Genomic DNA, 68,605 nt, shown 5'->3' with positions numbered 1-68,605 from the left:
ACACATGCACCACACGCGTGTATGTACCCACCACATACATATGTGTGCACGCACTCCTAGCACATAGGAAATGCCTTGCAGGCGAGCTTGGTGCCTGCTGAGCTTGGTCTCTTCTCAAGACTGTGAGCCTTTGCCCATGACATGGCACACACCCGACGTGTCCAGGCGCTCGTCCAGGCAGGGCCCTGCCTCATGCTGCTGAAGGCGCTCCCAGGAGGAGGGTGCAGTGGTGCCAAGGGGGGAAGTGATGGGACTGAGTCCCAGGATGGTGATTTGGTGTCAGCAAAACCATAACATCTGCCACATTGAATTTATATTTTTAATTTGAATTTTGTTGCTGTTATAGTTTTGTGTTTAATTTATTAATGTGCTTTGTTGTTAAAGCCATATAAAAGCAAAAAGTAAGAGGAGTTTATGTCTAGTTGAATATTTGTACATATTGAAACAAGATTATAACAAAACAATTCTCAGTCCATGCTGGGGTTGAGAAGCTGTGTTTTCACGTTCTTCTATTATCTGTATTTTAAGGTGCCCTTCAAGGGACAAGGCCTTAAGCCACGGTTGGCAAATGCCCCAGGCCCGACCTCGCCCCTGGCTGTTCTGTAAATCGGGGTTTTCCTGGGATTCAGCCACGTCATCCCTTCAGTGTTTCCTGCACCTGCTTTCATGCTACAGTGGTGGGCGAGCTCCTGCAACCCAGGCTGTGGGGCCCACAAAACCTGAAATTGTATCTGGCTCTTAGAAAGGCATCTGTGGACCCCAACCTTAAACAACAGGTTTTCTAAAGCTGGCTGGACCTCAGAATCAACCAGGGAAATTCAACACAAAACAAACATACAAGACCAGGCCCCGGGCCCAGCTCTGGATGCCACTTTGGAATCAGCAGGTGACTGTAAGTGCCGAGTCCTCTGCATGCTCCCAGGTGATCCCAGGACTGTCACGACGGCCCCCATCCCTCAGAGGACCTGGAGGTGACACCCCAGCCTGTGGCAGGCCCAGGAGAGAGCGTCAGCCACTGCCCAGACCAAGGACGGGGCCACCCATACCCCCATAACTGCACCATGAGCACAGGCTGGAGGCCCACCTCTGACCCCACATCTGATGGTCTTTCTGCCTCTGGGATCATAAGCCCGTTTTAAGAGGCCAAGCTTCCCTCTGTGTGGTTTGTCTGAATTCCAGATTCATTGCTTTATTCCCCTAACACATTTATATAATCAGCCACTCCCCAAATCACAAGGAAATTTATTTAAAACATTTTCTCCAATTTAAATGGCAATTAAATTAGATCTTGTGGAGACAGCTGGGAATGAAGATAAATATTTTATTTGCTTTTTGTTACGTAAAAAAATGATGCATCCCAAGAATGCAAACAATGTTTATTTCACAGAGTGAGTAGGATTGTCTGTGGATAACAGGTGCATTTACTTACCTTGTGGCTGGAGACAAGGCAGTGGCCGGGCGCCTGGCATGGCCTGCTCTACAGAGTGGCCTCTCTGGACACTCTCATGCCTGCATTCAGATGGCCCAGGATGCAGGCAAGGCAGCTCTCTGGGGCCATCGTAGGCTGTTCCACTGACATCAATCAGCCTGAGAGCTGGAGGATGGTGACAGCGGCAGAAGGAGGCAGAGAAGAGGCCAGGGCAGTGGGATGGGAGCAAGGAGAGCTCAGAAGAGGCCCCCAGGAAGGATCGCTGAGGCTCAGGAAAGCCATGGCCTGGGATCTTCCTGTGGAAATTGGAGTCACCATCCAGATGAATGTGTTTGCTCCCAGAGCAGAATCCTATGTACTCCCTCAAATAAACATTTTTTGCATTCTTGGAATGCTTCGTTTTTCTATGTAAGAGCAGAATTACTTATTGTGGCCATCGAAGGAGAGGGCATTTCTGTGAGAAGTACCAATAACCGGATACTGGTGTGGTTATTCCGCACTTGATAAAAAGAGGTTCCCACAGAGGGCAGCTGCCGAAAGCCAGGCCGGGCTCGAGGTGAGTGAGAAGCGGGTGCACACAGATCAGGGGAGAGAGAATGCACCAGCCTCCAGCCAGGGGCTTCCTCGGAGCCGGGAGCTGTGATGAACCCACCAGGGGCCAAGCTTTTGCCCCAGGATGACCCACTGTGGGCTGCTAACAGGATGTACACTTGGCTCACGGGACATGTGACCTGTTGTGGGCAAGCAGCACATCAGGTTTCTTTGGATTAAGGCAAATGCTTTCACTTTGGAGCCGGGAACCTTCCCAACCTCCCACTCTGACAAAGGCCCCTCTGGGAAGAATCCCTGGAAGGGGTCCGGCAGCCCCAGCTGTGGGGTCTGATGAGCATCTTGTCCAAGTAGGAGAGATGGAAAGAGATATATCTATTTTAAATTTCAACTTCTATTTCAGATTCTGGGGGGACGTGTGCAGGTTTGTTACATTACTATATTGTGTGATGCTGAGGTTTGGGGTGCAGTGGATCCTATCACCCAGGTAGTGAGCACAGTACCCAAAAGGCAACTTTGCAGCCAGCCCTCTCTGCCCCTTTCAGATTCTCTAGTGTCTGCTGTTTCCTTCTTTATGTCCATGAGTACCCAGTGTTTAGCTCCTACTTGTAAGTGAGAACATCTGGTATTTGGATTTCTGTTCCTGAGTTAAATTGCTTAGGATGGAGGCCTCCAGCTGCAAAGGACATGCTTTTATTCTTGTTTTATGGCTGTGCAGTATTCCATGGTGTATTTGTACCACGTTTCCTTTATCCAGTCCACCGTGGATGGGCACTGAGGTGGCTTTCACGTCTTTGCAATTGGAAATAGAGCTTCCATGAACATACATGTGCAGGTGTCTTTTTGGTCGAAAGATTTATTTTCCTTTGGGCACATACCCAGTAATAGAATTGCTGGGATGAATGGCCATTTTACGTTCTTTGAGGAATCTCCAAACTGCCTTCCAAGGTGGCTGAACTAATTTTCATTCCCAAAAACAGTATATAAGCATTCCCTCGAAAAGAGGTATTTGTTTGCAAAGGAGTTTGCTTTTAAAGAAACAAGCAAGTGAGCTGTGCTCGTGGATGTGTCTCGTGAACTGTGTGGGGGTCTTCTTGGCATTTTCCTTGGAGCAAGAGAGCTGAGCCAAAGGACCTCCGCACAGGTGTCAGGCTCGGCTGGGAAGGCTGTGCTGTGTCCACCATCAGCATCTTTGAAAACGACGGATCCACATCACTGGCTGCAGAATGGACCTTCTGCCCGGTGAGCGCTGGGTGCGGCACCCCTCAGTGGCCTCTGACTGCCTCTTGGAGGACTTTGTAGAACACCTGGCCTGGGGCATGTGACGGAAGGACAGGTTTGTCCATAGCCCACTGTGTCCTTCAGGTGGCTCTGGGGAGCCTGGACTGGGGCGTGTGACAGAAGGACAGCTTTGTCCACAGCCCGCTCTGTGGAGGCTGGACCTGAGAATGAAGCCGGCATTGGCACCTGAGGTGACGGCTGTGTTCTTGTGAGGGGGTGACCGGGCACTTGGAGATGCTCTGCTGTCTTCCAGAATGAGCCTATATGCTTCCTGGAAGATGGACAGTCAAAATTAAGCTTATTAATCAGTTCTATATCAATTCTGAACATTAAGGGGGAAAATGAAACAGTCCAGCTTCAGCTCTATGAGAGAACTGCTTTAAAAATGTAGGACCAGAAGCTTCTGAGGACAGAATTCTAGAGGAGTGGGCTGCAGGCATGAGAACCTTCTCAGGAGCCACCGGTGCTGAATCGTGGCTGTGGAACCCACAGGGGGACCCGCAACAAAGGAGGAAAATGTTCTTGGTGACAAGAAGCCACAGAAGATGGCGGGTGGAGAAAGCCCATCAGGCCCTTCCCCAGCAGGGGCGGAAACGGTCCCCAGCGGAGAGGGCCTGGAAGGAGAGGGCGCCCCCGAGGACTCAGCAGGGAGGTGCAGCTTGATGGGATGGCAGGTGTGAGACAGGAGAAGTGGGAGCCCCACAGGAGCCCGAGATCACAGTGTCAGGCTGAGCAGCCACAGGCCCAAGCCACCCAGGCTGTCTGTGGGACTCAGGGAAGATGGGTCCTGAAGAAGGATGGCTGGAGCCCAGCCACAGACGGGACGTTGGAGGGCAGTGCGGGCCGCAACAGGGTGGGTGGAGCAGATGCTGCTTCTCCCAGTAGGAACACAGGAAATGCAATGGGAAACTTCAGGAAAAATGGACAAAGGACTTAGAAATTCATGGCTAAGGGACACCCTACAAGGTGACGTGGCTTTGAGTTCCAGGCTGGATGGAAGAAAAGAGAAGCCAGTGGGCTGGATGCCAGGACCACGTGCCTTCAGTGCTGCAGGGAGGGCCTGAGCCCAGACGTGTCTGTGGAGAGGAAAGCATTGTCCCCGGGCCCCTGGCTGTGCACAGATTAAGTGTTTACAGCGACAGGCACTATGGTCTCAAGGTCCAGTGTCAGAGGTCACACGACGGGGGCGTGTCAGGCACAGGCACGGGCACGCGGTGGCAGCTCCATACGCATTTGCTGAATGAAGACGATGCTGCTGTTTCGAGCGAAGGCGGGGCTGGCAGCGGCGGAGGGGAGAGGAGTGGGTAAGCGGAGGGCAGGCTGCCAGCACTTCCGCCCAGTGCAGCCAGAAGCCAAGAGATTCCACTTTCGACGCAATTAGAGAGAGGGAGGGAGGGAGGGAGGGAGAGAGACAAACTTCAGGATATTATTTAAAGATCCTGAGGCCGTCAGTGAAAGAATTAAGCTAAGGACTATCAACAATTGGGAAGAAAGGGGGAGGGCGGGCCCTAATGTGAGTGATCTACATTCTCCCTTTTCTTATGTAGAGAGAGACAACATCTCAGGTGGATGAAGAAATAGGAGGACTAAGTGCGTTGTTACAACTCAGGAAATAATCCTGAGAACCTGGCTCCGGGCAAGACCTGGGGGAAGCGGCTGCCTCTGTGCATGGGCGGCTGGAGCCAGGACCCACGGCCCCCTTCTCACCAGCTCTCTGCTGTTTTAGTTTACCTTTTCCATCAGACGGAAGTGCCGCTTCGATGACAAATCGGAAGAGGAACAGAAGCCCAAACCCCAGACACACATTCCCTTCCCGGACCCATCTCCCACTCGGTGGCCGCCCTGGCTGGTGCCCTCCTGTGGTCCTCGGGTCCCCATCCCCGTGTCCACCGCTGAGCACCTGCCCTCCAGGGATCTGCAGCCACCTCCACCTCTGTGGGCCCTGCACTGGGCTTCTCCTCTGGGCTCCCTTCATGTGTGGCTCCCGGCCTTGCGCTGGGCTCTTGCCTCCTGTCTGTTCTCACTCCTAGGCTGCCTCCGTCTCTGCCTGGATGGCTGCAGCCTCCACTTCCAGCTCCTGCCTCTCTCCCACATGCCTGACGCAACTTCCTATTTTTCAGAGTGTGGGCTGGACTGGGATAACCATGGCATCCCCGGCAGGGTTTGCCGCCTGCCCCGTCAGGCCTCAGTATGGCCCAGTCACATGCCCGTGGTTCTACACCTCATCAGTTTCTCTTCGTAAATGGCACTGGGACCTGACACCCCTCCTAGCCCAGGCCTCTGCATCCCACTGCGATGGGGGTCGACGACCTTCTCTGGGCCCCAGTCCCCACGCAGGTGCCCATGTGCTCCCCATTTCCCACTTCGTGACACTCCGGCATCATGCCCCGTGCAGTGCTACAGGCTGGCTCCCCAGTCATGGACCGAGTCCAGCTCTGGGGCCTTCCTGGCCTTTTGCAAACCAGCCCCTGCTTCTTCCCTGAGAAGCACAGAGCCTGGCCTGAGTTAGTGTCCAGTGGGTCTCACCAGGTGCTTTGCATGCGCCACACTCCTTAGCGGTCACTCCCTACCCCTCCAAGCTGGAGCCTGGGAGCATCAGCACCCCACTGTGCACGCAGGACCGGAGCCTCAAAAGTGGGCCTGTTGTCCAGGGCCCCAGCAAGCGCTAGGCAGAACTGTGTCTGGCTGTTAGGCTGTGGCTTTCACTCAGACCAGGCAGGGGCCCTGCCTTCTCAGGTCAGTGGGCTCCCGAGTGTTCCCTGGAGCTTGTGACTGACCGCGGGGGGTTGACACTGGGGAGGGGGTCCAACACTGGGGAGGGGGTCCCTCTGTGGGTTTCCAGCAAGCACCAGCTCTTGCACTATGCGCTTACTAGGACTGCTTCCCTTAGCCCTGGCCACACTCTCAGGGCTGTCCTAGCAGAGCCAGAGGACACAGGTGCAGGCGGCCGTAGGTGCAGAGGGGCCTGGGCCCTCTCTGGCTGCTCAGAGCTGCTCAGAGCCACAGTTCATGCAGGCGCTCCAGGAAGGTGCCCACAGACTCCGCCTGGCATGGTTAGATGGAACTATTTTTCTTCTGGGAATCAGTAAATTTTCACTAATTTCCCCAAACATTACCAGAGTCTGTTTCCTTAAAGTACAAACATATACAGTATGTTCATCATTTAAAATATCATTTCCTTAATGGTTGAAAATGTTCTCTAGCTGTTTCTTTCGAACTGTGAACAATTAGAGAGCAGCACATTTCATTTTAGAAATGAGTACTGTCAGTGATCATCATAAGCATCAGATGGCGGGTAATTAAATTAGGGTAATATACCCGTTTCCTTCTAATCGCCAGCAGCCCACAGTGGCTGTCAGAGCTGTGATGTGTCATGTCAGACCCACCAGCAGGGCCCATGGTAATGAGGCGGGCTCCAGCTAACGCCTGGCAGATCACAGTCCTAGGACGTGCTTAGAACTCACATCTGTCTGGAGGGGCGGGATGCTGAGTGGCTCTGGCTGAGCTGTGAAGAGACTTGCTGAGGTTTGGAGCGTTCATGTCCTGTCCATAAAGAGGAATCACGGGTTCACCTGTGTGTGCGGAGCTGTGCCTGTGTCTGTTTGTGGGTATGTGTGTGCCTTGTGAGTCTGTGTGTCTGTGTATGCCAATGTATGTGTGAGGCTGCACGTGAGGCTGTGTGTGTGTTGTGAGCCTGCATGTGTTTGTGTCTTTGTGTGTGAACGTATGTGTGTCTGTATATCTGTTGTGTGTGTGTGAGCCTGTGTGTACGTGTGTGTGTGTGCGTGTGTGTGGGTGCCTCGCCCCAGCTCTCAGGCTCAGGCTCTGGGCTGGGCCCCCACGGCAAGTGTCACACAGGTGTGCCATGTGCCCCTGCCTCTGGTGGAGAATCCCAGAGTAGGAACCCACGGGGACAGGGTTGCCACGAGACTCTGGCTTGCTTGTCTCTGGAAGCACTTGAGAAAAGGGGCAAAGCGGCCTCTGTCCTGCCCTGGAGTTGGGAAGTTTTATCTGTAAAGTTGATTCTCTCGCTGGCTGTGAGCCGCAGCTCTGTTCTGGGGTCCACTGGTTCAGGGTCCGCCACCTTCAGGGGAGGAAAGTGAGGCTGTGTGCCAGGTGCCAGGTGTCAGGGACAGCAGATGGGCTGGGATGGCCCAGGAGCTTGCACCAGCTTTTCTGCTCAGCCCTTTGTGCCGGAGGGCTCAACCTTCCTCATATCATTCCAGAGCCAGCCCTGCCACTGGGGCCAAGCCCTCAGATCCCAGGTGGGGGCCACCACCAGGTGGGCAAACCCCAGGGATCCATCTCCCTGGGCCCCCTTCTAGGATCCCCCATCCCCACAACCTTGAAACCGTCAAGATGCCGGCTGTTCACAAACTGTGTGCACCATCCTAGCCTGCAGCCATGAGGCACCTGCGATCGGGTGGGTGAAAACGAAGGCACCTCGTTTGTTGGCTGCAGCTGCTCTTGTGACCAAGAGGGCAGAGAAGAATATACAACACCGCATGGGCTGGAGCTGCAAACCACTGGCCAATAATTAAAAAAGTGATTTGTGGACATGAGAAGAATTTCTGGGCTCTGAGCAATTAAAGAATCCAGAGTCTCCTCACTCCCAGGCCCACTTCCTGCCTTCTGTCCTGCTCCGCACCAGGGAGAGGGGCTGAAGGCCCAGTGGGCTGCCTAGTCTTTTGAGCTTCCTTGGGCTCTGCGGATGGGGGCCTCTGGCAGAGGTGGGAGGGCAGGAGGAGAGGGGAGCTTTTCTGCTTCTCTCTGGGTGGCCTTAACGTGATTTGTCCGTGTTTCACTGTGGAGGGATGGAGCTCCTGCCTGGTGGCCCCATGGAGAGCCCTCCACTTCCTTTGAGGGCTCTCCTGGCTGGGAGGAGGCTGCTGCACTGTCCCTGCCTCCGTGATCACTCAAGGTCTCTTTTCGACACTCATCTGGTTTCCCTTCTGGGTGAGCCATTTGTGTCCAGCTGCGGAGAGTACAAGCTTTGTCTTCTCATGGTACATTCGCCAGAGCTTCCCGGGTTTCCGATGTGCCAGGCCTGGTCTGGATGTGGAAAGTGCAGAGAGGGAGCCACCCTCGCCTGTGGCCCATCAGCACCCGAGGCTCTGCGGCGGTCACTGCGCCGTGCATGAGTGCGTGGTCTCCAGAGGGTTCATTTCTTATGTTCCTCACATGGGTCTCGGGAGGTGTTATCGCTCCCGGTTTACTCTCAGAGGAGGGGCTCTGGACGGTTCAGTGACCCCTCCCCACAGTCTGGCACATTTTCCTGCACACGGTAGGTGCTTCAGGGGCCAACGATGATCTAGGCATGATGGGGCTCCCTTAGATGCAGAAGCCATGGGCAGTGGGGAAGGCCCTGGACTCCTCTCAGTGGACAGATCTGGCCGACCTTCACGCCTCTGGCACCCTGGCCTGCAGAGCTCTGAAAAGGAAGGGTCTGAGCAGGAGTGGGGAGGTAGGGGGTGGGGAAGAGGGCCCTGGGAGTCAGCAGGTGCAGGGGGTGGAGGTCAGGGTCCCACCTGCCTCTCCTGAGCCCCTGGCTGAGGCCTGGCCTCTGGCCTCCTCTCTGCATCTGTGGCCGCTGTGGAAGAACCCCAGGTGCTCAGTGGTACCGGCAGAGGCTTTGCCCCTCACCTAGATCTCTTCCATGAGCCTCAGGAGGTGGGGCTTCTGGCCATAATGATATCAAACTAAAAGTCATTAACAGAACGATAATAGAAAAATCTTGAAACATGTGGAAATTAACACACCAGTGAATAATCCAAAGGTCAAAGAGGAAGCCTGAAAGAAAACTAATAAGAAAAGCAGCAGAATGAAAACAAAAACAAAATATGTGAGATGCAACTAAGTGCTGAGAGTGAAATGTATAACACTTAATATTTATGGCAGAAACACTGAAAGATCTCTAATTAATAACCTCAGTTTCTGCCTCAGGAAACTTGTAAAAGGAGAGCAAAAAACCCAAAGAAGCAGGAGGAATAAATGATAAAGAGCAGAAATCAATGATATTAAAAATGAGAAGACCCGGCATGGTGGCTCATGCCTGTAATCCCAGCACTTTGGGAGGCCGAGGCAGGTGGATCACCTGAGGTCAGGAGTTCAAGACCAGCCTGGCCAACATGGTGAGACCCTGTCTCTACTAAAAATACAAAAATTAGCTGGGCGTGGTGGCGGTCACCTGTAATCCCAGCTACTCGGGAGGCTGAGGCAGGAGAATGGCATGAACCTGGGAGGCAGAGCTTGCAGTGAGCCAAGATTATGCCACTGCACTCCAGCCTGGGGGACAGAGCAAGACTCCATCTCAAAAAAAAGAAAAATAAATAAAAAATAAAAAATAAAAATGAGAAAATAATAGAATCAATGAAACAAAAATCTAGTTCTTAAAAAATCAAGAAAATTGATAAATTTCTAGCAAGACTGATAAAAATAACAAGAAAGAAGACACAACCCACCAATGCCAGGAATGAAACAGGGGTGATCACTATAGATTCCAAGTAATTAAAATATAGTAAAATATAGTAAGAGAGCATTACACAAATCTTTTGCTCATAGATTTGACAACTTAAAAGAAATGGACAAGTTCCTTGAAAACCACAGGCTACCAAAACTCAACAAAGATGACATAGATGATCCCAGTAGCCTTTTGATAACCATTCAAAAAATTGAGTTTGTAACTAAAATACTCCCTCCAAATAAATCTCCAGGCCCTGATGCTTTCACTGGAGAATTCCACCAGACCTTTTAAAAATAATCAATACCAATTTTACAATTCTTTCCGGAAAATGGAAGAGAAGGAAAAATTTCTCCACTCATTTTGTGAGGCCAATACTACCTTGATACCCAACCAGACAAAGACAGTACCAAAAGAAAAGGCTATAGATCAATATCTCTTATCACGTTAGATACAAAAATCATTATTAAAATGTCAGCAGGCCAAATTCCACAAAGTATACATCATGACTGAGTGGGATTTATTCCAGGTGTGCAAGGCTGGTTCAACATTTTAGGTCAATCGAGGTAATCCACCATATTAATGAGCCACTGGAAAAAGATAAATGATCATATCAATTAACTCAGAAAAGCAATTCAATAAAATTTATACTTATTCATGATAAAATCTCTCAGCAAGTTAGGGACAGGGAGAAATTATCTCAATTTGATTAAAAGCAGCTAAAAATATCCCTATAGCTGGCTGTGGAGAAATAGGAATGCTTTTATACTATTAGTGGGAATGTAAATTAGTTCAGCCATTGTGGAAGACAGTGTGGTGATTCCTCAAAGATCTAGAACCAGAAATACCATTTGACCCAGCAATCCCATTACTGGGCATATACCCAAGCAATATAAATCATTCTATTATAAAGATACATGTACGAGTATGTTCACTGCAGCACTATTCACAATAGTAAAGACATGGAATCAACCCAAATGCCCATGAGTGATAGACTGGACAAAGAAAATGTGGTACATACACACCATGGAATACTATGCAGCCATAAAAAGGAATGAGATCATGTCCTTTGCAGGGACGTGGATGGAGCTGGAAGCCATTAGCCTCAGCAAACTAACACAGGAACAGAAAACCAAACACCATATGTTCTCACTCATAAGTGGGAGCTGAACAATGAGAACACATGGACACAGGGAGAGGAACAACACACACTGGGGCCTGTCAGGGGTTGAGGAAGGAAGAAGATCAGGATAAACAGCTAATGCATGCTGGGCTTAATACCTGGGTGGTGGGTTGATAGGTGCAGCAAACCACCATGGCACATGTTTACCTATGTAACAAACCACTACATCCTGCATATGGATCCCAGAACTTAAAATAAAATTAAAAAACAAAAACAAAAACAACAAAACAAACAACAACAGAAATTCCCTACAGCTAATATCATAGACATTGGTGAAACACTAAGATCAGTAACAAGGCAAGGATGTTCACTCTCACCAGTTTTATTCAACATACTACTGGAAGTTCTAGACACTTCAATAAGGCAAAAAGTTACATTAAATAAAAGGGATATGTATTGAAATGAAGAAATAAAACTTTTTTTATAATCTATAACATGATTGTAGAAAATTTCAAGGAATCCACAGTCTCTTAGAATTAAAAATTAGTTTATAAAGATATTTGGATGCAAGACGAGCACAAAAATATCATATTTCTACATACTAGCACTGAACATACAGAAAACAAAATTAAAAGCACAATACCTTTATAATAACTCCAAACAAAATCAGTTACGTAGGCATACACTTAAAACAGGAACTGGAGTGGTATGTTGATAATTACAAAATATTGATGAAAAAAATTAAAGAAGGAGATTGACTCAGTAGTAAAAGTATCCCATCAAAGAAATCCTCTGGACCTGATGGCTTCACTGCTGAATTCTACTAAACCTTTAAAGAAGAACTAATATAAATTCTTTTGAAACCCTTCCAAGAAATTGAAAAAGAGAAAATACTTCCAAATTCATTTCACAAGACCAGCATTATGCTGATAACCACAGCCAGACAAGAACACTACAAGAAAAAAAATTACAAGCCAATATTCCTGATCAACATAGATACAAAATCCCTAACAAAATACTAGCAAACAAAATTCAATAGCACATTAAAAGGATCAATCTCCATTATCAAGTGGGATTTATCCCAAGATGCAAGGATGGTTCAATATACACAAATGTATAAATATGATATACTACATTACAGAATGAAGGATAAAAGCCATAAAATCATCTCAATAAAGGTGTAAAAAGCATTTGACAAAATTCAACATTCTTTAATCATAAAAACTCTCTACAAATTAGGTATAGAAGGAATGTACTTTAGTGCAATAAAGACTGTATATGACACACTCATAGCTGACATCGTACTCAATGGTTAAAAAGTTGAAAGCTTTTCGTCTAAGATCAGGAACAAGACAAGGATGCCGATGCTCATCACTTCTATTCAACATAGGATTGGAGGTTGGCCCAGTGTGGTGACTCATGCCTGTAATTCCAGCACTTTGGGAGGCCGAGGTGGGCAGATTACTTGAGCCTAGAAGTTCAAGACCAGCCTCGGCAACACAATGAAACCCAATCTCTACAAAAAAATAAAAAACTAGCTAGGCATGGTGGCATGTGCTAGTCCCAGCTACTCCAGAGGCTGAGATGGGAGGATCGCTTGAGCCCAGGAGGTGGAGGTTGCAGTGACCTGAGGTCACACCACTGCATTCTGGCCTGGGCAACAGAGCTAGACCCTGTCTCAAAAACAAAACAAAACAAATACTCCCACCACCCCCGCCCCCACAAAAAACAGAGTACTGGAGGTCTAGCCAGAGCCATCAGGCAAGAGAAAGAAATAAATGGCATCTCAATTGGAAAGGAAAACTCAAATTGTCCCTGTTTGCAGATGACATGATCTTATGTACACAAAACTCTAAAGACTCCACCAAAAAACTAGTAAGTTTTTTCAGACTTTTATTTTATGTTCAGGAATATATGTGCATGTTTGTTATATTGGTAAATTGTGTGTCATGGGGGTTTTGTATACAGATTATTTCCTCACCCGGGTGATACGCATAGTATCAGACAGGTAATTTTTTTATCCTCACGCTCTTCCCACTCTCCACCCTCAAGTAGGCCCCAGTGTCTGATGTTCCTTCTTTATGTCCACGTGTACTCAGTGTTTAGCTCCCACTTACAAGTGAGAACGTGATATTTGGTTTTCTGTTGCTGTGTTTGTCTGCTTAGGATAGTGGCCTCTAGCACCATTGATGTTGCTGCAAAGGACATGATCTCATTCTCTTTTACAACTGCATTGTATTTCATAGTGTATATGTACCATATTTTTTTAATCCAGTCTATCATTGATGGGCAATTAGGTTGATTCCATGTTCTTCCTATTTTCACTAGTGCTGCAGTAAACATATGCATGCATGTGTCTTTATGGTAGAATGACTTACATTTCTTTGGGTATATACCCAGTAATGGCAATTCTGGGCTGAATGGTATTTCTGTTTTAAATTCTTTGAGGAACTGCCACACTGCAGTACACAGTGGCTGAACTAATTTACATTCCTACCAGGAGTGTCCAAGCATTCCCTTTTTTTCTGCAGCCTCGCCAGTATCTGCTATTTTTTGACTTTTTAATAATAGCCATTCTGACTGGTGTGAGATGATATCTCATTGTGGTTTTGATTTGCATTTCTCTAATGATTCGTGATATTGAGCTTTTTTTTTTTTCATATGCTTGCTGGCTGTGTATATGTCTTCTTTTGAAAAGTGTTCATGTCCTTTGCCCACTTTTTTTTTTTTTTTTTTTTAAGATGGAGCCTTGCTGTGTCACCCAGGCTGGAGTGCAGTGGCACATTCTTGGCTCACTGCAAGCTCCACCTCTTGGGTTCACGCTGTTTTCCTGCCTCAGCCTCCCAAGTAGCTGGGTCCACAGGCACCCGCCACCATGCCCGGCTAATTTTTTGTATTTTTTTTTTTTTTTTTTTAAGCAGAGACAGGGTTTCACCGTGTTAGCCAGGATGGTCTCCATCTCCTGACCTCATGATCCACCCGCCTCGGCCTCCCAAAGTGCTGGGATTACAGGCGTGAGCCACCACGCCTGGCCTTTTGCCCACTTTTTAATGGGGTTGTTTGTTTTTTGCTTTTTAATTTAAGTTGCTTATAGATTCTGGATATTAGACCTTTGTTGGATGCACAGTTTGCAAATATTTTCTCCAATCTTGTGGGTTGACTGTTTATTATGTTGATAGTTTATTTTGCTGTGCAGAAGTTCTCTAGTTTAATTAGGTCTCATTGCCAATTTTTGGTTTTGTTGCAATTGCTTTTGACATCTTCATCATGAAATTGTTGCCAGGGCCTATGTCCAGAACGGTGTTTCCTAGGTTTTCTTCTAGGGATTTTATAGCTTTAGGTTTTAAATATAAGTTTTTTAATCCATCTTGAGTTGATTTTTGTATATGGTAAAAGGAAGGAGTCCAATTTTAATCTGTATGTGGCTAGCCAGTTATCCCAGCACCATTTATTGAATAGGGAGTCCTTTCCCCATTGGTTGATTTTGTCAAGTTTGTTGAAGATCACATGGTTGTAGGTGTGCAGCTTTATTTCTGGGCTGTCTATTTTGTTTCATTGGTCTACATGTCTTTTTTATTTTTTATTTTTTATCAGTACCATGCTGTTTTGGTGACTGTAGCCTTGTAGTACAGTTTGAAGTTGGGTCATCTGATGCCTTTAGCTTTGTTCTTTTTGCTTAGGATCGCTCTGCGTATTCAGGCTCTTTTTTTGTTCCATGTGAATTTTAGAATAGTATTTTTCTAATTCTGTGAAAAATGTCATTGGTAGTTTGATAGGAATAGCATTGAATCTGTAAATTTTTTTTGGCAGTATGGTCATTTTAACAATACTGATTCTTCCTATCCATGAGCATGGGATGTTTTTTCATTTGCTTGTGTCACCTGTGATTTATTTCAGCAGTAGGCTAATAAAGAAGAAAAGAGAGAAGATCCAGATAAATACAATCAGAAATGACAAAGGGAACATTACTACCAACCATGCATAAATACAAAAAAAAAAAAAACCCTGAGACTATTACAAACACCTCTATGCACACAAACTAGAAAACCTACCAGAAATGGGTAAATTCTTAGAAATAGAGAACTGCCCAAGATTGAACCAGGAAGAAACTGAGATCCTGAACAGACCAATAATGAGTCCTGAAATTGAATTAGTAATAAAAAGCCTACCAACCTGGAAAAGCTCTGGACCAAATTGATTCACAGCCAAATTCTACCAGACTTATAAAGAAGAGCTGGCACCATTTCTACTGAAACTACTCCAAAAAATTGAGAAGGGACTCCTCAATTCATTCTCTGAGGGCAGCATCATTCTCATACCAAAACCCGGCAGAAGCAAACAAACAAACAAAAAGAAAAGAAAACTTCAGGCCAATATCCTTCATGAATATAGACGCAAAAATCCTCAACAAAATACTAGCAAACTGAATCCAGCAGCACACCAAAAAGCTAATCTACCATGATCAAATAGGCTTTATTCTTGGGAAGCAAGATTGATTCAACACACAGAGATCAATAAATGTGATTCATCACAAAAACAGAACTAAAAACAAAACCACATGATCATCTCAATAGATGTAGAAAAGACTTTTGATAAAATTCAACACCTCTTTATGTTAAAAACCCTCAACAAACTAGGCATTGAAGGGACATATGTCAAAATAATAAGAGCCTTCTGTGAGAAACCTACAGCCAACATCATACTGAATGGGCAAAAGCTGGAAGCATTCCTTTTGAAAACTGGAATAAGACAAGGATGCCCATTCTTGCTACTCCTATTCAGCATAGTATTGGAAGTCCTAGCCAATCAGGCAAGAGAAAAAAATAAAAGACATTCAAATAGAAAGAAAGTCAAATTAATCCTGTTTGCAAATGATATGATTTTATGCCTAGAAAACCCCATTGTCTCTGCCCAAAACTCCTATATTTGAAAAACAACTTCAGCAAAGTTTCAGGATACAAAATCAATGTACAAAAATCAGTAGCATTGCTATACTCTAACAACATCCAAGCTGAGAGCCAAATTAAGAATTTAATCCCATTCACAATAACCACACACACAAATAAAACTCTTAGGAATGCAACTGACCATGGCGAACTAATATGTTAATTCAGTGAAGTTGCAGGACATGAAATCAACATACAAATATCAGTAGCATTTCTATATACTAATATCACACTTTCCAGAGAAGGAATCAACAAAACAATCCCATTTTAGTAGCTACAAAAAAAACCCTTAAGAACAAATTTAACCAAGAATGTGCAAGACCTGTAAAGTGAAAACTATAAACCATTTATGAAAGAAGGTGAGGAAAATAAGTAAATGGAAAGATATCCCATGTTCATAGATTGTAATACTTAATATTGTTTAAATGCCCGTACTATCCAAACAGATCTATACATGCAATGCAATCCTTCCAAAACTCCAATAACATTTTTCACACAAATAGAAAAAACAGTCCTAAAATGTATATGGAACCACAAGAAACTCCTAATAGCCAAAGCAATTAGAGCAAAAATAACAAGCTGGAGGCCTCCATGCTCTGATCTCAAAATATATCATACAGCTATAGTAATCAAAACAGCATGGCACTGGCATAAACATTAGACACATAGAGTAATGGAACAATTTATTTCTGACAAAGTTGCCAAGGACACACAATGTGGAAAGAACAGTCTCTTCAGTAAATTGTGCTGGGAAAACTGGATATCCACATGTAGAAGAAAGAAATTAGATTCTCACACAATATACAAAAAATCATCTCAAACTGGATTAAACACTTGAATGTAAGACATGAAACTGTAACGTACTAGAAGAAAACATAGAAGAAAATCTCTATGACATTGGTCTGTATAATGATTTTTTGGAATGAACCCAAATGCACTGGCAACAAAAGCAAAAATGGACAAATGGCATTACACCAAACTCAAAAGCTCTGCACAGCCACGGAAGTAAACAGCAGAGTGAAGAGACAACCTATGGAATAGGAAAAAATATTTACAAACAATTATTCTCACAAGGGTCTAATATCCAAAATACATAAGGAACTCAAACAACTCAATAATGAGAAAACAAGTAACCCCATTAAAAAATGGGCAAAGAACCTGAGTAGACATTTCTCAATATGAATGGCCAATAGGTACATGAAAAAAATGCTCAACATCACTAATGGTTACAGAAATGCAAACAAGAACCACAATGAGAGGTCAACTCACATCTGTTAGAATGACTATTATGGAAAAGACAAAAGATAACTAGTATTGGGGAGGATGTGGAGGAAAGGGAACATTTACACAGTGTTGGTGGGAATGTAAACTAGTATAGCCATGATGGAAATCAGTATGCAGATTCCTCAAAAACTTAAAATAGAAACTCCCAGATGATCCAGGATGTGCTGGGGTATGTGTCCAGAGGAAATGAAATCGGAGTGTGGAAGAGATACCTGCACCCCAATGTTCATTGCCGTGCTGTTCACAGTACCCGGGATATGGAATCAACCTAAGAGTTCATCCACGGCTGAGTAAAGAAAGAAAATGTGCTGTATCTACACAGTACAATTCTATTTAGCCTTAAAAAGGGAGATATCCTATTATTTGCAACAACATGGGTGAGCTTGGAAGATATTATGTTAAGTGAAATAAGCCAGGCACAGAAAGACAAATGCCCCGTGAGCTCACTTATATCTGGAATCAAGGAAAATTAAACTCGTAGAAGCAGAGAGTAGAATGGAGGTTACCAGGAGCTGGGAACAGGAGGATGTGGGAGGCAAAGCTCAAGATCTATTATACTACATGGTGACGACGGGGAATGACAGTGTACTGTTAAAAAATAAATAGGCCAGGCATGGTGGCTGATGCCTGTAGTCCCAGCACTTTGAGAGGCTGAGGTGGGCAGATCACTTGAGCTCAGGAGTTCGAGACCAGCCTGGGCAACATAGTGAGGCCCTGTCTCTATTAGAAAATAAAAAATAAAAAAAGAAAGACAAATAAATGGAGAGACAAATTGTGCTCATGAGTTAACGGAATTCCTCTCAAAATCCAAGAAAGGTTTCTTTGTTTTTGTTTGTTTGTTTTGTTTTGTTTTGTAAATACAAACAACCTTATTCTGAAATGTATATGGAAAGGCTCAGGCTGTCAAATAGCTAAAACAATTTTGAAAATAAGTCTGGAGGAATCAGACTAACTGATTTTGAGACTTTTTAATGGAGCTTTAATATCGAAACAGCATGCTAGGTGATGGAATAGGTGCATATGTCAACAGAACAGAGAGCTCACAGACAGAACCCACAAAAATATGTCCCACTGATTTTGGAATAGATGCATAGGGCAACAGAACAGAGAACTCACAGACAGACCCACAAACATACGTCCCACTGATTGTTGACAAAGGTGCAAAAGCAACGCAACGGAAGGCGGGTAGACTTTTCAACAAATGATGCTGGGGCACTGGACACCCCCAGACAAAAACGTGAGCCTCAATCTCAGTGTCTCACACCTTATAGGAAAAGTAACTCAAACTGGATCACAGATTAAATGTAACACATTAAACAATAAAAACTTTTAGAAAGAAATAAGAGAAAATCTTCAGAATCTAGGGCTAGGCAGTTTCTAGATTTGATGCCAAAAGCGCAATTTATATAAAAGGAGAAACTGGTCAATTGAAACTAATCAAAATTAAACGTCATTGCTCTGTGAAAGCCCTTGTGAAAAGGATGAGAGACAAGCTACAAACTGTGTGAAAAATGCTTGCAAACTACAAGTCTGACAAATGACTAGAGTATCTAGAATATGTAAGTCTCTAGAATATATAAAATATCTAGAATATCAAAAGCTCAAACTTAAACAGCAAAAAACCAAACAATCCTATTCATGGAAGGGCAGAAGACATTTCACCAAAGAGAGTATATAGATGGCAAACGAGCACATGAAAACGTGTGTGATGTCATTAGCTAGTAAGGAAAGTCAAATTAAAACCACACAGATCTCGGAGCACACTTACGAGAGTGGCTAAAGTTAAAAAACAGAGACAACGTCAAGTGCTAGAGAGGAAGCAGGGAAACGGGCCCCTCATTCATTGCCAATGGGAATGTCAAATGGCACAGCCTCTTGGGAACACAGGCTGGTGCTTTCCTGTAAAACTACACATGCAGCTTCCATGGGACCCAGTCCTTGCTCTCCTGGGCATTTCCCCACAAGAAATGGAAGCTTATGGTCACTCAAAAGCTGTGCGTGAATGCTCACAGCAACTTTATTTGTAATAGGTAAGAACTGGAGTCTGCCCAGATGTCCTTGAAAGGAGGCGTGGTTAAATAAACCATGTGCATTCACACCATGGGTCACCACTCAGAAGTAAGAAGGAGTGAACTGTGGGTGTGCACAATAACCTGCATGGGCGTCCAGAGAATTCTACTCGGTGTAAAAGGCCAGTGTGTGGCTGGGTGCGGTGGCTCATGCCTGTAATCCCAGCACTTTGGGAGGCTGAGGCGGGGGGATCACCTGAGGTCAGGAGTTCAAGACCAGCCTGGCCAACATGAAGAAACCCCGTTTCTACAAAAATAGAAAAAAATTAGCCAGGCGTGGTGGTGCATGTCTGTAATCCCAGCTACTCGGGAGGCTGAGGCAGGAGAATCGCTGGAATCCAGGAGGCAGAGGTTGCAGTGAGCCAAGATTGCACCATTGCACTCCAGCCTGGGCAACAGAGCGAGACTCCGTCTCAAACAACAACAACAAAAACAACTCAGGGTGTGTGCCGTGTAACGGTGCACACACACAACGTATGTACCATATAATCCCACTTTATAACATTTTGAAATGACAAAACTCTAGAAGCAGAAGACAGATTAGGCCTCTGGATTAGTGGTAGCCCTGGTTTAGGATGGGCTGAGGCAGAGGAGGAGGCTCAGGGAGGAGGAGCGGGAGGAGGGTGGGATGGGCAGCAGGTGTGGTTATGAAAGGTCGGGATGAGGGATCCTTGTGGGGCTGGAGCGGTTCAGGATCCTGACTGAGAGTGGACAGTTGATGTCAATTCCCCTCAAATTTATTTGTAGATTTGATACAATTCCCATCAAAATCCAAGAAAGGTTTTTTTTGGTAAACATAAACAAGCTTACTCTAAAACTTATATAGAAATGCTCAGGCTGTTGAATAGCTAAAACAATTTTAATTTATATAATTATATAAACCTGAACACACACACGTGCATAATGAGTATGAGCAAGGCTATGTAGGTTTGGTTGATTTATCAATGCCGTTATCCTGGTGATGTTACCTCTGCTGTTTTGCAGAATGTTGCCATTGCGGGATGCTGGGGTAGGTGACGAGGAGTCTCTCTGGCATTTCTCAGAACTGCATGTCACACTCCCATGACAGCGACGTGCTCACCTCAGCAGATGTTGTGGAAGCAACGTGCTGCCGGCCCCATTGTGGAACTCTGGGTCTCGGACTCCTGGGTTCCAGCTCTAGGACACTCCAGCTGCCCTCCCCTGAGACATGGGGCTGATCCCAGTACCCTCCTGCTAGGATGGCAGTGCGGGTCCTCCCGAGCCATTGTTTGCGAGGCATGGAGAATAGCAGGATGCACATTGGGCTTGCAGGTGTGGAGGACCAGGGATGCTGCGCCCAGCCAACTGGCTGTGGAATGAGGAGAAATGGCTCCCCCAGGACACGTGAGGCTCATGTCCTCACCCCAGGGGAGGGACAGGCAGCTTTGTGTCTCCCTCCTGCAGGGACACGTGAGGCTCACGTCCTCACCCCAGGGGAGGGACAGGCAGCTTTGTGCCTCCCTCCTGGCTTCCCTGGAGTGTGGCCCAGTCATTCTGAGACAAGACTCTTGTGTCCCTCCTGGACACCCTCCTAACTGTCCTAACTGGAACATCCTGGAATTTTCCATGCCCTTTCACGGCCGCTCAGGTCGATTTCCTCAGGTGCCCAGATTTGGGGGGAAGGTCCAGCATCCTCCGGTTTGAGTCCTCCCGTGGGCCTCTCCCTGACCCACACCCACTTCCACGTTTCTGAGTACTCCCGGTAGAAAGTACACAGAGAACCCAGAAAAGGGACTTTGCCTACCTTATCTAGATATTTAATGCAAACAGGAAATTTTGGATTAAATTAGGTTCCCAGCTTCATTGGATATGCACAGCTTGTCTGGGGCAGTCACTGATTGAAGGGCAGCTGCTGGGGCACCGGCTTGTGTGTGTGTGTCGGGGCAGGAGCTGTCTCTGTGTGTGTGTCTGTGTCTCTGTGTGTGTGTCTGTGTCTCTGTGTGTGTGTGTCTGGCAGGTGTGTGTCTCTGTGTATGTGTCTCTCTGTCTCTGCATGTGTGCTCTGTGTGTGTGTCTGTCTCTCTGTGTGTGTATGTGTCTGTGTGGCAGGAGTGTGTCTCTATGTGTGGTGTGTGTGTCTGTGTCTCTGTGTGTCTGTGTGTATCTATATCTCTCTGTGTTTCTGCATGTGTGCTGTGTGGGTGTCTTTGTGTCTCTATGTGTGTGTGTGTCTGTGTGGGGGGTGTGTGTCTCTACGGGTGATGTGTGTGTGTGTCTGTGTGGGGGGTGTGTGTCTCTCTCTGTTTCTGTATGTGTGCTCTGTGTGTATGTCTGTGTCTCTGTGTGCATGTGTCTGTGTGGCAGGTGTGTGTCTGTGTGTGCTTTGTGTGTGTGTGTGTCTGTGTGGTGGGTGTGTGTCTCTTTCTGTTTCTGCATGTGTGCTGCGTGTGTGCGTCTTTGTGTCTCTCAGTGTATGTCTCTGTGTGTGTATATGTCTGTGGTATCTACGTGCATTGCTGGGTTCCGAGCTGATGAAATGAGTCTGGAGAATCTGTCTGAGTCTAGGATGGACCCAGATCACCCAGACAGGGTTGTGTTCGATGAGAAGCAAATTCCTGAAAACAAATGAAGGTGCAAAGAGTTTTCAAAAGCAACCGTTGAGCACAAAGTAAAGGAAGATTCTTTTAATCCTGGTCTGTTGTCGTGCGTCACAAACAGCCCTAGCAATTGCATCTGGGGAGAAGATGCCAGAATACGGCCAGCTTAATAGATGTGAGGGTTGGGAGTTGCTGGGAGAAGTACCCATTTGCCTTTCCCAAGTGTTACACTTTTAGAAAAAGTGCAGTGGTTTTATTTCTGGAATTGGCAGCAGGAACGTGGAAGGCGGGGAGCACTTTAATGCTATATGCTGCATATCAGGTATGTTTTCCCCAGTAATGAGTTTCAATTTGACAGTTCACTTATCTGTGGTTATTAACTATGATTTTGACCCATATGAACAGTGACAAATTGTCTTTAGGGTATATTTGTATTCGCTACCTCACAGGCTAAATTCTAGACACATTTTCCATAATATTTGGTCCAAGCCTGTCTAATCACATGGACTGAGACTCCTGTGATAATAGGTGGCTGTCCCACTCTAATCCCTGGCATGTCATAGGGTAGTTCCAAGTCACGTATGCCATTGTGTTTGGTAATGGAAGGAAAGCGAGTTTCTGAGATGTTTCCTTCCAGCTCCCAGTGCAAGCCAGTTAACCATGTCATTAGAGCAGCTGTGCACATTTCGAGCTGCTTGCCAAATGCCTTTGGAAACCAGGCTTTGAGACGCCTTTGTGACTCTTGTTTGCATGTTTTTTGGCTATGATATCGAGGCATTTGGTTCTGCATCCACGCTGCTGTCTATAGCAGCTCCCTCTCACCACCTTGCATGGGAAGCTCCCAACATGCAGGCAGGGTCCCTGTGGGAAGCATCTTCTCGCCTGGCCAGCATATTGAGGCCGGAAGCTTCGCTGCCAGCAAAGATCAAGTCCATAAACATGAGGTGCAGCCGAGGCCTCTCCCCTTGGCGCGCATGCCTGGCAGGCTGCACAGGCGAGGTGTTCTTTTGACCTTGACCTGCTCCCAGGCACACCTCCCTTCTCTGGCACGCCCCTTCCGGGCATGCCTCTTTTCTCTGGCACGCCCCTGGGACTCTTTCTCTTCCTGCACCTGCTTGCCCTCTCTGAGACTTTCGGTGGACTTTCCCTGCACTCTGTGCTTTCTCTGACTTTATCAGCCCCATCCTGTGCCTTTATCATGGAGTTGCCCACTCTGGTGCATGGCCCACCCTCAGTCACTATAGGGAAAAGCCATGGGCTGTTGAAAGCTTCCTTCCAGATTCCACCTAAGGCTTCGCATCTCCAGGCTCCATTCCACTTTCACCCAGAGTCCAAGTTCCAGCTACACCTTCCACTCTTGACTCTGGATTTTTACCCCTGGAACCTGAGGAAGGATTCACCTTCCCAGGTTGATGTCAGCTCTATCCTTGGGTGCTCAGATGTTCACCCTCTGCCCACTGATCCCCCTGGCTGTGCTTGGGGGCACTGAGGCCAAACCCTTGGGTCAGCTCATGGAGCTGGCGCTCATGAAGGCCCCATGTACCAGTCGTGAGGCCTCAATGCCTGTGCAGTTGGACTTCCCTGGAGACGTGTGTCCTGCTGTATGCTTCATTGTTCTCTTTCCAACAAGGCAGGTGATAGCAGAACCATCAGTATGTCACGGCTTTAATTTCAAAGCAAAAGTATTTCCTATGGGCACAGGAGACTTCTTCTTCCAGTGCTTTGGGAAAAACCATAAGTGGGCATGTTTGGATTTGGCCCCCACCCCATATGAAGCTCTCACCATCTCCTGTTTTCCCTCCAGCACGGTGCCAACCCCCCACATGCCTGTTACTTCCCTAGAAACTTGGAATAGAAACAAGCTATTTTCTAAAGATGTGTTGGTTCTCTTAGCAAATCCAGCATTGGGACTCCTGATCAAACAGCTGTGTGTGTCTGCATCTGAGCGTGTTCCTCTCTGCATTCCTGTCTGCCATGGTCATCTCAGTACCCATAATCCATGGTGTGTAACGAATCACTCCAACACATAGGTTTAACACTGAGGTAAAGCAGCAGGCAGGTTTTTTTCTAACAATTATGTGCTCAGCAATTTGGGCTGGGCTCAGTTGGATGGTTCTTCTGCTGGTCTTATCTGGGGTCACTTTCTGACTATAGTCATCTGGTGGCTTGACGGGCAGTTGGTGCTGGCATTGGCTGTGTGGCCTTCCACTCCAGAGCCGTGGTCCATGGGAAACAGAGTGAATCTTTCAAACTCTTGAGACCTCATCTCAGAGGTCGCCAGGCTTTGCTTCTGCAGCTTTCTGCTGGTTCAAAGCATGTCACAAGGCTGGCTCAGATCCCGAAGGCAGGAAGGGGGCATTGGGGCAGGGATGAGATGATTCACTATGGCCATCCTTGTGTTTTGCAGACAGGTGGAGGGATACTGGCCAGAGCTGGCCTTGCCCTATTTCTGTTTCAGGGAGGAAGGTGACAGGTTCTAGGGGGCATGCACGGGGAGTTCAGGAAGGAGAGGAAATAAAAAAACCTCCCTCAAGGAGAGAGAGAGAGAGAGACGGATGCGAAGGAGTGACAGAAGCATGTGCATCAAGCCACCAGTGTGTTGTCTTCCACTAACCAGACTGGCAAAGATGATGAAGTGTGGGAACAGTCGGTACTGACGAGGATACGGCACCACACACTCTCAGCTCTGCTTGCGATCCTGTGGGCAGGGCTTCCTGTGTGGAAGGAAATGTGCTGACAACTTAGAATGTGAAACTTCCTTGATGTAGCAGCCTAGTGTTGGGATTGGCCTTGGGATGAATCACACAGGAGTGCAGCATCTTATGTGTGAGGCAGCATTTCAATAGCAGGGAGGCAGGGGAGAGCCACCTGTCCACTGGCGGGCTAGGTGAATGAAATATGCTTTAGCCATGCCATAGAGTTCTGCACAGATATTAAAAAGAATATCTATTAGTACTGATAAGTACTGGTGAGATCACCAATATTAAAAGTATTAAGATGAACTTATTCAGTGAAAAAGTATATAATATGCTCTAAAATGGTATGGGCACATGCAGGCTTGGCTTTCTGTCAACATGGCTGACAGGTGCCAGGGGCTGTGGCTGTCTCTGGGGACAATGGCAGGGGACAGGGGTGGAGGGAGACCTGCTTTTTGTGATATCTGCTTTTGTGCTGTTGAGATTCTTTTATTTATTTATTTATTTTTTTTTAGGATTTTTTTTTTTTATTATACTCTAAGTTTTAGGGTACATGTGCACATTGTGCAGGTTAGTTACATATGTATACATGTGCCATGCTGGTGCGCTGCACCCACTAACGTGTCATCTAGCATTAGGTATATCTCCCAATGCTATCCCTCCCCCCTCCCCCGACCCCACCACAGTCCCCAGAGTGTGATATTCCCCTTCCTGTGTCCATGTGATCTCATTGTTCAATTCCCACCTATGAGTGAGAATATGCGGTGTTTGGTTTTTTGTTCTTGCGATAGTTTACTGAGAATGATGGTTTCCAATTTCATCCATGTCCCTACAAAGGACATGAACTCATCATTTTTTATGGCTGCATAGTATTCCATGGTGTATATGTGCCACATTTTCTTAATCCAGTCTATCATTGTTGGACATTTGGGTTGGTTCCAAGTCTTTGCTATTGTGAATAGTGCCGCAATAAACATACGTGTGCATGTGTCTTTATAGCAGCATGATTTACAGTCCTTTGGGTATATACCCAGTAATGGGATGGCTGGGTCAAATGGTATTTCTAGTTCTAGATCCCTGAGGAATCGCCACACTGACTTCCACAATGGTTGAACTAGTTTACAGTCCCACCAACAGTGTAAAAGTGTTCCTATTTCTCCACATCCTCTCCAGCACCTGTTGTTTCCTGACTTTTTAATGATTGCCATTCTAACTGGTGTGAGATGATATCTCATAGTGGTTTTGATTTGCATTTCTCTGATGGCCAGTGATGATGAGCATTTCTTCATGTGTTTTTTGGCTGCATAAATGTCTTCTTGTGAGAAGTGTCTGTTCATGTCCTTCGCCCACTTTTTGATGGGGTTGTTTGTTTTTTTCTTGTAAATTTGTTTGAGTTCATTGTAGATTCTGGATATTAGCCCTTTGTCAGATGAGTAGGTTGCGAAAATTTTCTCCCATGTTGTAGGTTGCCTGTTCACTCTGATGGTAGTTTCTTTTGCTGTGCAGAAGCTCTTTAGTTTAATTAGATCCCATTTGTCAATTTTGGCTTTTGTTGCCATTGCTTTTGGTGTTTTGGACATGAAGTCCTTGCCCACGCCTATGTCCTGAATGGTAATGCCTAGGTTTTCTTCTAGGGTTTTTATGGTTTTAGGTCTAACGTTTAAATCTTTAATCCATCTTGAATTGATTTTTGTATAAGGTGTAAGGAAGGGATCCAGTTTCAGCTTTCTACGTATGGCTAGCCAGTTTTCCCAGCACCATTTATTAAATAGGGAATCCTTTCCCCATTGCTTGTTTTTCTCAGGTTTGTCAAAGATCAGATGGTTGTAGATATGCGGCATTATTTCTGAGGGCTCTGTTCTGTTCCATTGATCTATATCTCTGTTTTGGTACCAGTACCATGCTGTTTTGGTTACTGTAGCCTTGTAGTATAGTTTGAAGTCCGGTAGTGTGATGCCTCCAGCTTTGTTCTTTTGGCTTAGGATTGACTTGGTGATGCGGGCTCTTTTTTGGTTCCATATGAACTTTAAAGTAGTTTTTTCCAATTCTGTGAAGAAAGTCATTGGTAGCTTGATGGGGATGGCATTGAATCTGTAAATTACCTTGGGCAGTATGGCCATTCTCACGATAGAGATTCTTTTAAAGTAATGTACACACATGGCTAAATGCAAAAAGACAGTGGGGCAGGGAATGAGTTTGCTTTTGCTGAACTTTACATTGACTAATAAAGGCACCCTTAGACAAATATGTTGTCATCTATTTCGAAGACATGGCTAAGCCAAAGAATGTGACACAGCAGAAAAGAGGAAACAGACTTTCTCCCCCAAGAAGGCTTCTGGTGGGCAGGAAGATCCAGAAATTGCAAAGAACCTCCATGCCCTCTTCTCAGGAATGCACAGGTGGGTGCTAGCCGAGACCACCAGGACCAAGTGATATGTCCCGGGAACTGGGGATCTAAAAGAGAAGAGGAATCTGTGGATAACTCAGGCCATGGTGGGGGCCCATCCCGGTGGGGACAGAGTGGGGACAGAACACAGAACAAACCCACCCCCGAGGGCTGGCAGCACCGGGACCCAGGAGGGTGTGTAGTGGATGGGATGGAGGTGCCGTGTGCTCAGGATTATTAGGGGCTGTGCCACAGGCTCCTTTCCCTGTCCTCTGGTGGCTACATGTGTGCGTCCTCTGTAACTATCTTGCATTTTGGAGAGAAATCCACAGTACGGGAATTGAAAGGAAATAACCTGGCATCACAGAAGAAAGAACCTCCTTCTAGAAATTAGACCTTGTCAAAGAGCAGAGGCACCTGGGTCATGGTTTCCAAATGCCTTTTCTCGCTGAAGGAACCAGGGCCGGCTCCAGACCCCCACTGTGGGAAGCCTGCAAAGTGGGCCTGGAACAGCCAGTTGTGCCAGAGCAAGTCTCAAAGTATCACCACAGGCTGCTCGGTGCAGGTGCCTTCAGGATTGAGAAGGTGGAAGACGAGCCACAACCCAGTGACAAGGCACGACACCCCTGGTTGGGGAGCTGGCCCCGTGTGGGTGCCCTGGGCAGGATGCAGCACCTGCGACAGCTTTCTCTCAACATGGGAAGCAACCAGGCGTTTCCAAATGAGGTACCTCCAGCAAAGCAACTGGGCTGGACCTTTCAAAACAGCAACAGGTAAATAACAGCAATACAAAGTGGAAGCTGTTCCACGCTAAAGGAGACTGGAGACACTATGACTAAATGCAGCGTGCAACTATTCACTGGGTCACCTGCATTAAAAGAAACCTGCCAAGGACATTATGGGATAATTGAGGATATTTAAATAAGGACTGCACATTTGAATCTTCAATAATTGTGCTGATTGTTATGCAGGCTCTTGTTTTTAGGAGATAGAGGAGAAGCTGAAGTGTGTGGGTGTGGGGGACCCTGAGGTCTGCAAGCAGCTGTCACATTCCAACACCACACCCCGCTTCGAGTGTGCATGCACAGCCCCGGGGCTCCTCGCGTAAAAGTGCACGCAGTGCTCGGATTGTCATTAGAAGTGTTTGGAGGTGGGACTTGAAGCCCCTGAACCCTGTGTCATCCCAGCCAGAAGGAGTGTGTCTGAGTGACCTAGGGTGGCTGCTGTGTGCAGCTTTCCCAGCCCTGGATGAGCAGGACCCGTTCTTTAGGTGACTGAGCTTTCTCTGTCCTCCGCACTTTACCAACACCCGCTTGCGTACTGCATGGGACAGCCCTTCCCGTGAGCTCTGCGGTGGCACTCTTTGGCTAATGGAGCTGCAGAGCCCAGGCCATGATCTCTCGAGGTTGCCTAAGCATGGGTGGGTGGCTGTGTATGAACGCAGTCCATGTGATCCTCCAGAACTGCTAGTTCTGCCACCTGGGGGCTGTCATCTCCAGAGTGGGGCCGACAGCCAGACACCGATGTACTGAGGCAGGAAAACCGCAGCACTCAGAAGTCCCCACAGCTGGGTGGGTGCAGCCACAGGCCCTGCACACGGTGTGACCTGCGGGGCCAGCAGCACAGCCAGCAGTCCTGGAGCAGCACTGACTCAGGCACAGGGCTCCAGCACATCCCTGCCCCAGCGCCCGCTGCACCTGCCCTTGGCTGGGAGGTGGTGGTTCCCAGCCCTGGCCGGGGAGGGCAGCTCATCTCCATGCTCTGCAGTTTCTCCTTGCATTTCGTCCTCCTATTTCCTAAGTGGATTGATTTAGTCCCAAGGACATGGTTGACTTCCATGCAGGCCTGTGTGACCGGACGAGAGAACCTGCCCTTTTAATCATAAAACCAGGAGACTCTCAGCCCAATCATTGCTTCACTGAACCCAAAATGACCACAGTGAAAAATGCTTATGACTCCTGGTGGGAATAATTCATAAAAGTTTTAAAAACTTCCTCATGGTGTTCTCTAAGCTTCCAATTTTATGTGACAAGGAACAAAAAATGACCTCTGTTGTGCAGCCGTGACTCCTCATCACACGCTGAATCTCAGCAGGGTTTGCTGAAAGATGAGGGAAAACACAGCTGCACGGGGCAGGCAGTACCCCAGCTCCTGGCAATGTCCTCCTCAGTTTCATTACCTGAAGCTGCAATGGCAGTTTTGTTAGGAGAAAGTCCTGGATTCAGAGGCTACAGACTCTTGTGTTCCTGGAGAAATCCACTAAGATGGGTGAATGATGGGGGAAATTAAGAACAACAGAACTATCCAAGGGCCAGTGTCACTGGGCTGTGCTCAGGGCGATCCCATGTGGGATGCATGTCCCTTTGGGGATAGTCAGGTGTGTGGGGGCAGGGAAGGTCTGCACAGGGGCTGCAGGTGGTTGTCTGAGGGCCACAGGGCAGCGAACACCCACTGGAGGGGGTGGGAGGACCTGCCGTGCACCTATGGGTCACCTCTCTCCCACGCTGCCAGGCCTGCCATGGAACTCAAGTGAAGCCTCAAGAACACAGCCTCCCTCCCTCGGAGACATGGCTTTCCACGTGGTCCCTCCAGCTCACACTGCTGCAGGGAGCTAAGATCCCACTGGGCTCCACTGGGCTCACAGCCAGATACAGAGTCTCACCAGCTCTCCTCACTGGTGTCCTGATGGGAAGCATTCAGTGCCTGTGGTCCACGACTGGGGGCCCCAAAGACATCCCCCTCCTCCTCCCCGGAACCTGGAAACATGGAAATTAAGCTTGCAGATGGGATTGAGGGGTTGATCAGGTGACCTTACGGTAGGGAGATTGTCCTTTGTCATCCAAGGGTCCTTCACAGTGGAAGAGGGGCTTGGAGAGGAGGTTAGAGAGACGGTGGCATGAGAAGGACTCAAGGCAAGGAAGGTCCTCCCCTGGAGCCTCCAGGAGGAGCCAGGCCTGCCGCAAGTCGAGTTAGTCCAGGTCGACTTTGGAGCTGGACCTGCAGAACTCTGGGAAGTCCACACTTGTTGCTCCAGGCACTAAGTCATGGTTGTTTGTACGGAAGCAACGGGAGGCTCATCCAGGGCCCTCAGCAGGAAGTGCTCATGTGAGAGGGCGGCTCTGTGCCCTTTATGCAGAAAATCCCTGAGTTTGGCCCCAACAACAAAAAAAACATGCTTCTTCTTGTGTCCACTCTTCCTGAAAAATTTCTCCTTTCTCTATCTTCCTTTTGCTGGATTGCAGGAGGATGAAAACCTTGATTTGTGATGGCTCTGGCCTCAGTGGGGGACGCGTGAGGCTCCTGGAAGGTGTGGGGGCGGTGATCTTCAAAGTGGGATCAGTGAAGCTTTCTAGGCACCTGCATTCTTCAGTATGTGCACCTGTACTTTAGCACTTCTACTCTCTGAGCAGAGGCCTACGCATCCAGCAGACTCTCAAATGGACTCCCACGTGTGAGGATGAGGCCCTCTGGGGCGGGAGAAGGGCAGGACACATGGCAGCTGGAGGCAGCAGCAAGGATGCAGGTCAAGCCCCAGGGGAAGATGTTCTTGTGGGGCACCCTGGACTGGGAAGGGCAGGGATCCAGAAGGCACCAGGCTTGAGGGCATGGTTGGGGTACCTCCAGAGACAGGGTTTGCCCAGGACCTCTCCACGTGGGCAGGACTGCCTGGGTGCAACTGGAATGCGTGTGGTTTCTCCCATGATGCCGCCTGGCTTCCCGAGTTCCCAAGGACGTGCGTCAGGCAGCCCCTGAGTGGCCTGCCAGGACGGCACTGTAAGGCCATCCTCAGAGACCCTTTCCTTCCAAACACAGTGGGGTACCAGACACAGCTAATCAGACAAATGAAAATTAAACGCTACCGTCATGTTAGAGAAAATTAGCATTGCTGGGGCCCAGAAATAAAGCTGATACCCAAGGCATTGTGTGGGTCGAAGCCCCTGGGAGCAGGCAGAGGTGGCCTGGGGCTTGGATCCAGGGAGTCAAAGGGAGTGTGTGCCCCACCAAGGCGGCGAGGGAGCGGCTCCCAACATACACCAAGGAAGGGGTAGGGCAGGAGGCAGAGCCCAGGCAAGGCTGTGAGTGCCATGTCCAGAGGCACTTTCTCGGAATCTGTGCCTGGGAGGTGGACAGAGGCACCAGGGCTGTGAAACCAGGTGGGGGCTGAATCACTGGTGGGCTTGTTGATCAACCTTGTGATGCCCTCCACGTCTCTGTGAGTCTCAGGCCCCGAGACTGAGCATGAAACTTGCTTCTGGGCCCAGGACCCTGTTTGAGCTGCAGAGGGAGCATGGGAAGAGAGAAGGGAGGAAAATCACGGCCTGATCGAAATCATAGGGAGCCCAAACCAACACAGTAAACACGGGAGGAAAATGAACCACACACAACAGTGAACAACCACGTTTCCAAACACAGACGTGCAAACTGTGAAACACAGCAGCACATGTCCAGGACGCAAGAGTGCAGATGCTGATATGTTTCATGAAAACACAGACGTGCAAACCGTGAAACACAGCAGCACATGTCCAGGATGCAAGAGTGCAGACGCTGACATGTTTCATGACAAACACAGACGGACGTGCAAACCGTGAAACACAGCAGCACATGTCCAGGATGCAAGAGTGCAGATGCCGACCTGTTTCATGACCAGGGAAATGAATAGATGGCTTCACGTCACAGAATCTGCTTCCTCTACTCATCCATCAAAAGGGAGAGAAAAGTGAATATCACTCAACGGGTACAAAAATGCCTTTGAAGAAATCATTACTCATTTACTCTAAGAAATGTTAACAGATGAGGGATAAAAGGGGATTTCCTTACCCTGACAAATATGGAAAACATATTTGATGATGAAATTCCAAAAGCACTCCCATCAAAGTCAGGAGTGAAGAGAGAACGTGTTCTGTCTCCTCTGACCTGGATGTGTCCTGGTGGCTGCAGCTGCTGGCGAGAGCCATGAGCAACAGGCAATCCACCGGCTGGGGAGTCAGAAACCCAGTGACGGTTATTTGAAGACAGCAGGATTGAAAATGCAAACATATCTGCACACCGTTCACACTTAAGAGACTGGCTGGCAAAGTCATTGGGCACAAAAGCAACGTTAAAAACCTGATAGCGCCGGGCATGGTGGCTCACGCCTGCAATCTCAGCGCTTTGGGAGGCCAAGGCAGGCTGATCACGTGAGATGAGTAGTTTGAGACCAGTCTGACCAGTATGGTGAAACCTCATCTCCACTAAAAAATACAAAAATTACCAGGGTGTGGTGGTACACACCTGTAATCCCAGCTACTTGGGAGGCTGAAGCACGAGGATCGCTTGAACCTGGGAGGCAGAGGTTGCAGTGAGTTGAGATCGTGCCACTGCACTCCAGCCTTGGTGACAGAGCAAGACTCTGTCTCAAAAACAAAAAACAAACTTACAAAAAAACCCCTGATAGATTCATTTCCACCGATAATAACCAACTGAAGCAACAGGAGAAAAGGTACCATCCCCAATGGCAACACAAGCTGCAAAGCTCCCACCAACAGATCTAGTAAAAGATGAGCAATGCCCCTCATACAAGAAGATGATGAGGAAACCCATAAATTATAACATTGTCCAAAGACATAAGGAACCCACACATATATGAGAGGTCTATCATGTTGATTGACACAGCGTAAAGATGGCAGCTCTTCTCAGATGAATTTATAAAATCAATGCGATTCCTATCAGAATCCCAAATGATGTTTAATGACACTGACAGCAGATTCTAAAGTTCACTGGATGATAAAAAGCCCAGCCCAGGTGCACCTGAAGAGCGGCGGTGGGGGCTGCCGTGCCCAGCCCAGGCACACCTGAAGAAGGGTGGCGGTGCGGGCTGCCGTGCAGAAAGTCAGTGTTATTCCAGTATCCTGAGCACATGTGCGTGTCCACACCCCTGCAGAATCATAGTCCATGGGGGAGGAGGCAGAGGGTGCAGGCTGACCCTGCCACACAGGGGCTGGGGCTATGATGGGGCTGCCTGGAGAGAAGGGGAACCTGCCGCATAGGCACGTAGGAATACAGATAGAAACAGAAGCCAGTCACAAGAGAACACAACCCAGAAACGCTTGAAAGGCTGAACTGTGAAAAGCCAAACTTGAAAACTTCTGGAAGAAAACAATGGTTAACATTAGGATATGGAAGGGCTTTTTAAATCAGGCAGAAACGGCAGAAACTGAAAAGGAAAACAACGATGAAGTGATAATAGTGAAATGAACGAACATTTATTCAGGGCTTCCTTCATGCCAGGCACTGTTGAAAGCACTTTACAAACACATTGGTTGAATCTTCTCAACAGCCCCATGTGGTCGAGGCAGTGGTGGGACCCCTTTGCAGAGGTGGAAACTGAGGGACGGTGACTTGGCTGAGGAGCAGCTGGTCAGGAGGAGAGCCTGGTTCCCAGCCTGTGTGGCTGCGGACACTCCGCTTCTGACTGCAGTGACAGGAATTTGATTATAATGAATAAAACAAACCAGGAATCAGGCCACCTTCTGTATAACAAAGGATGTCGTGAAGTCTAGGAGAATGTATGTGTGATGCAATGCACGTAACTGAAAATAAATTAGTGTCTAGCATACGATAAAGCCACCCGCGGCAAGACTAGAAATCCTGCAAGGGAGAGGTCACGTGACCACTGGCACACGCAGGGTGCTCAGCCTCTCCGGACGCCAAGAAACATCGCGGAAAACAATCATGGGAAACCGTCTCCTACCCACGTGACTGGCAGAAATTATGGTCTGACAATAAGAAAAGGTGGAGATTTATTTTATTTTTAAACAGTTTTAGTAGTAAACGATATACAAAAACTGTGTGTATTTAATGTATATAATGTGATGGGTTTAAACATGTGTACACACCTGTGAAGCCGTCCCCCTCCCTACAATCCAGGTAATAAACGCACTCACCTGTGAAGCCATCCCCCACCCCTACAATCCAGGTAATAAACGCAGTCACCTGTGAAGCCGTCCCCCACCCCTACAATCCAGGTAATAAACGCACTCACCTGTGAAGCCGTCCCCCACCCCTACAATCCAGGTAATAAACGCACTCACCTGTGAAGCCATCCCCCACCCCTACAATCCAGGTAATAAACGCACTCACCTGTGAAGCCGTCCCCCACCCCTACAATCCAGGTAATAAACGCACTCACCTGTGAAGCCGTCCCCCACCCCTACAATCCAGGTAATAAACGCACTCACCTGTGAAGCCATCCTCCACCCCTACAATCCAGGTAATAAACGCACTCACCTGTGAAGCCGTCCCCCATCCCTACAATCCAGGTAATAAACGCACTCACCTGTGAAGCCATCCCCCACCCCTACAATCCAGGTAATAAACGCACTCACCTGTGAAGCCGTCCCCCACCCCTACAATCCAGGTAATAAATGCACTCACCTGTGAAGCCGTCCCCCTCCCTACAATCCAGGTAATAAACGCACTCACCTGTGAAGCCGTCCCCCACCCCTACAATCCAGGTAATAAACGCACTCACCTGTGAAGCCGTCCTCCACCCCTACAATCCAGGTAATAAACGCACTCACCTGTGAAGCCGTCCCCCACCCCTACAATCCAGGTAATAAACGCACTCACCTGTGAAGCCGTCCCCCACCCCTACAATCCAGGTAATAAATGCACTCACCTGTGAAGCCGTCCCCCTCCCTACAATCCAGGTAATAAACGCACTCACCTGTGAAGCCGTACCCATTCCCCACAATCCAGGTAGTAAACACACTCACCTGTGAAGCCGTACCCCTCCCTACAATCAGGTAATAAACGCACTCACCTGTGAAGCCGTCCCCATCCCTACAATCCAGGTAATAAACCCACTTATCGCCTCCGAAAGGTTCTTCTTGCTCTCTTGTCCCTTTTTTTGTGGTGAAAACAAGTTTTGAGATCTCCTGTCTGAGAGCTTTTCAGTGTACACTGCAGCGTTGTTAGCTATGGGTACCATGTTGCTCACAGATCTCTAGAAGGTAAAATGACGCAGCTGCTATGGAAGAGAGGACCGAGAATCCTCAAAAAATGAAACATCGAAGCAACCTATGACCCCAACCCCACTGCTGGGTATATACCTTACAGATTGAAAATCAGGCTTCCTTCCTTCCTTCCTTCCCTTTTTTCCGTGTTCCGGTGCTTTGCTCTGGGAGGAGGTGAGGTCGTGTAGTCTAACAATGAGGGCCGAAGCTGTGTCCGGCCGGGGCCTCCATTAGGGGTCTTGGAAGTGTGGACCATAGGGTCACTGGGTCACCAGCTCAGATTGTTGCCACTGACAAAGGGACGGCTTTCCTCAGAGGGCCCTCGTGCCGTCTCTCTGAAGGGTGGCGTCCACTGGGCCTGGGGTTCTGCCTTGTCTTCTGCAGCGTATCACTCCCAGGGGCGTTTTGTCTCTGGCTCCCAGGGGCCTTTTGTCGCTGGCACCCCTGCAGGTCCTTGCAGCCTGCACACCCTGAGGCCCGCACGTTGCAGGTCGACCTGCATCTCTCTGTCCCCCCAGAATGCAAGTGCTGCCGAGGTAGCTCCATGTCCCCTGTCCGCATGAGCAGAGGGACGCCTTCCACCTGGCAGCTGTCTCCTCAGACCTCTGTGCAGCCCTTCCCTTTCCTAGACAAGCAGAAGGTGGAGCAAGTCACCTGCAGGGTTCCGGGCCATCGGCAGGGGGGACACAGAGTGTCAGGGCTGCCTTCATGTGGCTGACCTCATGGTCTGGCTGTGGCATAAGGAGAGATGAGACGGAGGACAAGCCATGCTTTGCAGCTGCCACAGAAGGACTCCCCGCCCTGAGCCTCAGCCCTGGTTCCAGCACAGCCTTCCAGAGAGCTCTTCTGGCAAAAGAGCAGCTCCGCAGCCAAGCAGATCCTGGAACATTCTAGTCCTCCTGGGGCCTCTCCCCCTCCACACCACTGTTCCCAGCATCTTTCCAGCCTGGATGTCCCCCGCAACGTTGGTGCAAGCCTGTCCCTTCCTCAGACCAGCAGCCCTTAGAACCATGTGGGACCAATACTGTCTACACCCTCCGCTGTGATGAGACGCAGAGTTTAATGGACTACCAAGGCCACGGGCTGGGGGAGTTTGGAGGCTTGGCCTTCCCTATGGTGGTAACCATTGACCCACAGGCCAATGACCAGCAAAGGGCTTGTACCTGCCTACTCCAAGATGTCCATCCAGTTATTCACGTGGGGATTGAGGCATGGCTGTTGGGTCTGTCCAGGGACCCACTGGACACCCTGTGATCCAGGCCTGAGCCAGAACTCCACGAGTCACCTGGCTTCTATGTGCCCTCTCTAATCTGGGGGCCGTGACAACTTTTCATGTCTCTGGGCATCCTTGGCAACTCAGACCCTGTGTCTAGCAGTCCTTGAATGTCTGGGGACCCCACCCTGGTGTCCGGCTGGCTAAGTGGCCACACAGCTCCTTCTGGGGAAGGATTAGGGGACCCTCACACGGATCCTTGTTGCAGGGTCCTTTCTCCTGGGCAAGGGGTTGTGGTTTTGGACTGAGGCCACTGATCCCTGGTTGTTTCAGCTCACCGCAGGGCAGCCCTGAGGGGCTGGTGTCCAGAGCTCCCCAGGAGACTGACTGAAGCCCTGTGTCCCTGCACCGCCCTGGACTTCTTCCTGTGCCCTTCCCTCCGCCCCTCCCCACAGATATCGATCCAGATAAATACCCTGAGCTGTCCTGCATACAAAGTCCAGCTCCACATCTGCTCCTGGGGGTGCCACCTGTGACACCTGCTTACAGAGACAGGGGAAGGGGCTCATCTCAGGCTGGCATCCTCCAGAGCCAAGGATTTGGGGACCAGTGCTTTCTCAAGGAGGTGCTCATGGGAGCCAGGAACGGGAGGAAAGCAGTCCTGGCTGGAGCGGGGAGCCCAGACTCCGCCTGATCCAGTGGGGGCTTCCGGGCCTCAGTGGCTCTTCAGAAGTCTATCTTGCCCCAGGCCTGGGCGTGGGGCTGTTGGTCCCAGGTTAACCCAGTACCATAGGGGGAAGCAGTGGCACCAGTGCTCAAGGGCAGCCTCCAAAGGCCAGGTGGTGCCTGCAGGCTGAGTCTGCAGAGGCTGATGGATGGGCGCACGGTGCTGGAGGAAGATTGTCTGGGAAGTAGGCACCAGCCAGTGCACTATAGGGGCACAGGTCATTGCAGAGTTCGGGACTATTTGTGTTCCTATCACCTCACACATTTGCCTTGACTTGAGTCAAGAGGAGGACCATAAGTCCTGTGAAAAAAGGTAGAAATGAGATTTCTCAAAACAAATGAATCAGTGCTCTGCGGGGAAGGCTTGGTGAGATCTTTACATCTGAAAAACAGCTGGCGCAGGCCACAAAGCTGGTGCTGCCCTGGTAAGGCCTCTGGGAGACTGCGCGACCATGGTTCAGACCAAAGCCGATGATTCAGCCCAGTGATCTGCAGCTGGTGGGTTCGGGTTAGGATCACCTGTGTGGTCACATGTGGATAAAAATGGAGAAACGTAATCACTCTGCTTCTGTTTCATGTATTCTTCTCTTTCTTTGGAAAACATCCCAAACTCAGTCTCCACAGAACCCGCCACAGGGACTGCGTGGGAAGTGTGTGGTGTAGCTGAGGAAGGGGACAGGGAACCCAGCTCAGGATTTGGCCAAGTGATTCTTCCCCAAGCTCCTGGCTCTGCCTTAACTGCCTAGAAGTACATCAGGACTGTAACAAGTTCATCATGGGAGAGGTTTGACCACCAGGTAATATTCCCTGTGGGCAGGGCTCCTGGGTCCATTTTGATGGGTCTGTGGTTAGAGTTGACCTGGCAGCTTTGAGAAGGAGAGACTTGTCTGTGCATGAACAAGAGGAAGGACTGATGTTGAAGTGGTGGTGCCATTCCCATCAGCTGTTCTATTCCACAGGGCCCAGTAGACCCACGGCCCTGTGTTAGGTCTGGCCAGCTGGCACGGTCACCTACTTCTGACTTTTTCCAAGACTGCAGCCAAAGGATGGTATCTCTGAAGGCAAAAATATGGCTTGCTGAAAATGTCCATCTTCAGTGAATGAGATCTGATTTTTTTCCTAGGAAGATTTTTGAAATCTAGATGGAACCTTCTCCAAACAGGCAGAAACAGTCCAGCCTCCAGGTAATCTGCTGAGTGATGCTGTCATTCCGGAGCACAGGCGAGCTTGTGGGCACTGCACCTGTGACGTGTCATCCCCAGCACAAGAATGCCATCACCCTGAACAGCACTGGAGAAACTGAAGCTGCGGGGAGATGCTGTGGGAGGGAGCAGGTGCCAGGGCAGCCCTCCTGTGTTGGGGCTTTCTGTGAAGCAGGAAAGGGCTGTGTTTACGACGTGGTGGAGGGAGAGCTGCTGTGGGCAGGTAAGGCCTCCACCCAGGAAGTCAGGAAGATCATGGATGGAAAGGGCTGTCCCAACGGCCCCCAATTCCCACGCACAGCTTGAAAGCTAGGCTGCACCAGTGCCCTTGGAGATGCTGCAGCTTGTTCCTGGAAGTCAGCAGTCCTGCCCAGGAAATGTGTGTGTGCACAGCTCACCCCCAAAGACCACGGCTCTGCGGGAGGACCCTGGGGGTCGAGGTCTCCACCTCCTAAGGGCAGTGGTGAGACACACACCTGTTCATGTTGGCTGACATCGAGTGTGTTACCTCTGAGCACTAGCGTGTCTCATGGGCGATATCCACTTCCTGCATTCTTAAAGATGAGTTGGTTGGCTGCAGTGTTGAAGTTTCCCAAGGTTTTAGATCGGAGAGAAAGCAGTTATGACCCAGCAAGTACTAATGTTAATAATAGTCTCCACGGAGTGCTGTGGCAGCAGGAGCCGCAGTGAGAGGCAACCCAGCAGTGAAGGAAGAGGGAGCCACTTGGGGAACCGTGTGGTTCAGAGATGCCCGGGTAGAAAAGGACCAGAAAAGGGCTCCCTGGGCTACACGGCCGGAGCTCCCTGGCAACCCTGGAGTGGAAGGGCAGGAACCAGCCTGCAGTGGACGGAGGCGCCAGGAGGTGGTGAGAAGTGAAAACGAGAACCTGGGCCACTTTCCAGGCTCTGCTGCTTGGGGAGGAGAGAAGCTCGAGAGCTCCAGGTTCACAGAGGATGCCTTCAGTACGGGAGAAGCTCCAGCAAGTTTGCTTGTGAACGGAAAAGAGCCGTGAGCTACGGGGTGATGAAAACACAGAATCAGCAGAGAGTTTTGGGCTCCTGAGGTCCTCGGAGCTAAGGAGAGGGGCTCAGGACAGGACGGAAGGTCAGCTTTGGCCAGGGAGCAGACTCTGCCCTCCCGAGGAGCAGGGACAGGGGTGGCCCAGGCATGTGGAAGTGCAGGTCGCGGTGGAGGAGAGGAAAGTAATACGGAAGGAGCTCTTGTCCAGAGGCCGCTGTTGGCCATTTGTAGTTTTGGGGTAATTTTTGCAGAGGAGGGGGAGTGGGTCGTGCAGGAGCTGGAGAGAGTGGTGTGACTGGAAGCAGCCCCAGCAGGTGCAGGAGACACACCCGCAGGGTGTGGCCCAGGGGGGTCTGCAGAGGGGCAGCTGCCGGGGCAGCAACCTGGGGGGAACAGTTCTCTCAACCTGGGCTGGGTCCCGGGAGCAGGGGTTGGGGGGGGGCATCTGCAGGGCGGGGCCACCATGGAGATAGGGGAGGGTGGCAGGAAAGTACCCCAGTGGTGAGCTGGCGGTCTCGGTGTGCTAGGAAGGAGGAGGGGGAGGGAGGGGCCGTGGATGCTGGAAGATGGAGGGAGGGGCAGAGAAGCTGGGGCGCAGAGGCTGCAGTGTGGCAGTGAGTGAAGAAGAGGGGCTCACGGACAGAGGGTGGTGCAGGCTTACCACATCCGAAGGTGCCCTTCCTGGCATCCTAGGCAGTAGACAGCACTGCTCAGGCCCACTGCACATCAGCATCATCCAGGAGGTTTGGAAAATCGCATGCTGGAGCCTGTTCTGAACCAATTAAATTAAATTAGAGCCTCGTGTGCCCAGGCATTGGCATCATTAAAGCTCCCCAGGTAATTTCAGTGGGTGCCCAAGGCCCTGGTCCACTGCCCGGTAAGAATGCTGGGCCTCAGGGGAGAGCGAGTGAGGACATTTGAGATGAGGAGTCAAGCAACTGAGAGACGAGGGCAGGGGTTCTCAAATTCTGGCATCAGAATCACCTGAAGGGCAGACGCAGGGCCCCACCCCCAGGGCACCCTCAGTGGGGCGTGGGATCCTGCATTTCTGGAGGGCTCTGGGTGAGGCAGGTTCTGCCGCTCTGGGGACTCCATATGGAGAACGGTCCCTGGCCTGGGTTGTTGCTTCTCTTGTCCACATGGATGTTTGAGTGCGCACGAGGGGACAGACCTGGATCGTGGCACCCCAGTCCCCAGTGAGTGAGGTGGCATGATGAGGTCAGCATTGGCAGCAGAGAGCGGGGCCCAGGACACGGCTGGGTGGCAGGCACTGATGGGGGTCTCAGGGAGAGGAAAGCAGACCCCGCCTACAGCCTCCGGGCCCTCATGGTCGGCTGTCGGAGTCCGGCTGTCCCTGCTGGCTAGCCCTCATCTGGCAGGATTCGCCCATGAATCTGCAGCCAACTTAACAACTTAAGCCCTTTGTGATAAACGCCTCTAAAATCTCTTTTACTCTCCTTGGAAGTGAGCTGAATATATCAGAATCAGATCAGAAGGATAGGGTCATGCGGGCACACAGAAGGCCTGTGGCGTTTGCATCAGCAACGTGCTAACGCCTGCCCCTCCATCTGCATCAACTGCTGATGAAATTGGCTGAAAATCAGTGTTCTACCGTTACAGGAAAAATAAACCAACTCGTGTGTGTGTGTTGAGTGTGAGAGGGAGTGTGCGAGTGTGTGAGTGCGTGTGAATGTGTGTTGAGAGTGTGTGTGTGAGAGTGTGAGAGTGAGTGTGAGAGTGAGTGTGTGAGTGTGTGAATGTGAGTGTGAGTGTGTGAGCATGAGTGTGAGTGTAAGAGTGTGTGAGAGAGAGTATATGTGAGAGTGTGTGTGATTGGAAGAGGGCATCGCAGTTTTATTGGAAAGTAAATCATCAAAGGTTGTGATGGCTTTAGAACACAGCAATTGGACCCTGTCATTGGGCTCACGCTCACAGAGCAGAGCAGGCCCCCGCCTCTGACGTGGCTGTGAGCAGATCCACCCCTACATGACAGTTCCCGTGGGCTGGCCCAGGACCTGCTGGGCCTGGAGCAGCTACTGCTGCAAGAAGAAATCAAGGAGTGATGGCCACTTGGTGACCCAGGGAGTCAAAGGCCAAACTCACTCTCTCAATAAGAAGCAACTGCAGGAGCATTTGAATTTGAAGTGGCCAAACCTCCACGTGTGGGCTACACACCAGGGTCCAGCTCCTGGAGGTGATTTCCAGAGGTGGTCCTGAGCTGAGAGCCAGGGTCAGGGGGCAGCAGGAAGGAAAGGGGCCCAAGACAGGCACGCATGTGACTGGGATGACAACGTGCGTGACCACGCAAGGGCCCAGGATGGCGGCATGTGTGACTGACTGTGCGGGGCTGAGCTGGGGCTGGGAGCTGTCGGCCACTCAGTGAGGCTGGGCGTGGAGTCAGGGGCTCGCTGGGAGGCAGCAGGACAGTGGAGAACTTTGCTCAAGGGAGCAGTGGGCTTAGACTCCCACTGCAGGCCGGCCCCACTGGCTACAGCCGAGAAGGAGACGGACGGTGCTCGTGCAGAGGCGCGGGCTGTTGGGGAGTCCAGCGGTGGGGTGAGGAAATCGCCAGGTTCCAGGTGTCTTCCGGCAGGAGTCCGTGGGGCCTGGTGCCTATTTAGATAGTTTGCTAATGGGGACATCAGGGATGACCTGGGTTTTCTAGTTGGCCAGCTGAGCGAGGACATCGTCACTGAAGGAAGAGTGGGCAGCACGAAACACATGTGTAGAGAGGACGCCAGGTGTGCTGGGGCCATGCTGGGCCCGAGACCATCTGAGCACAGATGTCCACCAGGCTGTCGGACCCAGGGCTTTGGTGCTCAGGAAAGCAGCTGCTGCTGGAGAAGCTCGGGCCTTCTGCGGATGGACGTTGAAGCCGTAGGTGCCTGGGAGCCTCTGTGGGCTCCTGGTGGCGCTGGGGAGCCACGCTGATGGGTGGCAGGCAGGCCTCGGAGGTGGGAACGCCTTGTGAATAGGCACTTTGCCTGGGAGGTGGGGGCAGGTGGGCAGAGCCCTGCTGGAGAATGAGGGTGAGGGCCAGTGGGCCCTGCCAGGGGCAGAGAGCACCACGCTGAGAACTGTGGGGGCCACGGGGACGTGTGTCAAAGCCCAATGTGCATGGGGGAGGCAGAGCTTGAGCTGAGGCGGGGGGTGGACAGGGACGCTGAAATGGGGCAGGGATGGGTTCGCAGGCATGTGGGGTGTGGGTGGGAGCTGGAGGCACGACCCGCAGGATGTGGTGGGGTGGGGGTGGGGGATTAGCAAATGCAGGGCTTCCTAGTCCAGCTCAGTGCATGGAATAAGCCTCTTTCAAAAGGGAAGGAAGTGTCTTTATTGGGTGTGTGGAGAAAGTAGGAACAGGACACCGCGGACTCATCCCCTCATCACAGGAGGCTTCTCACAGGCTCTGCCCCTGTCCTTACAACAGAAGGGCTGTGTGTGCACATGATGTGTGTCAGTGGGGTGTGTGCATGGATGTATGTGTGCATGTTTGTATAGATGTGTGACAGTATGTGTGTGTTCACGTGTGTATATGTGTGAGTGTGCATTGGTGTCAGTAGGAATGTGTGTATACATATGTGTACATGTGTGGCATGTATGTGTACATATGTGGTGCATGTGTTCATGTGTATTTGTGCCAGTAGGAATGTGTGTATACATATGTGTACATGTGTGATGTGTATGTGTATATATGTGGTGCATGTGTGCATGTGTGTTTGTCTATGTGTGTGGTCAATGGGGTGTGGATGTGTGTGTGTTTGTATATTTGTGCATGAGTGGTGTGTGTGCATGCATGTGTTTTTGTGTAGGTGTGTGGTTAATGGGGTTGCATGTGTGTGTGCATGCATGTGTGTGTTTTGTGTGTGAGTGGTGTGTGCACTGTATATTTGTGCATGAGTGGTGTGTGCATGTATGTGTGTGTTTGTGTATGTGTGAGGTTAATGGGATTGCATGTGTTTGCATGCATGCACGCATGTGTGTTTTTGTGTGTGTGTTTGTGAGTGGCATGTACGTGTGTGTATTTTTGTGTGCATATTTGTGCAGGAGTAAGTGGTGTGTGTGCATGCATGTGTGTTTTTGTGTATGTGTGAGGTCAATGAGGTTGCCTGTATGTGTGCATGCGTGCATGTGTGTTTTTGTGTGTATGTGAGTGGCGTGTGCATGTGTGAGCGTGTATTTTTGTGTGCATATTTGTGCATGAGTGAGTGGTGTGTGTGCATGTGTGTGTGTTTTTGTGTGTGAGGTTAATGGGGTTGCGTGTGTGTGCATGCATGCAAGTGTTTTTGTGTGTATGTTTGTGTGTGAGTGGTGTGTGCAGGTGTGAGTGTATTTTTGTGTGCATATTTGCGTGTGAGTGTGTGAATCTTTGTGTGGGTGGTGTGTGTGTATGTGTATGCATTTGTGTGTATGCGTGTGCCTGTGTGTGGCATGCGCATGTGTGGGTGTGTGTTTTTGTGTGCGTATTTGTGTGTGCATATCTTTGTGTGTGAGTGCTGTGTGTGTTAGTGTAGGCATTCGTGTGTATGTGAGTGTGCACCTGTGTGTGCTGGCGGGGAGGTGTTATGTGTCCTTCCTTCCTTCGAAGCTCAGCTGAGGTGTCAGAGTGAATGTCATCAGCTTGACGCCATTCCATAAATCAGAGCCCTTCTCACTGAGACCTGATCATCAGTTCAAAATAGCTTCAGCCAAAACACTCATTACTTATTAGCCTAACCTTGAATCCTGTTTTTGTTTCTGAAGAAATTAAAAAAAAAATCTGTGAATAAAATAATCTGTGACTACATACAGGCTGAAACCGGCTAAAACCTACTTCATTTTGTTTTCCAATTTCAAGAAATGTAGAGAACGGTATAGACTGGGTAAGACATAGCCCCCCACGGAGCGTGGAATTCCCGAGAAGGCCTGAAAGAAGAGGGTCCCCGTGGGGGGTGGGATTAGCTCCAGAGCTGCCCAGGGAAGAGAGGCCGCTGTGTGGCTGCACATGTGTGAAGCTGAGACCGAGGGTCCAGCCGCTCTGAGACAGGAGGTGATGGAGCAGCAGCAGGGGCCTGGGGAGGGTGGACGGGGCGCCAGGGGAGGGGAGGGGAAGGAAGCTGGAAGAAACTTCCAGGGGTCCCTGCAGAGGCACCCCTACTCACCTGCCTGGGAGGTGCAGATAAAGCTGAGCGCCCTGTCCGAGCCCAGCCTGGAGGCCAGGACTGGCTCCTCGGTGACTGGCAGAGCCACACAGGTGAGAGAACAGGAGGGAGGGTGGCTGGAGGTGGAGGGCTGCCGGGCTGGGCTGTGGGGACTGTGATTAACCAGGGAGCAGACCGGCTCCCAGGACGATGGTGTGCTGCCAGAGAAATTCACCAAAATGACCAACTTGCTAAATTTGTTCAATTGAACCAAAAAACAACTTCTAAGGATTATTTGAAGACCATATTCCTTTCCGCTCAATTTAACTGGCATTTTCTTGGTGAGTAGAGCGGTTTTGTCTTCTTTAACTACATTCAGGTACTTCCTCTTCCCAAATGTAGTGATGAGAATGTGTCCATAAGGAAGCAAAAGTACTTAGTGACAGTTTTCAACAAATGGACCATTTCTTACAATTCTTTTAAGAAGCATATATTTATTGAATATATTCAGGAACTGGGGGCGGAGAGAGGAGGGAGAAATAGGGAGAGGGAGAGAGAGAGAGACAGAGAGAGAGAGAGAATGTGTGTACTTCTTCAAGTATGCAAAGTTATCTGGGTTAATTCAGTGAATTGGTCATTAAGCAGATTGATTTTTTTGTGTCCTCTCTCTCTGTCTCTTTTTCTTTTCTTTTCTTTTTCTTTTTCTTTTTTTTTTTTTGAGACGGAGTTTTGCTCTTGTTGCCCAGGCTGGAGTGCAACCGTGCCATATAGGCTCACCGCAACCTCTGCCTCCGGGGTTCAAGCGATTCTCCTGCCTCAGCCTCCCAAGTAGCTGGGATTACAGGTGCCTGCCACCACTCCCAGCTAATTTTTTTTTTTTTTTTTTTTTTTTAGTAGAGACAGGGTTTTGCCATGTTGGTCAGGCTGGTCTTGAACTCCTGACCTCAGGTGATCCACTCACCTTGGCCTCCCAAAGTGCTGGGATTACATGCATGAGCTGCCATGCCCGGCCTCTCTCTCTTTCTTTCCAAGTTTCAGGAATTGGCATAGCAGTGGTTCCAGTGAGGATCTGTGGGGCGTGGGCACATAACAGCAAACACTACACTTACTGTGCCAAGCACATCATGGACACGGCACGTGACCTTGGCCAATCCCGTGAGTCATTCCGCAGAGCAGGTGCCTCAGTCACCCCTTCTCCCTGACACAAACTCAGACTGGGCACTGCCACTGGCTGCTCCCTACTCATGTCTCGGGGGACGCTTCGTGGGCAGTGAGGGCACAGAGGCCTGGCAGATTGGAGAAGGCAGTGGGGCAGAGGGCAGGTGGCGTGGCTGAAAGTGGAGAGTGCCTGGCAGGAATGAGAGCAGGGGCTGGAGGGAGAGAAGGTGCTCGTCCCCAGAGCAGGTGGGATGTCAGACTGTGAATGATTCAGGGTTCTGCCAAGGCAGTGGGTCCTGATGTGCTTTGGGGACAGAGTCCTTGGAGCTGAGGCACGTGCTGCCAGACTTGGGCAGGACAGCCCCGCTGGCAGGTGCCCGGGCTTTCAGCAGGGGAGGGGAGAGGGAAGGCAGGAGCAGGGTCTGAGCCAGCCCTCTCTGAGCCCTTTCCCTTTGACCTTTCATGATTTTACATCTCAGGGACCATTCTAGCAGGGTCACCTAAATGTAGACCCCTGTCTTCCGTGTGCAGTTAATTTTACTCAAATGTCTAAGAACAGCCATCTTGCCAGGACTGTGGTGGCCAGCAGGCAGGGTCACAGGGGATCCACTGTGGGGAAGCCGTCCCTGGCTACTGCTCTCATGAGCTGTCCCTTTTCAAGGCCGTTTTAGTGACTGAGTCATGAGGGGAGCGGAGGCCCCCTACCTCCTGCCTGTGCTGTGGGTTTGTAGGATTTCACCTGACCCCAGACGGAAGGGCCTCTCACAAGGCCCACTGGTGTCTAATGACAGCCCTTCTGCGTCTGTGATAACACAAAGCTGTGATAACACAAACGTGCTCCTGTCTGTCTGGTATTCAGCTCAGGTTAAGTGTCCCTGATCGCATTACTTTATTTTTTTATTTTTTGAGACGGTGTCTAGCTTTGTTGCCCAGGCTGGAGTGCAGGGGCACAATCTCAGCTCACTGCAACCTCTGCTTCCTGATTGCATTACTTTAATTTTCGTGTGAATAATGGCTGGGTGGTTTCTAAGGGCAGACATTTCAAAATCTATGGAGAATAATTTCAGTCTTCAATGAGACTCCATTCTGCATGTGGATCTGGTGGGGGGATTTGGAGTAATTGAATTCAATATGAACACCTATGTGGAAGCCGATGTGGGTGAGGGCTTCCTTTGCCTGAAGGTAGGGGTCTCTGTGGCTGGTCTCTGTGGGGTGCGTCTGACGTTTGCGGGGTTTTTGGGTTCTTGACTCTTGAGTTCTCTCTGGACTTGAGGGTTTCTCGGTCAGGTTTGGCTCTGGGTGCCAGGTATTTGAAAGTCTTGTCTGGGTATCTTGGCAGCTCCTGCAATATGCACCTTATACTCTGAAAAGGCCCAAATTTAGATTTAGAATGTCCAACTGTTCTTTTTTTTCCATTTAAAAATGTTATTTCTTAATTGTCAAATAATAATTGTGCATATTCATGGGTTACATAGTGGTGCTTCAGTATAACTTCTGTATCATGATCAGAGCAGGGTAATTAGCACCTCCTGCAGCTCAAACACCTATGATTTCTTCATGTCGGTCACATTCAATATCCTCCTTCCAGCGACTTGAACTCCGCACCGTGTCCCTGTCACCAGCAGCCATCCCACAGGGCCACGGGACACCAGGACCTCTTCCTCCCAGCCAGAAGCAATGGTGTGTCCTCTAACGAAGCTCTCCCTGCGAAGCAGCAGTTCCTGGGATGAAAGGAGCTCACGCCGGAGGAGGACGTTGATCTGAAGGCCGCAGGTATTTCTGGGCTGCTGGACTCAGTCTGAGCAGGTGGGGTAGTGCGGCTGACTTGTCTTGGGTGGTCTTGCTCAGCAAGTGCCTCTGTGGAATGCTGCTCAGAGACCCCCTCTCTAGGTATAAATTGGCCTCCTCCATGTAGGATGGAGCTCCTGCTCAGGTGTCTCCATAGAGCTTCAGAGAGCCACCTGCAGCTCCCAGCACACGGCAGCATTGCAGCATGGGGCACTCATGCATACGCTTTGTTCTGATCCCACCTCCTACTCCTGGCTCTACAGGATTCCTGCTGCCATCCCCAACAGCCTGCCTTCGCGTTCCCTGGTACTGGATACGGGGAGCTGGGAGCCTCAGGCATGAGAAGCCCTTGCCGTCGGGGCGGGTCTGTCCCGGGAAGGCAGGTCGTGTCTGCCATAGACAGTGCCTCCTGCGGTGTCCCCATCTCCGTGGAAGGGGACCTGGGTGACCAACTCTGTGGCTGGACCAACTGCTCCACAACAGGGGGAGGGGAACCAGTTTCACTGCTCAGCCAGGGCCCACGTTTGCCCTGAATCTGCTCTTGGCCGGGTGCGGGGACCCCAGGGGCCCCCGGCAAGGCGCAGTCTGGAGATGTCCGTGAAAAGAGGCAGTTTCCGTGGGAACAGGGTGGTCAGGAGCCCAAGGAAGCCTCAGCATGCCCTGAGCTGGGGACAGAGGAAAGAGTGGTGGACGCGGGGCTAGGGACCTTGGACCTTGAGCTGGCCATGCACAGACCCAGGTAAGATCATGCTCCAGGGCTCCTGTTCAAGGTGCAGACGGACACTGCTGCTCTGACCTCTGATGTGAGGGTTCACATGTGAAATACGTTGAGTTCTTTGAAACGAAGGTGCTGAATACATTTGCTTACTGTTGATCAGTCCACGTTTTCTACTCAAACCTTAGTGAAATCGTGCTTTCCACCACAGTACTTGCTTAGAAAACAAAAAGGAAGCCTTGAGTGGCTGGAGACAGTCACAGCACCTCACATTTATTGATTGCTCACTGTGGGCCAGGCACCGTGCAAGACCCTTGCAGGTGTGACTTATTAAACCTCACAATCCCTACGAAACAGACACCATTCTTATCCCCATAAGGCTTCGCCCTGGGCCTCTGACATCGACTTGCCCATCTCTGTCCATGAGGCCACTGTTTATGGCGGAAACCATCGCTCACACCTGCCCTCCACCATGATTCTGCAACAGCCCCTTGAATCCGCCCCCACCCTCTGCTTCTCTGTCCTTTCATATGACCGCCTCCAGGCCACACTCTCCTTCCTGGGAGATGCGTCCTTCCTCCCGGATTTCCTGAGTGCCCGGGGGGTTTCTCCCCTCCGAGTGTCCCCAGCACATCACTCTCCTGCGGGGCTTACTGACTCCCGCGTTGCTCTCTAGCTCTGCCCACGGGGACCTCTCTTCTGGGCAGGCAGAAGGCAGGTAATCTCTTTTGTGTAATAACAACACACGTCTAGGTCATGGGTGTCGTGGATAATCCATTTGCATAAAGAAACAAAAATACTGTTCTGCTTGGTTGGATTGACGGTTTAAGTGTGTACAGTTTTGGCTGGGCCCCCGTTCCCCAGCACCGGCTACCCCGCCATGTGCATGGATCACTGCTACAACCACGGCTCCTGCAGAGGCAGATAAATCCTTGGCCAAACTCTTTCCCCTTTCCTCCACCTTATTTCTAGAAGGAGTGGCCCACACTGGCCATTCACAAGGAAGGCAGAGCCGCTGGGCTTCCATGGTGAGCCTGGCTTCTCCATCTTACTTCTAGAAGGAACTTCACATGCTGGCCTCAATATCTTTATTTTTTTTAATTTACTTTTTATTATTATTTTTGAGACAGAGTCTCACTCTATCGCCCAGGCTGGAATGCAGCGGCTCAATCTCGGCTCACTGCAACCTGTTTCCTGGGTTTAAGAAGTTCTTGTTCCTCAGCCTCCCAGGTAGCTGGGATTACAGGTGTGTGTCACCATGGCTGGCTGATTTTTGTACTTTTAGTAGAGATGGGGTTTTGCCATGTTGACCAGGCTGGTTTTGAACTCCTGACCTCAGGCGATCCACCTGCTTCAGCCTCCCAAAGTGCTGGGATTACAGGCGTGAAAGACTGTGCCTGGCAGCCCTCAATATCTTGCAGGCGACGCAAGGCCTGTCTGCAAATGTGAGCCCCACAGCAGAGTCCTTCCCGCCCACGGAGGCCCGGAGTAGCCCTGCATCTTGCTTTGGCCGTTGAGGGTGAGCAAAGGCACTGGGTTCTAATTCTGTGTGGCACTGGGGGCAGTGCCTCCCTCTGCCACAGTGATGGGCGGTTTCAGACAGAGGCTGCTGGGTCTTTCCGGTTCTGGAGTCAGGACAGTGACATGGAGCAAAGCCCAGACCCTCCCAGAACGAGCTCGGCACACACCTGCTGATTTCATTCCCCAGATGTGGGGCATTGTTTGTCTCTGTGCCATAACAGCCTATTCGAACTGTCCCAAATTAGCTGTATAGCCTGCTTTACTCTAAACTAGTAGTCTCTAATTGAACATCCAGTTGATCCTTCAGGGAAGGAAGAGGTCACAGGTTCATTCAGTAGAACTCAGAGCCACCATGGCTGTTCCTGGAGGAGGGAAGAGGGAACCTGGGTTTTCAGTCCCCACCTTCCCCAGGCCCCAGGCGTCAGTGGTTGGAGCGATTGTTCAAGACAGACAGGTGGAGGAGGATTTGCAGCAAGCTCAGCTGCGTGGCAGACTCCCCCGAAAGGGCCAGGCAGACACTGCCTGCTCCAAGGGAGGAAGGAGAGGGAGGCTCTGCACTAAGTGGGTGGGGGGTGTGAGCTGCAGGGGAGTCTCAGCAGGACCCACACCAGCTCCACCTCCACTTCTGCAGGAGACCTCCCCCGAGGGATTATGCTGGGGTGTGGGCTGGGCAGGGCATGCAGGGAGCGCTGGCCATCTGAGCTCTGAGCCACGCCCCTGGACACTAAGGCTTCCTCCATGTACCCTCAAACTCTGCTTGGGTCCAACTGTGCTGAATGACCACAAAGCAGGGCTACCGCACACATTCAGCCTCCTCCAGCAAGGGACACAGAGGCAGGAGGTCCAGGCCTGCTGCACGAGCCCACCACATTCCTTCCTTCCCCTGATAGGATGCTCAGGGTTGGGGCTGGGAATATCAGCTCCACACAGAGCCAGGCAGCCTGTCCTCAATGAGATGTTTCCTCGCCGATGAGTCACTTAAAATGGGGTGACTTGAATCAAGTGTTCTATGGGTAGAGAAAAAAACCCTCGTTTCTGCCCATAACTGTGAATCCATGATCTGAGTTAGGTTTTGTGTTTCTGACCAAAACCGTGAATCCGTGATCTGAGTTGGGTTTTGTGTTTCTGCCCATAACTGTGAATCTGTGATCTGAGTTGGGTTTTGTTTGAGCCACTGGCTTCAGGGGGACATTTTCGCACCTGGAGAGTTTCATGAGCAGAAGTTTTCTCATGAAATCCGCACAGTCCCAGAGGGTGTTACAGGAGGCTGCTCCTTCCAAATGACCCTGAAAGCTAAAAGCAGTAAAGAAAGCCAACTAGACATGGCACTCGAATGTCCACTCACCCACAGCAGTGTGGGTGGCCTTTTCCTTTGGGGTTAAAAGGAGGCAGAGCAAGGTCTCCATGGCTTCCCTTCACTCTGAGTGAAGAAAGTAGGGAGTGAAGTCCACTCAGAGGAGGAATCATCTGATTTCATTTTATTTTTTTAAAGAAAGGAGCACTGGGCTGTGGGTCGAGCCTTGTCTTTGTCTTTGAGGCTTGCTTGGTGGATTTCCAGAAAGACCCCAAGCAGCTGCAGAACCGAGTCTACGTGATCTGCTGGCTTGCTGCTTCACCCGGCAGAGTCCTCCTGTCTCCATGTCTGTGCTAAGCTTTGTGCCTTCAGAGGGAGGGCCAAGGCCAGTCCATACCTGCACAAAGTGTGTAAAGACACATCAGAGGCCTTTTATAGGTGGGCCAGGCTGGGAAGGCGGAGGCAACAGATACAGTCCCATATGCAAAGACAGGTGACATGCAGGAGCACCTCAGGTCTGCTGACAGCATCTTGGAAAGAGCCTGTGGCGTGACCATCAGGTGAGAAAACGGGGAGGAGGTGCTCTGAGGCCTGCAGATGCAGCACATGCCAGAAGCCCCTGCAATCGCCTAAGAAGAGCAGAGCCCCTCAACCTTTCACTTGCAACCAAGGTACCTGGGCATCTTGCCAAAATGCAGAGTCCCATTCTTCACATCCTAAATCTTGCTATTAAGTAAGGCAGATTTCATTTACATCAAATCAAATTGCAAATTTGGTTTCTCTGTGTCCTGGCCGCAGAGCCATGCCTGACTTGGGTGACCACTCTGGACAGTACGGGGATGTTTTGGTCATGGGAGAAAGTTGTGCAGATAGTGGGGCTCTGGCTTGAAGTAAGACAGTGTGTGCAGAGTTGCCATGTCAACTGCAATACCATCTTGTAACTCAAGTATCATAAGAGGGTTTGGATGTAGCTTCATTAAGAGTCAGACCATGGAGGTATGGGAGAAAATTAAAGCAGCTGTTAATTTAATGTGAGTCCATATTCTTGGAGAACTCATTGAAATCAGGACTTCTAATTAATCTCGTCTGTCCCATTGTTTGCTTGAGTAAATGACCACAGTGTAGCAGCGATTGTAATATGGTGCCCTTTCCTGGTTCATGCCTATTGGATCCTGTGCTTTGAGTCTGGAACCTAGAGGAGCTTTTGTTGCCTGCCCGAGTCCATGCAGGGCTGAGTCTAAACCCTGCTCAGACGTGTCCATGCTCCCCCTCTCACTTCCACTCTGTTCCCAGCCTGCCTCTCCTAATCTATGGCAAATCTTTGAGGCTGTTCAGTCTGCTTTCAACTTCTCTCTTCTCAAATCCATCCTCCCCACAGTTGCTCGAAAATTGAAAATTAGTTGTCATCAGACTAACTTTATGATGTACATAATGGACAATGTGATAAAGCAGGAAACAGAAAAACAACTCGTACTGGATGGGAGAAAACCGTCACATTTGCCAGCAATTGGATACCCAGGGAAGCTCAGGAGGATTAAGTGAAAATCGACTGGAGCCACCCTCCTCAACAAAGTTCAGGAAGTTGGCCAGATTGTGCTTAAAATAGGGCATTTTCCTCTAGTGGCAATAGGCAACTAGAAAATGGACAGGACCCAACTGTGGTGACTGCCTGGAGCCGAGGGACACGGCAGGGAGAATGCCCCCATGCCGCTCATTCTCCTGGACTCTGCAGCCAACAGGCTTCTCCGTCTCTGGGGGCAACTCTCTCGGTTCAGGTTTCCTGCTGCTGGGCTGGAGAGGCTTCATCCCAGCCCAAAGGGCCATCCCACCCCTCACCCGAGCCCCCACACATGGGAGCTTTGGTGAGGGGCAATTGGACCATCTCAGTAGCTGCTGCCAGTGGAAGCCACAAACAAACACAGACCTGATTCCAACAGCACCTGCCAGTGAGTTCCCACCAAAGGCAAGATGGCTTCTGCCTCCCAAGTGCTCCTACCTCCCGAGTGCTCCTGCCTCCTAAGTGCTCCTGCTGGCAGCCACACCGTACCCTCTGCCTCCCGCTTCAAGCCCTCCAGTGGCCTGAGTTTAGACCTCCAAGCCTGTGTCAGGCTGGGCTGTGCCCTGAACTGTGTCCCGGCGGCCATTCCCCACCCACACCCAACCACTGCCCACGGCGGCCTGTGCGGGGGGCGCCATCTACCAGGGAGCCGCGCCGATGCTGGAGCAGGCCAGAGGGGCTGGAGAGCTGACACCCCAGGGAGCAGCCTCACAGACGCTGGGGCGGGTGGCTCCGAGGAGCGCTCTGCCTGGTCTCAGGGTCCCCAGTGCACTGCAACCCCGTGGCCCCACTCAGAGCCCCTCCGTGGACTCCCTTCCTCACCCTGTCTCACTGCGCCACTCTCCCGGGGGATCCTGACAGACCCCCTCCCAGGTTACTCACATGCCCTCAACTCCTTGTCTTCAGGTTAGCTTCTGGGTGACCCTTCCTGAGGTGGATGTTTCTCGAAGCGTTTTAGCTTCCAAGCCCCACTATGCAGAGTGGGCTCGGCAAATGCCTTCCTGCAAACACTAGGCCATCGGCTCCTCCATGCCCCAGCCTCAGGGAGTCATTAGATTGTCAGGGCTGAGTCAGTGCCCAAGGTCACACAGCAATTAACTAGAGGCCCAGACTAGAACCAATGTCTGACTCGGACACCCTAAGGCTGACTTTTGAATAGGTGGACCCGGAGCCTCGGAGCTGAGGGGAGGAGTCAGGCACAGAGGATGAGAGACCTGAGACAGCAGGCTGTGCTTCCTGATTTGACACTCCTCTGATTCCATGTTGGCTCTGGGCTCCTTAAAACAAGGCCAGTCCTGCAGGTGGGCGGGATGTGTGGTGGGGACCAGAGCCTCTCCAGCCGGAAGTCAGAGGCCCAGGGTTTTGGAAGGACTCCAGGTCTTTCCTTGCATCTGGAATTAAAACCTTCCCCGGCTGAGGCGCGTAGATCACCTGAGGTCGGGAGTTCGAGACCAGCCTGACCAACATGGAGAAACCCCGTCACTACTAAAAATACAAAAAATTAGCTGGGTGTGGTGGCCGCGTGCCTGTAATCCCAGCTACTCGGGAGGCTGAGGCAGCAGAATCGCTTGAACCTGGGAGGCAGAGGTTGTGGTGAGCCGCGATTGCACCATTACACTCCAGCCTGGGCAATAAGAGCGAAACTCCGTCTCAGAAAAAAACAAAACAAAACAAAACAAAACCGTCCACCTGGGGAAGCTGTGTCTATGCCACTGAGTGAGCACAGTCCTGCTGGGAACCTGGGCCCCTCCCTGGTTGCCTTCAGATGCCCCCGGGTTAGCTCTGGGAGCCCAGGCTGCTCTCAAAAACGGGGGAATTGCAGCCCAGACATGCAGGCGGGGGGCTCCTCCCTCTTCCACATTCTAGCTTGGAAACACATTCGCAACCACAGGGAGGCCATCGGCAGAGCCTGCATTTGCAGGCAGACAATGCGGAAGGAGACCCATGCTGAGCCTTTGATTAGAAAACAGAGGCCTGGGGCGGGGCCGGGGGGAGGGGGTCCTCAGACCGTCTCCCGGGGCCACTTCCACATTCCTCCTGGCAGTTCCCGGGCAGTATCAATATCTTGCGTTTATGTTGCAGATGGAAGTATCGCACCATCTTTACTTTAGAGAGAAGACATTTGAAACAGTTGCCTTTCGACTGGAACCAGCTAGGCACTTGATCCAGGGTCCCCTTTGGTGTGGCTGCAGGTGCTTTCCTTCTGACATCTGGAGCAACAGCTAGAAAATTAAATGACTTGTGCGCCTAATTGCTTTGTTCTTTTAAACCTATTAGGTTGGTGCAAATGTAATTGCGGTTTTTGACGTTACTTTCAATGGCAAAACCACAATTACTTTCGCACCAACCTATTTGGGCTTTGGAGCTATTTTAGCCACCTCCCAAACCTGCTGGCATCATTAATAAATCCCCTTATTCACGTGACCATAATTCACATCCTCCTTCTCACACTTGTTTTTCTGGCGTGCTGGGAAGGGAGAGGGAAGCATGGGGTGGAGACGCCACAAGGGCATGGAGAGCCCAGGGTGGAGATGCCGAGATGGCAGAGGCACCCGCTGAGGGCTTCGTGGGCTGCGGTTGCTGCCTGGGAGACCTCCAGTCATAGAATGAGCTAAATGATTCTTGAAGTTCGGTTATTGCATTTTAATGACTTAATATCTTTGTTTAGCCACAGAGCTCTCCGGACTGGGGATGGCTGAGACACAGCCTGGGCTGGACTGAACAGCTTCCAGAGGAGAACGGACAGGTGCCACGTGGTCAGGGAAGCCCCCACGGAGTCCGACGTGGCGGTGACTGCGGATGCCCCACGGTGAGCCCGAGTCCAAGGGAGCAAAGAAGGAGAGGGCGTGTTTGGCTGCGTGAAAACAGTAGGAACGTTCTGAAATCACGGAATCCTTATGAGAAGAACTCGTCATCCAATACCCAACAGGAGCTGCTCCTGCCCCGGTCTTCACAACGCGAGGGCTCCATCCTCCGTGATCCTTGATAGCTCAGCTCTAGGATCTTCACAACGAGAGGGCTCCGTCCTCTGTGGTCCTTGATAGCTCAGCTCTAGGGCCGCGCACATTCTTGGTAGAGTGGGACGTGTCTGCTGTTTTTCTAAAAGCTATTTTTTAAAGGCCTCTGCAACACACAACATACGTTCTTTTAAACCGCAGTGAAAACTTGAATGTAAAAATGGGCCTCACGGGAATCTTTTCAATATTTTACATTTCTTCGGATACTTTTCAAAGCCCCTCCATTTCTCCACCTCCCCTTTCTCATCTGGTCTCAGCCGGCACAGTGTGGCACGGAGGTGGACCGATTTCCTCAGGACACCACAGCCAAAGCTCGGAAAACCAGGTTTCCTGAGTTTCAGTTCAGCCATCCACGACTGTGGTGACAGGCATCGTGTCTTTCTCTTTAAGAAAAAAAGAAAATTGTATATAAATCACTGCTTTCAGGTAAAGGATTTTTAAAAAGCTTGCAATACCTGCAGTCATTTTTATCTGAAATCAGAAAGATGTGAAATTTGTGAGCTGATACGTAAATGTGCATCTGAAAAGCCCTCGCGCACAAGATGACAGGGTTGACTTCTGGCTTTGGTGTCCCCAGGCCTGAGCATAGGCAGTCCTGTGGCTGCCTGGTGGCCGTCACGCCCCATGAGCTGGGGACGCCGGCATGATTCCTTCTCTCCCGGTGGCCCCTGGCTGCCCTGGCTGCTGCCCTTGGGGACCTGGCCTTCTAGCTGTGCCCGTACTGTCTTCCCCAACTCCTGCCGCTTAGGTGGGGACAGTGGGGCGAGTGGCTGGTCCCTCTTGACGCTGTCCTATTGCCTGAATTTACTGTGTGAAATAATCGCTTTTGAGTCCATTTTGAAATGTCAAGGAATGAGAAAAGCCTTGAATATTTATAAATGTTGGGACCCACTTGCAGGATCTCTTAAAGGGGAAAGACGTCAGATGCGGAGGTGCGGAAGGAGACTGCCTTGTGCTTCTTTAAATAGAGAAGGTGCTGGCAGCTGTAGTGGCAGTTTTGGGGCTTCCAGGGAGCACTTTTCCTGGTGCCTGCTAAATGCTAGTCTAGTCCTGCACATGAGCGTGAGGCGGCAAGGCACAGCCCTTGACCTTCTTTCCATGCCTCCTCCCTCTCACTCGCTCTAACTCTCCAATTGCTTTAAAATATTTAGAAGGAATATGCTATATTATTTAAAAGCTAGATTGGCTCACTGACCTAGAGAGCTCAGCCTAGTTGGCAGAGAAGCCCCACCGAGGCACAGGCATGATGTGGCAGGGGGCTGGGAGGCACTTGACTTAGGAAGCAGGAGAGGAAAGGGGTGGCCACAGAAACTGAATTCTTGGTTGAGGAAGATGACATTGTTTGGGAGAAACTAGTTCTCAGAATATGCAGCATTCAGATATTAGAGATATAACTTGCATTTTTTTTCCTGAATAATTGGTCAGTGAAGAAAGCTGGGACAGAGGAGGTTAGGAGCTGTGCAGGCTTGGGGGGCCTTCAGGAGGGAGAACCGGTGACAGCAGGCAGCCTCACTAGGCTTGTCCTCTGTGCCAGGCATGCTCCATGCACTCCCTTGTTGATCTGTGACGAGGGGCCACAGAGCGGGGAGACGGGCACCCAAAGCTGCAGCTCATGTGTGGTGGAGCCAGGACAAAGCCTAGGTCACTGTCTCCACAGGGGGATCCCTGGGTGGGCATCGGTGCGGCTCACCAACTCTTGCTGGCACCGCACCTCCAGGCCACGGCAGCATGACATTCCCTGTCCCTGAAAATGTGAGGGGTGACCACGTGACTTGCTTTGCCAATGAAATTGGTGAGAAGTGACCTGGTGGAAACTTGAAGAGCTAGTTTCTGACTTGCTACTTCCTCTTCCCACAGCTCAGCAGGGATGAAGTTGTGAGGATGGTGCCTTCCTCAGGGTGGGACCCCAGTGGGGATGAGAATCAGCAGGGCCCTAGGCCCCAGCAGTGGCTTTCGCATGATTGAGAAGTAAGCCTTTCTTTGTTTTAAGCCCCTAGGATTCAGGGAGATGCTTGTCAAGGCAGCATAACCCAGTTTTCCCTGACTGATACAACCCCTAACCTTACACCATGAATTAGAAATACATGTCTGAAGCATAAGAGGCTTAGACATCATTGGATTCAACCCCCGATTTAATAGCTGAGAAAACACAAATGTCCATAATCTTGGCCAACATGCTTGTCTGTGATTGGAGCTGTGACAATGGAACCCACGTCCCTTTGGGAGGGGTCTAAGTTTTGGAGACCTCAGTCTGGCCAGTACTTCCCTCACCACCTCAACAGCCTTGGCCTTTCCTCTCATTTTGTGCCCCTAGAGGAACCCCTACCCTCCACGCCCGGCCGTCCATCCATCAGCTATGGACAGCAGCTCTTCTGCTGCCCGGAATGTACCTGCAGAAATGTGGACAGTGGTGACCTGGGCAAGCAGAGCTCGGGGTCAGGGGTGCTCCCCTCAGCACCCAACTTAGAGAGGGGAGAGAGGGAGGGGCTCAAGCAGTGATGTGGAACTCTCCAGGACCATGCAAGGTGGGATGCCCAGTCAACAGGCGGTTGGCAACAGAGTGTTTGGGGATCTTCTGTTTACCACACCTGATGCTTGAACCCTCTCTGCCTTCACCCCTAGCCAGCCCAATGGTGTTGCACTGGATGTTGCCAGGTGGTCTTATGGATTCAAATTCTTTCTCAGGTTGAGAAGAGATGCTCTTAGTAACAGAGCTTCATGATGTTGGCTCTTTCTGGGAAACAATTCTTGAGAGGGGAGAGAGAAATTCCATGCAGGCCCGCCACAAAGCATGGGGGTGTAAGGGAGTGGGGGACAGAGGTGAGGGAGAGCTGGGCACTGTGCAAAGGCCTCTCCAAGATGTGGGTTGATATGGGGTGAGGGGCTCTAGGGCAGCCAGTGTTTTGCAGAGTGTGTTGGTGGGGGCTGCAGAATAGACCCCACCTCACAGAAAGGCTGGGAGTTCCTTCTTCCCACCACAGCGCAGACCCATCAGAGCTCCAGCTTCCAGACCAACTGAGGGGCCCAGGCACCACTTTGGAAACTGCTCTGCTAGGAAGAGGCAGCGTCGTGAGTGATGTCTAGTTTAAGTCCATGTTAATTAGAGAATATATAATTGTGATTGTGATTAACCATGGTATGCTATTCCTCGTGCTTATTCTGCTTGGGGTTTGTTGAGATTCTTACATCTGTGTTTGTATTTTAAATTTTAATTTGGGAAAACTTTTGGCCATTATTTCTTCAAATACATTTTATGTCCTCTCTGTGACTTCAAGTATCTGTGTACTCGATACACTCAACCTCTTTTTAATTTTTTTCGTTTTCTTATGTCTATTTTCTCTCTGCGATTCATTGTAGATCGTTTTAATTGCATTTTCCTCATGATCTTTTCATCTGCCATATCTAGTTTGTTATTAATCCCACTTATTATGTATTTTATGTCAGATTTTTTTTGAAATTTCCACTTCATATGTTCCATTTACCTCCTCATTATGTTCACACTTTCATTTATATCCTCAGACATATTTGTAATATTTATCATTGCTCTTTTCAGATCCTAAATGGCTATTTTTATCACTCTTGTAATTTTGGGATCTGCTTCTATTGTTTTATTTTTCTCCTAGTTATGGGTCATATTTTCCTGTTACTTCACATGGCTGGTGATTTTTGATTGGGTGCTAAACATTGTTTTTCATCTTTGAGTGCTGATTCTGTTGGATTCCTTTAAAGAGTGTAGGACTTTGCTCTGGACTGCAATTACTTATTGAACCATTCGGCCTCCTTGAGGCAGGCACCTAGGATTTGTTAGTGTAGCCCTTCTAGGATGAATTTAGCCCCATTTCTAAGGTCTGACCCTTCTTAGGATTGTACCCAACACCCCATGTCTCATGAGGTCTCTCCATTCTCTCTGATGGAAGTACTGAGTGCTCTCTCTGTGTGGGCCCTGAGTGTCATTGGACCTGCCACTTTGTAGGGGGTCTTTCTGCGGCCTTATTGAGCCTGACCCATGCATTGCAGTTCACTCCACAGCCAAGGACTCATGGGGCCCCCTGAGGTTCTCCAGACCCCTCTCTGCAGACTTCTCCCCTCTCTGGCATCCTACCCTGCACACCCTCATTGCCTTGGCCTCTTCCAGAGAAAAGCATGGGCTTGGAGCTGGGCCTGTCCCTCCACTAGTTTCTGGGAACTGCCTCTAGGCTGCAAGCTGGAAAAAGGGAGGGCTCAGCTCTTTGGTTTCTCCACTCTCCTGAATCACAGTTACCTGCTACCTGTTGTCTAATATTTGAAAACAGCTATTTCATATATTTTGTTTATTTCATGAGGAGACCAATTCCCACAGCACTTAACCCTTCATGAATGTATAAGAAGCCAAGTGGGTATAAGGTTTTTGTTATTTAGTTTATCCTTAAAATAACTTTCTTTTTAGGCCTGTCTTGTCAGTCCATTTACTCATCTTAAAGAACAAGAATACAGTGTGAAGGGGACCTGCCTCCACTCTGCCTCTCTCGGCTCTGGGCTGTGATTCTCTGCACAGACCACGTTGCATGTGGCCATTTGCCTATCTGCTTCCCTTGTTGGGTGGTGATGCTCTTGGAGAATGGGAGCCAGAACTTGTCATCCTGGGACCACACAGCTAACCATGACCTGGCCCGTAGTAGCAGTGAGTATGCATGTGTGTGTCTGTGTGTGCACATGTGTAGAAGTACATGATAGACATGTGGGTGCTTGTTTAAAAGCAACCCCAGCCCAAGGCAGGGACTGAGGAAGAGCAGATCCTCCCATTTCCATGCAGCCCCTTCCCTCCCCCATGGGTGCCTCAGCTCAATTCCCAGCTGTGTGCCAAACAGCAGAATGTGTGCCTGCAAACTCTCTGCCCCTTTTCCCTTCTTCAGCAAACAAGTCCTCTTAAAGGAGGAGATTAGATTCACTCCAGTAACACGAAGGGCTTCATTGGAGGATCTGGCCAGCCTGGCAAGGAAGACGCTAAGTTAAGTTTTGGGGGATGGTGCCATGACCTATATAGGGAGTCCTCTGGCTCTGCTGCTGGGACTGTGCTGCCCAGGAGGCTGTAAGCATCGACAGGGAGGATTAGAAGCATGACCTCCACCTGGATTTGCCTCCCTGCAGTCACAGAGCAGAGTGGAGAGTGGAGCTTCAGTGGCCCTAAAATGTTCACCTGATGAGCTCATAAACCCATGTACCTCATGAGCTCATAAACCCATGGTGTCCTCCTGCGGTGCTTCCTGGGTTCCTTGGGTGGGGGCTGCTGATCATCAGCTTCTAGGCCTCGTCCCCATCCCCAAGGTGGGGTTAGAGGGAGCAAACTCGCTTCCCTCAAGGTCAGAAGGCACAGCTCTGCTGTGTGCCACATCTCAGGGGAGAATGGGGTGGGGGGCTGTGGTGCCTGGGAATGAGCTTGCAAAGCAGAGGGCAGTCGTGAGCTCTGATGTGGTCCCTCAGGAAGCCTGTGGAGTCAGCACTGAGTGTGCTGGCTCAGCACTACCTGGCTGAGCTGTTTGCGGCAGGCTCACAGAGAGCAGCAGCCACCACACTGGGCATCCTGTAAGGGCAGCTCACTCGCTCCCAGATAATGAGGAAGAGGCTGAGGCCCAGAGGGAGGCCACAATTTGCACAGTCTTAGGGGAAAAACCAAACACCAAATCCATAGTCGTGCTTCAGGTTCCTGGGTGAAGGAAGGTGAGAATTTAGAGAAGCTGTCAAGGCCTGCCTGGTTATTAGGCAAAAAGCATCACATTCTACATTAAGATGGAGATGAGAACTTTCATCTGTCCATCCATCCATCCATCCATCCATCCACTCATCCATTCACTCACCCATCCCATCATTCATCCATTCATCCATCCATCCATCCATCCATCCATCCATCCTTCCTTCCATCCATCCATTCACTCACCCATCCCATCACCTATCCATCCATCCATCCATCCTTCCATCCATCCATCATGCATCCATCCACTCATCCATTCACTCACCCATCCCATCATCCAGCCATCCGTCAATCCATCCATCCATCCATCCATCCATCCATCCATCCATCCATCCATCCAATCATGCACTCCTTGATTTCCTTCACATACTTATCAAATACCTGCTATGGACCAGGTGCTATTGTAGGACCAGATAGGTATCAAGCAAGAGGTAAACAAGACAGACAAGTTTCCTGCCTTCCCAAGTTTCCACTGAATTTTATCTTCTCATAGGAAAAGCAAAACAAAGCACCAACAGCCACCATCACTGTTATGGAATAAATGTGTCCCACAAAACACATATTGAATCCCTGATCCCCAGTGTGATGGTATTTGGAGATGGGGCCTTTGGGAGGTGATTGGGGTTAGATGAGCTCATGAGGGAGGGGCCCTAACCATGGGACTGGGCTTCTTATGAAAAGAGACACCAAAGCATTCTCTGTCTCTTTTTCTCTCCCCCCTCTCTCTCTTTCTCCACCCCCCGCCTTGCTCTCCCTCTCTCTCCCTTGCCTCCCTCATGCACACAGAGCAAGGTCTGGGAGCACATGGTGAGAAGGTGGCTGCCTGCAACCAAGAGTAGAACCTGCCTCTTCCAGAACTGTGAGAAATAAACTTCTGTCATTTAAGCCTCTAGTCTATCGTATTTTGGTGGTAGTCCGAGCTGACTAATGCAACCACCAACAGCAACTAGGACACAACATGAAGGATTTTTATTTCCTAGAGCAAAAAGCAGCCCAGGCGGGTAAACACGTTTGTTGACATGGATGAATGTGCATCTCAGTTTCAAATTCGGTTTCAAAGAGCATCAAAGAGATAAACCCACAGCTTCTGTCTGATTAGCAAGCTTTTAAAGAAGCAATTTGCTTACATGGAAGCGTGGTCTGTGTCTTTCACAGAATGGCACGAAGCTCCTGTGGTCCCCTGTGCTGCGGCCACTGGGTCTTCAGGGAAAGTCCCTGAGCCTCATCTCAGACCCTGTTCGACTTTCATTGATCTCTAAATGGTGGATGTTTTCTTGCTTAATGTCTTCATAGAGGAGTGATTTATCAGTGAGGAGAAAGGGGTGATCTCCAAGAGCTCTTTGATTAAGTGAACTCTGGAAGCCAAACACGATGACCTGCCAGTGTCTTGATGCCATGAGCCGATGGCCAGCAAAGAGCTGTCAGGAGCCCCCTAGCTTCTCAGCAGATTGGGATTTCAGGTTTCGGTTCCAGGGCTAGGAAAGAGGTCCCAGGGCTCATCTGGCTCAACATCTCATTTTAGCCATGAGGAAATCATGGGAGAGGAAGAGGGTTCCCAAGGGTCCCTGCTGTGTCATTTTTTTTTTTTTTGACAGAGTTTTGCTCTTGTTGCCCAGGCTGGAGTATAATGGCACGATCTCAGCTCACTGCAACATCCGCCTCCAGGGTTCAAATGATTCTCCTGCCTCAGCCTCCCAAGTAGCTGGGATTACAGGCATGCACCACCATGCCCGGCTAATTTTGTATTTTTCATAGAGACGGGGTTTCTCCATATTGGTCAGGTTGGTCTCAAACTCTTGACCTGAGGTGATCCGCCCGCCTCAGCCTCCCAAAATGCTGGGATTACAGGTGTGAGCCACTGTGCCCGGACTCTTGATGTGTCCTTCTAAGTGGGAAGTCCACTGTGTTTGGCTCAGATCATCAGTGGGGAAGTTGGATCCCTGGCCCATCTCTGTTCCTAGGAAGAAAAGGCCACATCCCTTCCCAGGGAACCAGGACCAGCAACTCCTGGCAGTGGCCTCTTGGCTGCAGTCTTTTCTGAAAAACACTTCCAGTGTTCTCAGCTTGAGGTCAGGCTGTGCAAGGGAGGCAGTGCCCTGTGGGTCCCCAGACGATGTGCAAACATCAGCCTTGAACCCTCAAAGACGAAGCATTCCCAGGGGGCCAGTCAAGAGGGGCTTCTGGCCCTCAAGGGGTGAGGGTCTCTGTTTCCCTTCTTGCCAGAGACCATTTTGAAAAGTCTCACGAGACTCTGAGATCTGCCTTTCAAGCTCTGAAAGGTCTCTGTTAACAGTTTTCATCAGTTTGGTGCTAATGAGGCTGAGTTTGGAGATCTCAGTGCCTGTCTCTGCCACTGGGCATCTGCTTCCTGTGCTGCTGCACTCTGAGGGCTGTAGGAGGCATGTTTCTCAGAGGAGAAAGACCATGTGAAAAGCAAAGTTGGAGGGAGAGCCCGGTGTGCATTCATACAGACACACATGCGGTGGCGGGGGCCCAAGGTGGCCCGGGGATTCTCCCCGGTTCCACCCCAGGGCGGATGCTTTGAAAACCCCTCCCCTTGAGAGTGGGAGACCCTGTGAATATGACAGAATGGCATTCTCATGATTAGGTGATGTTCAGTGGAAAAGAAGATGGGATCTTGCAGATGTGATTAAGGTTTCTAATCCGTTGGCTTTTAGTTAATCAAAAGGGAGATTATCCTTGTAGGACTCATCTAACCAAGTGAGCCCTTAAAGCTAAAGTTTTCCAGCTGGTCTTTTAAAAACGTGTCAGCCATATGTTGGGAACTGTCCCTGGTGGGGGGCACAGGGCAAAAACTCCAAGAGCTGAGCATGGCCCCAGAACACAACCACCAAGAGAGTGGTGGTCACTGGAAATGGAATTATGTCAACAACCTGAATTATCTTAGAAGACCCCTGAGCCTTAGATGAGAGGGCTGCCCAGCAGGCACATCTGACACCCTGGTCAGTGGTGAAAGACCAAACGTGTCCCTCCTAAGAGCAGGAACACAGCAATCAGTCCCCTCCCCACAAGCCTCAGCCTGGCGAGGCCCTGAGAAGAGGACCGAGGTAGCTCGAACAGGGACTCCTGACCCACAGGGACTGTGTGATATTCAATGTGTTTGCTTTATTATTATGAATGTTTTTGAATTGGCTTTTGTTGCTCAGCATAATTTCTTCAGATTCATCCAAAATTTTGTGTAGGAAGAGTTGGTTCGTTTTTATTGCTGAGGAGTTTGCAGGTGTGTGTGCACCGCAAGTTTCTTTAACCGCTTGTCCGTGAGTGAATGGTATCTGGGCAGATTCCAGGTTTTGCCTATTACCAATAAAGGTGCTGTGGAGGTTCATGTCCAGGTTTTCGTGTGAGCAAAACTTTTTATTTTTCTGGGACAAATGCCCAACAGTATAATTGTTAGGCCATGTGATAATTGGAGTTTAGTAAGAAACTCCAATTTCTTATTTGCCTGTTTTCTGAGCAGCTCTACCATTTTACATAACTACCAGCAATAGGCATCAGCCTCTCCGCCTCCCTGCCAGCATTTGATAGTGTCTTAGCCATTCCAATAGCTGGTACCATATTGTGATTTTGACTTTGCATGTCCCTGACAGCCACTGATATTGATCCTCTTTTCCTGTGCTTCTTCGCTACAGAGCTTTTTGCTCTGTAGAAACAGAAGCTACAGAGCTTCTTGCTCTGGGTTCCATCTTCCTTGGTAGACTGTTCATGTCTGGTGCCTATCTTCTCATTAAACAATTTGTTTTTACATTGCTGAGTTTTGAGAGTTCTTTATCTATGTTGGATAATAGTCATTTGTTGTATATGTGGTTTGCAAATATTTTCTCCTAGTGTGTAGTGTGTCTTTTCATCCTCTTAATGGAGTCTTTCTCAGAGCAAAAACTTTTGATTTTCCAGCAGTCAAATTCAATCAATGATTTCTTTTATGAATTGTGATTTCAATGTCAAGTCTAAGAACTCTTTGTCTAGCCCTGGATCTTGAAGATTTTCTCTGAAGCTTCCTGGAAACATTTTGTGGTTTTACATTTTACATTTAAGTCCATGAGGTATTTTCAGTTAAATTTTGTGTTAAGCACAGGACTTCAGTGGAGACTCTTCCGGTGTTGGCCTGCGGGTGTTCAGTTGCTCCAGCATCATCGGTTGAGACTCTGTCTTTCCTCTGTTGTATTGCCTTGGTGCCTTTGACAAAAATCAGTTGGACATATACTAGTGGGTCCATTTCTGAGTTTTCCATTTTGTTCCATTAGTCTGTTCCTCTGACAACACTGCCAAGTCTTGATGGCTGTAGCTGTATAGTAAGTCTTGAAATTGGATAGACTGGTTCCTCCCAATTCATCCTGTATTCAAAATTGTTTTTTGCTATTTTTGTTCCTTTTTAAAATACATATCTACTTAAATTAACATGTTTATATCTACAAAAAATCTTGCTGTGATTTTTATGAGGTTTGTGTTAAATTGGTTTATCAGTTTGGAGAGAGTTGACGTGTTTACTATATGCAGTCTTTCAACCTCTAAACATAGCATGTCTCTCCACTTGTTTAGATCTACTCTGAATTCCTCCATACATATTTTGTGGTTTTCAGCTGTTAAAGTGAACTAAATATGGTCTGAAAAGGACTCTGTACTTTTATATTTGAGTCTTTGTGGATGAACTGCAACCTAGCTTAATAGGTAGACAAGACTGAAAACCTAACTTAGGAGTATGCACCTGTAATGCATATTGAGTCTCAGCATGAGCTGAGTCTTGGCCAATCCCAGCAGGTGTACTTCAACCACTCATACACCGCTGAGTGTTCAGATTGTGTTCAAATAAGGCAAATGCTGAGCTGTAACCAATCCAGCTGTTCTGTACCTCACACTTCTGATTTTTGTACATCATTTCCTTTTTTTTTCTATTTTTTTTTTTTTTTGGTCTATAAATCTTCCACCATGTGGCTGCATTGGAGTCTCTGTGAATCTGCTGGGATTCTGGGGGCTGCCCGACCCACAAATCATTCGTAGCTCAATTAAACTCCTTTAAATTTAATTTGGCTGAGGTTTTTCTTTTATCACAGCAGACAAGTGTGTACATCAGTTCACGGATTTACGCCTAAGGATTTCAGGTTTAGAGCAATGGTCAATGGTACTGCTGTTAATTTCAATGTTTATGTATTTGTTGCTTATGTATAGAAATACAATTGATTTGTGTATGTTTATCTTGTATCCCGTGGCCTTACTGAACTCAGTTCAGTTCTAAGAGTTTTTGTTTGTTTGTTTTTGGTAGACTCCTTGAGGTTTTCTACATGGAAACCACGTCATCTGCAAAGAGAGATAGCTGCATTTCTTCCTTTCTACTCTGTATTTAAAACATTCATTTTCTTCCTCCCTCTCTGCCTGCCCCTCCCATTCTTGCCTTATTGCTGTGGCTCAAACCTCCAGTGGGATACAGTATGAAAGCAGTGAGGGGACTCTTTGCTTTGTTATTGCTCTTAGGAGGATGGCTTTCAGTCTTTCACCATTGAGTATGACATTAGATGTAGGTCTATTTTTACTCATATTCTTTGAGTTAATTCTGCCTTATCCCTAACTTGGTGAACTTTGTAAAATCATGAATGAATGTTAAATTTGCCAAATGTTTTTTGTGCATCAATTGATAATGATCGTATGAATTTTCTTCTTTGACTTGTTGCACAGTGGATTACATTTCAAACATTGAACCAGCCTTGCATGCCTGAAATGATTCCCCCTTGGTCATGATGCGTAATCCTTTTCACACATTGTTGAATTTATTTTGATAACAATTTTTATGTTTAAGTTGATGAAGATATTATCTGTAATTTTTGGGGTGCTGTTTCATCTTTTTACAAATCAGGGTAGTGGTATTACAGAACATTTGGGAAGTGTTCCATTCTCCAATATTTTCCGGAAAAGATGGTGTGGAATTGATGTTAATTCTTCTTTAAACAATTGGTAGACTCATCCAGCAAAACCATCTGGGTCTGGAGGGTTTTGTTTGTTTGAAGTTTTAAAAATTTCAGATTTTTAAAAGCTGAGCTCCTAGCATTTCTGGATTGTTGATCTCAACATGCTTGCTCAGGCCAGGCTTCGGAATTGGGGTGGGTATGGGCGAAAGCATGGGGGTGTCTCATCCTTGAAGACAAGCTTGTCAAACCCATTGTCCTTGGGCTGCATGTGGCCCAGGATGGCTTTTAATGTGGCCCAAAACAAATTCATAAATTTCTTAAAATATTATGAGTTTTTTTGTGACTTTCTTTCTTTTTCTTTCTTTCTTTTCTTTCTTCTTCTTTTTTTTTTTTTCTCATCAGCTATTGTTAGTGTTAATATATTGTATGTGTGGCCCAAGACAATTCTTCTTTTTCCAACATGGCCCAGGGAAGGCAAAAGCTTGGACACCCCTGCTCTAAGAGTTCACCATCAGGATGGGGCAGCAGCCTGTAAGCAACTGTCTGTGGCAGCCAGAGGGAGAGAGAGGGTTTAGAAAGGGCTCAGGAAACTAGGATACATGGATGCAGAGGAGGGCCCCCTGAGACCACAGGGGCAGAGCCTACAGTGATGCAGCCACAAGCCAGGGAACACCGGGAGCCTCTGGAAGTGGGAAGGGGTAGGAAGGAAGGCTCTTTTCCTGGAGCTTCCGGGGCCTGGTCCTGCTGCCAACTTGGCTTAGTGCTTCTGGCCTCTAGGGACATGCAGGAGTAAATGGGCACTGCTTTCTGCCACCTGGTTCCTGGTAATTCATTACAGCGGTGCAGGAAACTAGTGCATGCGCCTAGTACAGAACTCTTCAGGCCCCATCTGTTCCCTCCTGGTTGGTCTCCAAGGAGACAGTGGAGGGCAGGGGTGCCCATTTCCATGCATTCACACCTTTACTTGTTGGTGCATTTGTTTTGAGCACAGACTGTGGGGAGAGCAGTGGGCCACGGGCTGAACAGCAGGGTATCAGGGAGGGGAGAGACAGAGGGAAAGAGAGAGAGAGGGAAGAAGAAGCATCAAACCTGGCCCTAGCTTCCAGGAGTGGGTGTTTGCTAGGGAGGGAAGACAAAAGCAGAGGTAATTAGAAGACAGAGAGAGGAAGGGTGAATGCTGAGTATGTGCCTGGAACATAATGGGTTGGTGCCCCAGGGCACGCTGCGGGAGTGCAGCCCTGGGCTCTGCTCTGTGGGTCTGAGGGGGTCACCTGTGTCCTGCTGGGTGTCCAGGCCCCGTGCCGGGCACCTCCTCACGCTCCACCGGCTGCACCCACCCACCACGCAAAGCTGATTCCTCCTCAGTCCCATTTTGTGCACCATGCACAGCGAATAGCGGCGCTGCTCCTTTCTGAAGAATATTCCTTTTTGTGTTTCTTTTAATCAAAAGAGATTGTGGAGGCCTTTTCATCTTCAGCAGGGAAAAAAACCCCTGAGGACTCCCAACACCACAGCAGCAAGGGATGCCTTCCCTCGTTAGGGAGCTGGAGCCTGGCTCTTCAGCTCCTTAATGACCAAGCTCCCTACTGCCCAGCATGAGACCACGTCATTGCATCTTACAATGCAAAAAGTAAGTTTAACAGAAACTTAAACATACTTCACCATTTCTTAAGGAATCCTTAAAATGTTAGCTCTGGAACCTTCAAATTCAGCAAACATGAGGAGGTGCTGGCTCAGACTGCAGCTTCTCAGCCCCGGAGAGCGAGTGTTCCAGTCCCTAGCCTGCTATGAGTGCAGCGCTGAGGAGCTCCGACTTAGGGAGCTGCATTTATTTATTTATTTTTAATTACACTT

The 68,605-nt window shown here is 49.4% G+C and overlaps 15 annotated features.

Annotated features, from left to right (window-relative positions):
* Window positions 27,453-28,202: an enhancer, noted in NCBI's record as "H3K4me1 hESC enhancer chr10:133535217-133535966 (GRCh37/hg19 assembly coordinates)". NCBI's record gives its function as "activates a minimal SCP1, AML or CMV promoter by ChIP-STARR-seq in primed H9 embryonic stem cells {active_cell/tissue: H9 hESC(primed)}" and the evidence as "EXISTENCE:reporter gene assay evidence [ECO:0000049][PMID:30033119]".
* Window positions 28,203-28,953: an enhancer, noted in NCBI's record as "H3K4me1 hESC enhancer chr10:133534466-133535216 (GRCh37/hg19 assembly coordinates)". NCBI's record gives its function as "activates a minimal SCP1, AML or CMV promoter by ChIP-STARR-seq in primed H9 embryonic stem cells {active_cell/tissue: H9 hESC(primed)}" and the evidence as "EXISTENCE:reporter gene assay evidence [ECO:0000049][PMID:30033119]".
* Window positions 30,017-30,692: an enhancer, noted in NCBI's record as "H3K27ac-H3K4me1 hESC enhancer chr10:133532727-133533402 (GRCh37/hg19 assembly coordinates)". NCBI's record gives its function as "activates a minimal SCP1, AML or CMV promoter by ChIP-STARR-seq in primed H9 embryonic stem cells {active_cell/tissue: H9 hESC(primed)}" and the evidence as "EXISTENCE:reporter gene assay evidence [ECO:0000049][PMID:30033119]".
* Window positions 35,297-35,798: an enhancer, noted in NCBI's record as "H3K4me1 hESC enhancer chr10:133527621-133528122 (GRCh37/hg19 assembly coordinates)". NCBI's record gives its function as "activates a minimal SCP1, AML or CMV promoter by ChIP-STARR-seq in primed H9 embryonic stem cells {active_cell/tissue: H9 hESC(primed)}" and the evidence as "EXISTENCE:reporter gene assay evidence [ECO:0000049][PMID:30033119]".
* Window positions 41,166-41,828: an enhancer, noted in NCBI's record as "H3K27ac-H3K4me1 hESC enhancer chr10:133521591-133522253 (GRCh37/hg19 assembly coordinates)". NCBI's record gives its function as "activates a minimal SCP1, AML or CMV promoter by ChIP-STARR-seq in primed H9 embryonic stem cells {active_cell/tissue: H9 hESC(primed)}" and the evidence as "EXISTENCE:reporter gene assay evidence [ECO:0000049][PMID:30033119]".
* Window positions 41,829-42,493: an enhancer, noted in NCBI's record as "H3K27ac-H3K4me1 hESC enhancer chr10:133520926-133521590 (GRCh37/hg19 assembly coordinates)". NCBI's record gives its function as "activates a minimal SCP1, AML or CMV promoter by ChIP-STARR-seq in primed H9 embryonic stem cells {active_cell/tissue: H9 hESC(primed)}" and the evidence as "EXISTENCE:reporter gene assay evidence [ECO:0000049][PMID:30033119]".
* Window positions 44,933-45,432: an enhancer, noted in NCBI's record as "H3K4me1 hESC enhancer chr10:133517987-133518486 (GRCh37/hg19 assembly coordinates)". NCBI's record gives its function as "activates a minimal SCP1, AML or CMV promoter by ChIP-STARR-seq in primed H9 embryonic stem cells {active_cell/tissue: H9 hESC(primed)}" and the evidence as "EXISTENCE:reporter gene assay evidence [ECO:0000049][PMID:30033119]".
* Window positions 45,433-45,934: an enhancer, noted in NCBI's record as "H3K4me1 hESC enhancer chr10:133517485-133517986 (GRCh37/hg19 assembly coordinates)". NCBI's record gives its function as "activates a minimal SCP1, AML or CMV promoter by ChIP-STARR-seq in primed H9 embryonic stem cells {active_cell/tissue: H9 hESC(primed)}" and the evidence as "EXISTENCE:reporter gene assay evidence [ECO:0000049][PMID:30033119]".
* Window positions 48,784-49,580: an enhancer, noted in NCBI's record as "H3K4me1 hESC enhancer chr10:133513839-133514635 (GRCh37/hg19 assembly coordinates)". NCBI's record gives its function as "activates a minimal SCP1, AML or CMV promoter by ChIP-STARR-seq in naive H9 embryonic stem cells {active_cell/tissue: H9 hESC(naive)}" and the evidence as "EXISTENCE:reporter gene assay evidence [ECO:0000049][PMID:30033119]".
* Window positions 49,581-50,378: an enhancer, noted in NCBI's record as "H3K4me1 hESC enhancer chr10:133513041-133513838 (GRCh37/hg19 assembly coordinates)". NCBI's record gives its function as "activates a minimal SCP1, AML or CMV promoter by ChIP-STARR-seq in naive H9 embryonic stem cells {active_cell/tissue: H9 hESC(naive)}" and the evidence as "EXISTENCE:reporter gene assay evidence [ECO:0000049][PMID:30033119]".
* Window positions 52,198-52,818: an enhancer, noted in NCBI's record as "H3K27ac-H3K4me1 hESC enhancer chr10:133510601-133511221 (GRCh37/hg19 assembly coordinates)". NCBI's record gives its function as "activates a minimal SCP1, AML or CMV promoter by ChIP-STARR-seq in naive H9 embryonic stem cells {active_cell/tissue: H9 hESC(naive)}" and the evidence as "EXISTENCE:reporter gene assay evidence [ECO:0000049][PMID:30033119]".
* Window positions 52,819-53,441: an enhancer, noted in NCBI's record as "H3K27ac-H3K4me1 hESC enhancer chr10:133509978-133510600 (GRCh37/hg19 assembly coordinates)". NCBI's record gives its function as "activates a minimal SCP1, AML or CMV promoter by ChIP-STARR-seq in naive H9 embryonic stem cells {active_cell/tissue: H9 hESC(naive)}" and the evidence as "EXISTENCE:reporter gene assay evidence [ECO:0000049][PMID:30033119]".
* Window positions 53,442-54,063: an enhancer, noted in NCBI's record as "NANOG-H3K27ac-H3K4me1 hESC enhancer chr10:133509356-133509977 (GRCh37/hg19 assembly coordinates)". NCBI's record gives its function as "activates a minimal SCP1, AML or CMV promoter by ChIP-STARR-seq in naive H9 embryonic stem cells {active_cell/tissue: H9 hESC(naive)}" and the evidence as "EXISTENCE:reporter gene assay evidence [ECO:0000049][PMID:30033119]".
* Window positions 61,632-61,681: an enhancer, noted in NCBI's record as "active region_4218". NCBI's record gives its function as "activates an Ori minimal core promoter by ATAC-STARR-seq in GM12878 lymphoblastoid cells {active_cell/tissue: GM12878}" and the evidence as "EXISTENCE:reporter gene assay evidence [ECO:0000049][PMID:35858748]".
* Window positions 62,062-62,111: a silencer, noted in NCBI's record as "silent region_2945". NCBI's record gives its function as "represses an Ori minimal core promoter by ATAC-STARR-seq in GM12878 lymphoblastoid cells {active_cell/tissue: GM12878}" and the evidence as "EXISTENCE:reporter gene assay evidence [ECO:0000049][PMID:35858748]".

This window comes from Homo sapiens, chromosome 10 (assembly GCF_000001405.40).
Source record: "Homo sapiens chromosome 10, GRCh38.p14 Primary Assembly".
In the NCBI taxonomy this organism is placed as follows: Eukaryota; Metazoa; Chordata; class Mammalia; order Primates; family Hominidae; genus Homo; species Homo sapiens.
This window is presented reverse-complemented; position numbering and strand designations above follow the sequence as displayed.